Below are 62,305 nucleotides of genomic sequence, written 5' to 3'. Positions count from 1 at the left end.
CGATCCGGCGTTGCCATGAGCTGTGGTGTAGGTCACAGACTCGGCTCGGATCCCGAGTTGCTGTGAGTCTGCTGTAGGCCGGAGGCTACAGTTCTGATTTGACCCCTAGCCTGGGAACCTCCATATGCCGCGGGAGCGGCCCAAGAAATAGCAAAAAAAGACAAAAAATAAAATAACAACTGCTTATGCTTATGGAGCACATGTGGTGTGCTAGGTACTCCCTTAAGCACTTGGTGTGTATTAGCCCATTTTCTTCTTCTACCAGCAGCATGAGGTAGGTGCTATAACCCACTCGTAGGGTTTGGTTACTCAGGAATCTGAAGCAGAGTGGTTAAGTCACTTGCTCAAGCTCCTAGCTAGTAGGTCATGGTGCTGGGATTCAGAACCAGGTGGTGTGGGGCCAGAGTGCTGTTTTCTGGGACTATAGCCAGGAAGGCCATGCCCAGTATCACTGTGACACCTAGCAACCCAAAGGGAGGGTTCCGATGAGTCTGCAGCCAAGACCCAGTTTCTTTGACAGGATGGGAAATTGATCAAGTTCAGAAGAGAGAAAAACCAGGCTGCAAGAGGAAAAAAGTCATCTCTGCAAAGGTGTTTCCAGAAAGGAAGCTATCCTGAGTGTGGGTTCTTGGTCAGTGGTCACAAACTTGGCTTTGTCTCAGAATTGCCTGGAGTGCTTTTAAATGTTCTTGTATTGATTTAATGTTTATTGAAACCATAGTTAATATGAAAGAGCCTTTTTGGCGTAAATAGCCACAAGACCACAACTCTGGAGGCGTGCAGTCTGACTCATGGAATCCAGTGTGTCCTACGCTCTAAGCTGGCTAGCAGTGGTCCTCACCTCCCTGCACTGTGTTCACTACCATCCTGAGCATCACCTGGCCCTGGAGCACAGCACTTGGCAGAGCTACCTGTAACCCTCTGGGGACCCTGAGGTGGTTCACAGGAAGGGACAGCCCCTGGGGCATTGTGTGAATGTGTTAAGCAGAGTTCAGTTAAGTGACCTACTACATGCTGACATAGAGATTGTACATTATGTATTTAACCACTTATTGCTGGACATGGAAGCTTTTGCAAGAGCTTTTGTTGCTGCTCTAAGAAATGTTGCAGTAAATATCCTAATGCTAGAATATTTAATCCTTAAACCATTTCCTTTGGAAAACAGTTAATTAAGTGATCTGTAGGTCAGAAAAGTATGCACACATTCAAAGCTTTGAATATGTATTTCACATAACCCTCCAGAACAGTTATACACATTCACTTAAGTCATTAGCAATTTCCCTGAACTTGGTCAAATTTTACCCTTTTTTAATTTTTTTTTTTTTGTCTTTTGTCTTTTTAGGGCTATACCCGCGGCATATGGAGGTTCCCAGGCTAGGGGTCTATTTGGAGCTGTAGCCTCTGGCCTACACCACAGCCACAGCCACAGCCATAGCCACGCTAGATCCAAGCCTCGTCTACAACCTACACCACAGCTTATGGCAACGCCGGATCCTTAACCCACTGAGCAAGGCAAGGGATCGAACCCACAACCTCATGGTTCCTAGTCGATTTGTTAACCATTGAGCCATGTCGGGAAGTCCCCCTTTACTTTTTTAAAAAATTGAAGTATACTTGATTTACAATGTTGGGTTAATTTTAGGCATACAGCAAAGTGATATACACATACACACATTATATATGTGTATATATATATACATACACATATATACTTTTTCATATTTTCTGTTATGGTTAATTACAAGATAACTGCATATAGTTTCCCGTTTTATATAGTATATATATCTTTTGCTTTTAAAAACATGTTTGCCATTTCAATAGATCAAAAATGGCATTTGTTTTTTATTTTTTAAATTTATTTCTTTGTTATTATTGTTTTTTTAATAGTTATTTCCCAATACAATTTTTTTTCTACCGTACAGCATGGTGACCCAGTTACACATACATGTATACATTCTATTTCCACACATTATCATGCTCTATCAGAAGTGACCAGACATAGTTCCCAGTGCTACACAGAAGGATCTCATTGCTAATACATTCCAAAAGCAATAGTTTCTATCTATTAACCCCAAGCTCCCCAACTACCCCACTCTCTCCCTCGCCCCCTTGGCAACCATGCGTCTCTTCTCCAAGTCCATGATTTTCTTTTCTGTGGAAAGGTTCCTTTGTGCCATATATTAGATTCCAGATATAAAGTGGTATCTTATGGTAATTTGTCTTTCTCTTTCTGACTTACTTCACTCAGTATGAGAGTCTCTAGTTCTAACCATGTTGCTGCAGATGGCATTATTTCATTCTTTTTTATGGCTGAGTAGTAAAAATGGCATTTGTTAATTGCCTTTCTTTGAATTCTACTGAGATGGAACTTTAGAAAATTGCTTATTGTCTTTTTGCTCAAATTGATTGTTCAAGTAATTTTGGATATCAGATTTTTAACTAAAAAATCTGTTGTCTACCAGTAAAAGTTTTTATAATATAAAAACTAGAGATTTTTATTTTATTTGATTTTGCTTTTTAGGGCCACACCTGCAGTATGTGGATGCTCCCAGGCTAGGGGTTGAATTGGAGCTGCAGCTGCTGGCCTATGACATAGCACAGCAATGCCAGATCTGAGCCGCATCTGTGACTTACACCACTCATGGAAATGCTGGATCCTTAACCCACTGAGCGAGGTCAGGGATCGAACCTGCATCTCCATGGATGTCAGTCAGCTTCTTATCCTGGTGAGCTACAATGGGAACTTGAGATTTTTATTTTTTAATGCAGGACTTTAAGAAGATGAGATGAAGCAAACTCCAAAGGATATACAGTAGGTTATAAATGTTGAGTATTCTGTTCTTCTTCTTTAAGGCATAGTAGACTTGTAACCAGTACCTGCACTACTACTTGTCTAGCACAGAACTTCCTAATGTGGGTTTGACATGGTTTTATATTGAATAGTTCACGTTGAGATAGCCTTATTTTAAGTCAGGCATTTATTACCGAGTTCATAGTTTTTGCTTAGGTAGTTCTTCACTGGGCAGCCTTTGAGGATGGTATCATCAGTTTCTTTAGAAGAGCTCACTTTATGCCATTATACTTTACACTGGGTTGTGTGTGCCCTTGTGATGCTGTGGCTCCATTTGTCATGGTAACCCCCACGTGCTACATGTCTACACATTCGCTTTGCTACCTGCAATCTCTATGCGATCTGCTTTCTCTCCTCTTTTTGAACAGAACCAGTCACTTTGATTCCTGAAGAACTCAAGTTCACCCTCCACCCCACTCCAGGGAATTCAACATTTTATTTTTCTTTTCAATGAGTTCCTGCAGAGAAGGCTGGACTCATCTGGGAGGTTCTTCTGCTCTGTGTGGTATTGGCTGGGGCCCCTCAAGCAGCTGTGCTCAGCTGGAAGCTTGTCTGGGGCTGGAGCATCTGACACCTGTGCAGAGGCTGGGCTGGGTGGGGGCCAACCAGGGCTCTTTTAATAGTCTGGTTTCTTAAATGGTGGCCTGTGGGCTCCACAAGCAGCCAGCCAGATGCCACCTCCTCACTTTGTCATCATCCTGCCTTTCAAAAGCCATTGTTGTGAAGAGTGAGCCTTGGTGTCATGGAAGTTCACAAAGATGAGCACTGGGAGGGAGTGTGCACTAGGTCACAAGCACAGCACTGGGAAAAGGCCACCATGTTGGATGATTTCAAGGTCGCTGAGAAGGGAACACAGGTTCTAAAAGCAGTGATGTCTAGGGCTGGAAGGTAAGGGCCTGAGTAATTCTAAGCATCCATCTGTCTTTCCTGGGTGAATCCTCTGGACACTGGTGAGATGCTCTTTTGTAAACATTTTGTATGTTTATATCATAATTTAATAGAATTTATAAAATTTTATAAAATGTCTTATAAACAGGAGTACCCGTTGTGGCTCAGTGGTTAACGAATCCGACTAGGAACCATGAGGTTGCAGGTTTGATCCCTGCCCTTGCTCAGTGGGTTAAGGATCCGGCGTTGCCGTGAGCTGTGGTGTAGGTCGCAGATGCGGCTCGAATCCTGCGTTGCTGTGGCTCTGGCGTAGGCCGGTGGCTACAGCTCCGATTAGACCCCTAGCCTGGGAACCTCCATATGCTGCGGGAGCGGTCCTAGAAAAGGCAAAAAGACCAAAAAAGAAAAAAAACTGTCTTATAAACATTTTGACAAGTAACATTGGGAAACCGTGCATAAGATACCCTCCTCTGGTATTTTATAATGCATATTAGCTTACAAAAGACTGAAAAGTAAGACCATTAGGGCACCTGTTTAACTTTGTAATGAAACTTATTAGAGCATGGACTTTTTTTGTTGTTCTTAATACCTATGAATAAGTGGAACACACCAGGAGTTTTTATAACTTTTACAAAGCTGGGATTATACCCTGTATTCTATTTTGTAACATTGAAAGGCAGTATGTATATTGTCGAAGAATAATATGCTCTGTCTTACTGTGGAGAATGAAGTACTAGTATTATGTTAACAGCAAAGTTAGGACAGCATTTTAGATCTGAGTGACTTTCCAGGGTTGGCAGTCTTGCTTTTTTTTTTTTTTTTAGGGCCGCACCCGTGGCATATGGAGGTTCCTAGGCTAGGGGTCAAATCGGAGCTGTAGCCGCCAGCCTACACCACAGCCATAGCAACGTCAGATCCAAGCCACATATGCGACCTGCACCACAGCCCATGGCAATGCCAGATCCTTAACCCACTGAGCAAAGCCAGGGATGAAACCTGAGTCCTCACGGATCCTAGTCAGATTCGTTTCTGCTGCGCCACAACGGGAACTCCTTTTTTTTTCCTTTTTTAATGTGGAAGTTCCCAGTTCAGGGTTCAAACCCATGCCCCAGTTACGACCTTTGACACAGCTGTGATAACACCAGATACTTAACCCACTGGTCCACAAGGGAACTTCCAGCAGCCTTGTTTTTGAACAGTATAATTGCTTGCTGTCACTGCTGATGTTTTATAAAATGTTACCTTGTAATAATGTATTTTACTTTACAACAAATTCTGAATAATAACCTTTTAGCATTATACTCCTTTAGAATATCATGTAGATTAGAAAAGGGAGGCGGAAGGAAGTGTATCAGGAGGATGGTGAAAGTTTATATTTGTCTTCATTTTAATATAGAGAATACACGTTTGTGTTATTCTTTCTGTGCCTCAAGGTCAAATTCAGTGCTTTATACTTTAACATGAAAACATTTGGAAGTAATTAGGGATTCTTTTATTTGGTTATATAGAACCCCATGGCAACTTATATATTAGTGTGGTATGGCAAAAAATCAGTTACAAGATACAATCATCATAAAACAGGAATTTTTATGTACAGCTGGCACATAAGGGATACTTAGCACTGTGCTAATGACCCCAAAATGTATTTTCTCATTTAATCCTTACACTCACCCTTTGAGGTCAATACCATTATTACCCACTTTTGCAGATGGCGAAAGTGAGGCTTAGGATGAATAACTTCTGCAGCCTACCTTGTAACTGTACGTGGGTGGGGATAGGTGGGGTAGGCCTAGACAAAGTCTAGAATCTTGGCCCTTTGACACATTTCATACATATTTTTCTCAGCTACTATGATAAAGGATTAGCTTGTGTGTGTGTGTGTGTGTGTGTGTGTGTGTGTGTATAGATGTGTCAGAATACAATTGAATCAAACATAAGAGAGGAGGATGGTTCACATATTTTTGGCATTTGTTTTGATTTCCTCTTAGAGAAAAACTTCTGCTATAGTTGTAATTGACTCTCTGAATTGATTCGTGAATGTTTTCTCTCCTTCCCTTGACAACAAATAATGAGTTGCTTTAAAATTGGTAACAGGAAAAAGGAATTAAAAATAGGGATTTGACAAATTCAGAAATATTTAAGGGCCCGTGACCAGTTACCTTGCTCCTAGGTGAAAATGTTGTGTCATGGGGTTGTTTTGATGTAAGGGGATCAACCTGAGGTGGACTTGGGGTCCTTTGGTCCAGTGAGTGGGTTTTGGGCAGGCAGCATGACACGGGAGGAGCAGTGCTGGCCCGGATGTCCACCCCTGTGAAGTCTTACCTGCGGCTGCAACTGGCTAGTTCAGGGGATGGGGTGGGAGACTCATCATTGCTTTAGGTTCTGTTTCCTTCTTCACTGAAGGAGAGGTAGTGTTCTCATTGCAGTTTCCTGATTTAGGTCTGTTTTCCTTCAGTTGACTTAGTTGTTTGGTTAGTGAAATATTTTGCACATAATTAAATCAAATTCCGTTTGAGATGTGTATGATAAAAAAAAAATGGAGCTTCCAAATAAAATAAGACCTTCTGAAAACCACTCAGTAAGCCAGAAGAATTGATAAATTAATACCTCAGAGAAAAAGTTCCTGTGCAGCTAGGTGAATTAAGGATCCAGTGTTGTCACTGCAGTGGCTTGGGGCACTGCTGTGGTGCAGGTTTGATATCTGGCTCGTGAACTTCCTCATGCTGTGAGCATGGCATATATAATCAGAGAAAGAATTATACTAATAAAAGCAAAGGTAGGATATTTTGGTTTTTGTGTCACAGAAATTGTGCACCTTTGATAGCGGGAATAGTATGGCTAAAATAGGTGAACCAAACATAATGGAAGGAAAATGAAAACTACACAAGATAAGCTATTTATACCAGGTATTTATGGCATCTATCTATCTATATATAATATATGTATATTTTTAACAGATATTTTAGGATTTCTCCTGTGGTGCAGTGGATTAAGAATCCAGCATTGTTCTTTCTGTAGCATGGGTTTGATCCCTGACCTGGTAACTTACATATATGTATGTGTTTGTTTAAAAAAAGAAACACCTAGGAGTTCCTGTTCTGGCTCAGCAGAAACAAATCCAACTAGGAACCATGACGTTGCATGTTCGATCCCTGGCCTCACTCAGTGGGTTAAGGATCCGGAGTTGCTATGAGCTATGGTGTAGGTTGCAGACGCGGCTTGAATCTGGCATGGCTGTGGCTGTGGCTTAGGCCAGTGGCTACAGCTCCGATTTGACCCCTAGCCTGGGAACCTCCATGTGCTGCGAGTGTGGCCCTAAAAAGCAAAAAAAAAACCAAAAAACAAAAACATATTAGTGGGTCATGAAATTTTGTGCGGTGTAGCCAACATTACAAAAACAAAAGAGTGCATCACGTGTAGTAACAGTTAAGTATTGTGTGAAAGCTGTGCATGTGTGTGATGCACACACATTTACAGAGTGCTAGGTCACAGTGTAGAATGTACTTCTGTGTCATGGTCATTGATGGAAGGAGTATTCTCAGTACAGATTAAGATGCTTACTTGAGTTGTACTTAGTCCTGTTTTTCTGTTTTTATTTTCTGTGTGTGGGTTTTTTTTTTTTTTTTTTTTTGGCTTTTTAGGGCCGCACTCCTGGCACATGGAGGTTCGCAGGCTAGGGTTCAAATTGGAGCTGTAGCCACTGGCCTACGCCACAGCCACAGCCACGCCAGATCCGAGCCGCATCTGCGACGTACACCACAGCTCACAGCAACGCCGGATCCTTAACCCACTGAGCGAGGCCAGGGATTGAACCTGCAACCTCATGGATACTAGTTGGGTTTGTTTACACTGTGCCACAATGGGAACTCTTGAGTTGTACTTAGTTTTGAATTGATCTTAATCTTAAAGGTTATTTTTTTCCCTAAATTTGATTTGTTAAAAAACAAAAAATAATCTTTTGAGTTAGTTGCTCTTTTAGTTTATCCTGAAATCCCGGAGTGGGGGGTGGGGTGGGGGCTTAGGACAAGAGGATTTTGGTGTGCTGGGCGCCATCTTGTGGCCTTTGGGTTACAGTGCAGCGTAACTTCCTTTCATAGAGAACTTACAAATCCTTTTTTGGATGTCCTGGCTTGGCTGTACAAATGGCCAGGGCTTCAAATGAATAAATCTGGGCTTGCAGATTCAATTCTTAACCTTCATTCTATCCTTGACTATACGCTGGTCCTCAAATTCTAGCCAGTTACCTTAAAGTATGTACCATCTCCCACTAGATGATCATGAAGAGAGGAAGACCAGTTAGCTCTTTGTTTCTTGAGGTTAGGTCACAAATACTGCCTTTTTGTTTTCTGTCTGCATCCCCGGCATGTGGAAGTTCCTGGCCCAGGGATCAAACAGCTGCGGCAATGCTGGATCCTTTACCCGCTGTGCCACATGGGAACTTCCAGTACTGCCTTTTTACATAAGAATAGTATACTTACTGGCAGACCCTACGGCCTTCAGTGGAGGAATAGGAAATGGGCTTACACGTCCCCTCTTCCGTGACATCTTCCCTCCTTGCTTATGTTGGTTGGCCTTGGAACCAACACAGGTTGGTTTCAGCATTTATTACATTTATTCACTGTATTGCTCTTTGTACATGCTGATTTCACTTGGGAGACTGTGGGCTTCTGGAGGGAATGGATCGTGTCCTAGTTTTTATCTGTATTGTCTAGCAAAGTACCTTTCACATGCACAGGTCATAAATAATTTCTGTATAAATGAATGCATGATTTAGGTGAATTGGGGTATTTTTGACTTGGCTTTTTAATTTGTTAATTTAAAAAATTATAAGCGGAGTTCCTGCTGTGGTGCAGTGGGTTAATGATCTGGCTTGTCTCTGTGGCATTACTGTTTCAATCCCCAGCCTGGCCAAGTGTGTTAAGGATCTGGTATTGCTCCTGCTGTGGCGTATGTCGCAGATGCAGCTTGGATTTGATCCCTGGCCTGGGAACTTCCATATGCTGTGGATGCAGGTATGGCTGAAAATGGAAAAAAAAAACTTATAAGCTTAAGTCTCAAGATGGTGGATCTTTAAAAAAAAATATTTTTTAGGATTTTTACTTAAGTGTGATTTTCAGGATTTTTACTTAAATGCTCAAATTGTGTTATTACAGAAGTAATGGAATTGGTAAAAGTTGCTTTGATATGTAAGACTAAATACATAGTAAATGTGATAAACATTTTACTTCCTTTTAAAATTTAATGATTTTGGATGTTCCCTTGTGGCACAGTGGGTTAAGGATCTGGCATTGCTGCAGTTGTGATGCAGGTTGCAACTACAGTGTGGGTTTGATCCCTGGCCTGGAAACTTCCACGTGGCCAAAAAAAATTTAATGATTTTTTTTAGAAATGTATATGTATGTGTACACACAAACATATTAATATTTATACATCCACACCCCACCACAAACTGGCATGGAGACTTTTATGGACTATTTACCTTAAATACATACTTCTTCATATTCATATGTTAATAACTCTATCTGAGGATACTTCAATGACATGTCAGAATTCATGGGTGACAAGATAAAGGGATGCATTCCATGCTAACATATGGGGGGCTTAGTGTATAAAATATCATTAACTAATAAAATAGTGGTTAATGTATTTGAGAACAAAATATAAAACCTGGAAGTCTACTGACAGATGGAAAGTTTAGGATGTAGAATTAGATGTAGAAGAGATAATGAGAGTGGGGAGAGGCTCCTTGTATGAGATAGGTCCTGGGGATTACGAAATCCCTGAAAGAGCACTCTGCAATGACCACTGTAACGGTCAGGGCAAAGACAAGGCTTAACTGGGGAATATTCAACAGAAGATCAGAAATTTGAGGGGGAAGCAGGGAATTATAGATGTTATGTAAGTGTTAGTGCAGACGAAACGAGTCCGACTAGCATCCATGAGGACTCAGGTTTGATCCCTGGCCTCACTCAGTGGGTTAAGGATCCTGTGTTGCTGTGAGCTGTGATGTAGGCCATGGATGCAGCTCAGATCCCACATTACTGTGGCTGTGGCCTAGGCCAGCAGCTACGGCTCCAATTCGACCCCTAGCCTGGGAACCTCCATATGCTGCAGGTACAGCCCCAAAAAACAACAAAAAAGTGCTAGTGCACTGAAAAGACATTGCCTAGTGTGTTTCATAGAAACTTGAGGCCACCTCTTGACCTATTATTATTATTATGATTTTTAACATTATGCCACATTTGCTTTATTATAATAGCAATGTTAGTTACTATTATTGTTATCATTTTGCTGAACTTTTTTTTTGGCTATGACCCCAGTGTGCAGAAGTTCCTGGGCCAGGGATTGAACCCGCACCACAGCAGTGACCCGAGCTACAGCAGTGTCAGTGCTGGGTTCTCAACCCCCTAAGCCCCCAGGCAACTCCTGCTGAACCTTTTCTTAAAATTTAATTTTTACTTTGTCTTGCAATACAGTTGATTTATAATGTATTAGTTTCAGGTATACAGCAAAGTGATTCAGATTCATTTATACATATGCATATATCTCTTCTTTTTCAGATTCTTTTCTGAAAGTAAAGGTTATCACAGAATATTGAGTAGAGTTCCTTGTGCTATACAGTAGGTCCTTGATTATCTATTTTATATATAGTAGTGTGTATATGTCAATCCCTAACTTCTATGTTTCCCCTTCAGAAATCATAAGTTTGTTTGCCATGTCTGTGAGTCTGTTTCTGTCTTGTAAATAAGTTCATTTGAATCATTTTAAAAATGAGATTCTGCATATAATTGATATCATATATTTGACTTAGTATGATAATCTCTAGTTCCATCCATGTTGGTGCAAATGGCAGTAGTTTATCTTTTTATGGCTGAGTAATATTCCATTATATATATATATATATATATATATATATCACATCTTCTTTATCCATTCTTCTGTCGATGGACATTTAGGTTGCTTCCATGTCTTGGCTATTTTGAATAGTGCTGCACTGAATATTGGGGTGCATGTATCTTTTCAAATTATGTGTTTTTACTGTATAGACGCCCAGGAGTGGGATTGCTGGATCACATTTAGTTTTTTAAAGTAACTTCTATACTGTTCACTGAAGTAATTATACCAATTTACAGTCCCACCAACAATGTATGAGGGTTCTCTTTTCTGTACACCCTGTCTAGCATTTTTTGTAGGTTTTTTTTTTCCCCATGCCTGTGGTATGTGAAAGTTCCTGGGCCAGGCAGCTAACCCATGCCATAGCAGTGACCCCCAGCCACTGCAGTGACAATGCTCGATCCTTAACCTGCTGTGCCACAACAGAACTCCCCATTTATAGACTTTTTGATGATGGCTATTTTGACTGGTGTGAGGTGATACCTCATTGCAGTTTTGATTTGCATTTCTCTAATAACTAGTGATGTTGAGCATCTTTTCATGAGCATTTTGGCCATCTATGTGTCTTCTTGGAAAGTCTATTAGATCTCCAGCCCACTTTTTGATTGGGTTTTCTTTTTTTGATACAGAGCTGCATGAGCTGTTTGTATATTTTGGAGATAAATCCCTCGTCGATTGCTTCCTTTGCAAATATGTTCTCTCATTCTGTGGGTTGTCTTTGTTTTGCTTATGGTTTACTTTGCTGTGCAAAAAGATTTTACGTTTAATTAGGTCTTATTTATTTATTTTTGGCTGCACCTGTGGCATGGGGAAGTTCTTGGACCAGGGATCGAACCTGCACCAAAGCAGTGAGCCTAGCCATAGCAGCAACAACACTGGATCCCCAACCCATGGAGCCACCAGGGAACTACTGTTTATTTTTTGCTTTTGTTTTTATTACTCTAGGAGGTACATCTGAGAAGATAATGCTGCAGTTTATCAGAGAGTGTTCTGCCTATGTTTTCTTCTAAGAGTTTTATAGTATCTGGTCTCGCATTTTGGTTTTTAATCCATTTTGAATTTATTTTTGTGTATGGTGTTAGAGAATGTTCTAATTTCATTCTTTTACATCTAACTCCATTTTTTCCCCAGCACCACTTAGTGAAGAGATTGTCTTCTCCGTTGTTTATTCTTGCCTCTTTGTCGTACATTAATTGACCACAGGTGCATGGGTTTATTTCTGGGCTTTCTATCCTGTTTCACTGATCTATATTTCTGTTTTTGTGCCAGTACCATACTGTTTTGAGGACTGTAACTTTATAGCATAGTCTAAAGTCAGGAAGCCTGATTCTTCCAGCTCTGTTTTTCTTTCTCAAGACTGCTTTGGCTAAGAGTTCCCGTTGTGGCTCAGTGGTTAACGAATCTGACTAGGAACCATGAGGTTGTGGGTTCGATCCCTGGCCTTGCTCAGTGGGTTGGGGATCTGGCATTGCCATGAGCTGTGGTGTAGGTTGCAGACGCAGCTTGGATCCCGTGTTTCTGTGACTTTGGCGTAGGCCAGCGGCTACATCTCTGATTCAACCCTTGGCCTGGGAACCTCCATGTGCTGCGAGAGGCCCAAGAAATGGCAAAAAGACAAAAACAAACAAACAAAAACATTGCTTTGGCTATTTGGGGGGTCTTTTGTGTTTCTATACAAATTAAAAAAATTTGTTTGTTGTTCTAGTTCTGTGAAAAATGCCATTGGTAATTTGACGAGGATTGCATTGAATCTATAGATTGCATTGAATCTATAGACTGCCTTGGGTGGTAGAGTCCTTTCGAAAATACCATTCCAATCCAAGAACATGGTTTGTCTTTCCGTTTCTTTGTGTTGACCTATTATTTTTGATAAGCGTCTACTGTCATGTCTTTCCTGCTGCACAGGTAGCTACTACTCAACTATACTGGTCTCCTTTCTTTAATCTGTTGGCAACTCTCTCTAGAGAAGGGTTTCTTAGCCTTGCTGCTATTGATACCTTGGACCAGATAATTGTTATATTGTATTTCCTGAGCATTATAGGACATTTAACAGCATCCTTGGCGTCTAGATGCCAGTAGCACTTCCATAGTTGTGACGACCAAAAATACCTCCAGATATGACCATGTCCCCTGGGAATTTTGTCCCCAGTTGAGAACCACTGTTCAAGATTAAGGTAGGTCCACATGCTTAAGAATAGGTCTCCTGTAGCTGTGTCCTGGTCCATCCTGGGGCCCATCCTCTCCAACAGGGCAAGGGAATATTCTTTCAGAACACTCTTGCTTGTCTTCTGTAAATGGACACATGAGATCATCTTTAGATACACTTTTGGGCTTGTGCACCTTCAGAAGTCAGCTGTTTGAAGGGTTAGCTATAAAAGACACTGAGGAGTGCACTTAATGCTGTTTTATTCATAGGCAATTAACATTACTGAGTTAATGTGAAAAGTGGTGAGTCAGGATGTATTTTCACTTATTTGTAGGTACCTGGAAATTACTACACTACTAGCACCTGCCTTAAATACAAAGCTCCTTGAGGACAGAAATTTGTTTTTGGTCACCGATATATGCGATGTGTTTATAGAGTAGGTGATCAGTAGTTTTTGAAAGGTGAATGAAAACAGTAACTGGGAGTTCCCATCATGGTGCAGCAGAAACAAATCCCACTAGGAACCATGAGGTTGTGGGTTTGATCCCTGGCCTTTTTTGGTGGGTTAAGGATCTGGCGTTGCCATGAGCTGTGGTGTAGATTGAAGACGTGGCTCAGATCCTATGTTGCTGTGGCTATGGTGTAGGCCAGCAGCTGTAGCTGATTCGACCCCTAAACTGGGTATTTCCATATGCTGTGGGTACGGCCCTAAAAAAATACCGGCTTTTTTGAATGGATCTAAAGATAGCTGTCCTCCTTAGAAATGTATCTGAAAACATGAGGCTAAAAAAGCTCCCAAACTTATTCCATGAGTAAAAAATCTGTACTTTTCAGACTAGAAGGAGGAAACCTGAGAATAGGATTCCAGTTGTATTGCAAGTATTGATATACAAGGTTATCACAAACCTTTGTGAATGCTAAAGTATTAGTAGTCAACTTATAAAATTGACTGTAAGCTAGCACTTAGAACATACTTTGCTGTAGCAAAGGGTTATGAACAGCAGATTCCCGTGTCCATGTCCAAATGCTTGTCATTTATGACACATGAGAGGGGATTAGTGTGGAAGACAGGATGAGGCAAATTCTCTTGGGTCCCAGTTCCCTTAACTACCTGGCATGTCTGTAAATAATTATAGTGGGAGTTCCCGTCGTGGCTCAGTGGTTTACAAATCCAACTAGGAACCATGAGGTTGCAGGTTTGATCCCTGGCCTTGCTCAGTGGGTTAAGGATCTGGCGTTGCCATGAGCTGTGGTGTAGGTTGCAGATGCTATGGCATAGGCCAGTGGCTACAGCTCTGATTAGACCCCTAGCCTGGGAACCTTCATTTGCCGTGGATGCGGCCCTAGAAAAAAAGACAAAATTATAGTAAAGCCATTTCCATATTGGGATGATGAAATAGCCCTAGAGCTCAGCTTTGTATGTGGTCATTTGTGACTAGCTGGCTACCTATATTAAGGGATTCAACTTGTATCTGTTAAACTAAATATAAACAACATGTAAGTTGTTACTTATAAATTTGGTACAAGCTAAAAATGTGAATTTAGAAAAAAGGAGGATCCCAGATACTATGGAAGGTGATTGTGCTCTCTACCTGTTATTTCCTGCCACCCTCAAAGGAACAGAGGTGAGCTACAGTGGAGTGTTAAGAGTACAGAAACTAAAATTACCCATCAAGGTTCAAAAGCTGAGTCTACCTTTGCTAGCTAGCTGTAAAATAAAGAATGTAAACAGCTGCTGTGAAAATTAAGTAAAATAATGCATCTAACTCCTACCACAGTGCCTAGCATGTGGCATGTACTCCATACATGTTATAGTTGTTAAGAGTTGATATTAGTTTGAGTCAATCTAACATCTCGTATTGTGGAAAGATAGAGAATAACTGCCTACCTTTTGGCATGAGTGTCTAACTTGAACACTAAGTCTCTTTGGATTCTAACATGGATTTTTATATTATCCAAGAAATTACTACTGTCAGAGTTCTTGTTGTGGCACAGCAGAAATGAATCTGACTAGGAATCATGAGGTTGTGGGTTCAATCCCTGGCCTTGCTCAGTGGGTTAAGGATCTGGCATTGCTGTGAGCTGTGGTGTAGGTTGTAGATGTGGCTCGGATCCTGCGTTGCAGTGGCTGTGGCGTAGGCCAGCAGCTGTAGCTCTGATTAGACATCTAACCTAGGAACCTCCATATGCCTCGAGTGTGAAGCAAAACAAACAAACAAAACAAACAAAAAAACAAAACAGAGAAGTTACTACTGTCACATAAAACGGTGAACTTTATTGAAAAGTTTCAAGCATCTTGACCTGAGGAAGTATTTTTCAGTTCAGTTTATCAAAATACTTCAGTTTTCCAGCTGGATCTGGGATTATCTGTTAAAGAAAAAGCAAGTTATTCATTTTAAAAGCCAAAGTACATTATCAGTAGTCTGAGGCTAGTTGTCCATCTCTTAACTAAAGAAGATAAAGATGATTGCTATTTACCAAATTATATGTTTAGGAAAAGCTGGATTTGTCCTACCTGCTAATCTTAGCTATCCCATTAGGCAGATAATTTTCTAGTAAATTAACATCTGTACTCAAGCACCCACAAATTTACTACTTACAGCTCTTCTCTTGGCCACCAGGCTTTCATGGCATCTTCAGGTTTGATCTAATTAAATCAAACACATTTAGAGAGCATGGCTACAGATGTTAATGTATTTTTAAAATCACCTCTGATGAAGCAATGGTACTGTACAACCTGAAAAGGGGGCAGTGTGTTCAGATTTTTTGGAGGTCCAGAATGTAAGTTTCTAATCTTAAAACTGCAAATACTCTAACAATAACGTGAGGGAGTTCCTTTGTAGCTCAGCAGGTTAAGGATCCAGTATTGTCACTGCTGTGGCACGTTTGGTCCCTGGCCTGTGAACTTCTGCATGCCATGGGTGTGGCCAAAAAAATTTATAAAAACATGAATAACCATTTAGTGTATGGACAAATACTTTGAAAGAAGTACTCCTTTCTACAGTGTTATAGCCTTAGAAACCTCCTAGTCCTAAAAATTTCTCACATCAACTGTTACTTGCTAGTTGTAGGTAAAGACATTTATCCTTATGTTAAAAAAATTACTGTAGTCAGCTTATGATAGTTCTGTATGTGCTTTCTTCAGCATAAAATAAATGTTTTCAGGCATCACTCCAGGAGTGTTCTGTCTTTGCCAATTTATGATCTCTCTGCACTAGAGTTCAATACCAGAGTACTTATGGACTAAGCACCATGTGCCAAGAGTGTGCTGCGCAGATAATGACTGAGGTCCCCGACTTTGAGGCTCATACAAGCACGTGGGGAAGATGTATGTGTCTGTAACTGGTTTTGATGTAACACACAAACTGACTATGCAGGACACAGGCTGTGTGACCCAGTAGAGGCTGAGATGGCATCAGGGAAGGCCTCAAGAGAGTTGAAACAGCATTTGAGTTGGTCTTGAAAGGTGAGAATTTAGGGAAGGGTGGCTACAGAAAGAAAGAACTGAGCAAAGAAAGGCACAAAGATGCGACAAAGCTGGGCTTATCTGGGGAGGGGGGAAGAGTCATGTGATGTGGCAGGAGCAGAGCATGCGAGTGTATCTATGTGAATCACGGGATGATGACCCGGGACAGGCAATGGAAACAAAGCATGCAGAAGCTTGCAGGCTGTGCCTGTGTGTCTGGACTTTGTAATGGAGCACCGCTAGGAGGCTCTAGTTTGCAGAATGACAACATTGGAGAGGAGAGAAACTGGGGTCAGGGAGACAATCAGGAGGCCTGTGCAATATCCACAAGAGAATTGAGGGAGATGGAGGGGGAGAATTCATCTCTCTTCAAAGGAGCACCACCACCAAACCTTTCTTGATCCTACACCCTTCTCCAGCTACTTTCTTTTCCTTCTTCCCTTCACAGATGTACTTCTCGAACTAGTTCATACTTTATCTCCTTTCCTCATCCTACCCTTGCTGCCCTCACTGTGGTCACCAGGGACTCCACAGCACTCAGCCAACTCATGGTGCCCAACTCCATACCCTTTTGCACTGGCATTCCTGCCCCCTTCCTTGCAGCTCGGTGTTCCCGCCACGCAGGCCTCCTTTCTGTTCCTCTGAGCCCCTGCCTCTGCTGCTCTTTCTGCATGGCTACAGGCATGACTGGCTCCCTCTTGCCACTCATGTTTCAGTTCAAATATCGTCTTTCCTGACCATGCTAACCCCACCCCAGGCGCTTGTTTCTAAAAGCATTTGCCCTTTAGAACTAAAATTAGAATTAGAAGGTAACTCCGAGACTTTGGCTGTGCTGGTCACTAATAAGTACCATCATCAAAGTTTGAACAGGTGCCACAGAGAGGGTGCTCAAGGAATGTCTGTTGAATGAACACCCATAGAAACAGAGTAGGATGGTGGTTGCCAGGGGCAGGGATGGGGGAAATGGGGAGATGCTGGTCAAAGGGTATAAGCCTTCGGTGTGAAGATGAGTAAGTTCTGGGGCCCTGATGCACAGCACGGTGACTACGGTTACTAATCCTGTTGGTAGATTTGGAATTTGTTTAAAGAGTAGATAGGTCTTAGGCCTTCTCACCCCACACAAAAAAGGGTAACTATGGGAGATTAACCTGTTTGTGGTAATCGTTTCACAATGTCTACCAAACCATCACACTGTATACTTGATATACAATTCTGTTGGTCAGTTGTACCTCAGTTTTTACTCACAGGGGCTTGTAGCTCCCTTACCCTCAAAGTTAATCAAGTAGACAGTCAACATGTTTTCTGAAATGGAAACTACTCATCCTTCGATACCCGTCCTAGTTGATTTGTACTTCCTGGGAACTCCTGCTCATCCCTTAGCTGTGCCTGTGATGGATGGTGGAGTCACTCATCAGTCATTGTTGGTTTTGCTGCAGCTCCAGGGGGAAGAAGCACTTTTTAAGGCTTTTTAGTCAATGCCTGCAGCTTCCATTCACATTTCTATCTGTAAGCCTCATAACCAATAATTGTAAGCTAACGTAATGACTAATTTTAAAGTACCTAGTGCTCAATATATCTTTAATACCTAACTTCAAATCCCCTTTGAGATCCATCAGATCTATGAGGAGGTGAATGAGTTTGTATCATAACATCATTTTGACCATCAAAGGCAAAGCCATTTTGCAAACCCATCAAAAACTAGCTTAGAATCAGGGAAATGTTACTTTACTTAATCAGAGTGAGGTTACAGAGTAAAATTCTACCTCTCATTTTCTCTGCCTAATGATACTTTCTTTGGTTTCCTAAGGACGAGTTTTAGGATTCTTCATTTTTCTTTAGGATTAAGATTATTTCGGGTTCCCATTGTGGCTCAGTGGTAACGAACCCAACTAGTTTCCATGAGGATGTGGGTTCAATCCCTGGGCTCGCTCAGTGGGTTAAGGATCTGGTGTTGCTGTGAGCTGTGGTGTAGGTCACAGACGCAGCTCAGATCTGGCGTGGCTGTGGCTGTGGTGTGGCCCAGTGTCTACAGTTCCAATCTGCTCCCCTAGCCTGGGAACTTCCATATGCAGCACCTGCAGCCCTAAAAAGACAAAAAAAAAAAAAAAAAGATTATTTCTTCTTCCAATGCTCTAGTATTTTTCAATTTCCTACTTACTACAAGTTGTGTAAAACTCTTAATTTTTAGAAGAGTTTTAATTAAATATGTTATTTTAAAAAGTTAGAGGTGGGTTTCCAAACTGTACTTTGGCCAGAAACTACTTTAGAGATTGTCTATATGGCCTCCATAAATGAAGGAATGCACCTGTTTCAAACTTTTCTTCCTTCAAATGACAAGGACAGAATCATTAGCTTCACTGTTAATTAAGCCAATTTTTTTCAAAATCTTTTCACTATACATGGAAAGGTTTTGGTTGTGACTGTTTTCTTTGCTCTAAATTTATTTTACCAAGTTTCCACTCTTCCCCCCACTTTTTTAAATGGTTTATTTCTTTGGATACTTGGCTTTAAAATTCACAGCATCAAGTCTCCCTATTTTGCTTTCTACAGTTTCAGCAACTCTCCCTGTGGTCCAAAGAATGCCTGGTACTCCTAACTCATTTACAAAATCAAGACAATTCTATTACGAGGAAAGATTATCCTAGGGTTGGCACTTTTTTGGGGGGCCCCAGCCACCCCCTTAATAGAAAAATCAACTTGACTTACAGTTTCACTACCAGGTTTCCAACCAGCAGGACAGACTGAAAGGAAGAAAAATTGTCAAAAAAACAGTTTAAAAACACAGTTTGGTTCTTTTCAGCAACTCTTGGCTTTTCTTTTTTTCAAATGAAACTGAAAATAGAGCCTATATTAATGAGAACATTTCTAGGTCACACAGCACTTGACTTCTCTTAGCTTACCTGCTCCCACAGGAATTTTAGTCATGAAGCTTACACTGGGCAGCTAAGCTATTTTCATTTTTGTCAATTATTTTTGGTTATATTTATTATAGAAGAAATCAAATTGAGTGTTCTAATCAAGCTAGAAAACTGGGGAATCTGGAGAATTAAAAGGTCTGGGCACAATAGAAATTCCTCGTATGTACATTCTCTTAAGCTTATCTGCTGTATCCTACAGTATTTTATACCGATGCCATGGTTCACTGTTTGTCAGAAGAGACTTTAAAATTATTTGGAAGGCAGAATTTCCCCTTGATTTAGGATGCACCCTGACCAAGGCACCGAGTTACACTTTTGAAAGGAATATATAACATAGGTTCTATTTTCAGAAGAATCTGACCTTTTCCATTTGGCTACTGCAAAGAGTTGGCGTGAAAGAATGGACTGAGAGATTACTAGTGTGGTAGTGAAAACCTTAAGGACATCTGAGCTACTCTGAGAAAAAACCGCTAAATCAAATAAGGTAAACATGCAAATAAAACCTACATTATTAAATACTACCAGATTTGCTGGTGCATTTTAAGTTTATGGAAACATGGTCTGAAAAGTTACAGTAGCAGAAACTTCTCTGAGCTTATCCAAAAGGAGTATGAAAATAAGATTTTTCCATCTTATTCAGAAGTAGAATGTATTACTGGTATTTTGTTAAAAGCAATTTAAATTATAATTTGACCTGCTTAAAAGAATCTAATTATTTGAAAACTATCAAATGACTTCAGAACCATCCAAATTACTTTTAAGATAAGAAACAAACTAATTATGTGACTAACAAACTAAAACATCAAAAGGCTATGATGGGTAGAAGGCAAGGTACCTTCTCCATGTTTGTCAGTGTACTGGAATGCTTGAACCAAACGTAGTGTCTCATCCACAGATCTACCCACAGGGAGGTCATTCAGAGTAATCTGTCTTAGGATTCCTTTGTCATCGATAATGAAGAGACCTCTGTAAAACATAAGGATGGTAAGATGAGGACATGTGATCTCAGTTAGGACAAATATTAGTTAATGTGAATCCCTGTACCATCCACACAGACGAATGTTATATGGAACCAGAAACACACTACTTGCCTACCTGATTGGTAAGTACATGTACATACCCCCCTGCCCATACTTAAAACCTACTGTGTTTTGGGACTACCGCTGTTAAATGGTAGCTTTAAAATTTTGTTTTCTTTGGAGTTCCTGTAGTGGCTGAGTGGGTAGCAAACCTGACTAGTGTGACGACTCAGGTTTGATCCCTGGCCTCACTCATTGGGTTAAGGATCCGGTGTTGCTGTGAGCTGTGGTGTAGGTTGCAGATGGGGCTAGGATCTGGCATTGCTGTGACTGTGGCATAGGCTGGCAGCTGCAGCTCTGATTCGACCCCTAGCCTGGGAATTTCCACATTTTAGGGTGGCTGCGGCCCTAAAAAAAAAAAAAACAATAAAAAAAATTTTTTTTTTCTATGAAATGTACTATATTATTTACAGCTGAATTTTCATGTGTATTAGGTTTGGGATTGTGATGTAAATGAAATGATGAAAAACAAAGGGTGAAGGAGTGATCCTTCTTTCTTATCATTTGCTATTTAGGATGTCTTCGTATTTTCTTTTTCAATGGTAGACAAAGACAAGGTCACCAATACGGGAGTCGCTTTTCCTCCTGACTCTCTCTGCATGTGATTCACTACTATGGCCTGGGGAATAATGAAACAGTTTGACTTCAAAGACCTGCTATTGAGATGGGGTGGCATTGCAAAGTTTAAAGTATACTAGAGAAAAAAAAATTTCAATGCATTTTACCGTCTCTTTATTTAAGTCAATATGGATTTCAACCCAATACTCAGCTTGGATTAGAAAAAGATCTTGGGGAGTTCCCGTCGTGGCGCAGTAGTTAACGAATCCGACTAGGAACCATGAGGTTGCGGGTTTGATCCCTGCCCTTGCTCAGTGGGTTAAAGATCCTGCATTGCCGTGAGCTGTGGTGTAGGTTGCAGACGCAGCTTGGATCCTGCGTTGCTGTGGCTCTGGCGTAGGCCAGTGGCTACAGCTCTGATTCGACCCCTAGTCTGGGAACCTCCATATGCCGCGGGAGCGGCCCAAAAAAATAGCAAAAAGACAAAAAAAAAAAAAAAAAAAAAAATCTACTCTTGGGAGTTCCCGTCGTGGCGCAGTGGTTAACAAATCCGACTAGGAACCATGAGGTTGCGGGTTCGGTCCCTGCCCTTGCTCAGTGGGTTAACGATCCGGTGTTGCCGTGAGCTGTGGTGTAGGTTGCAGACGCGGCTCGGATCCCGCGTTGCTGTGGCTCTGGCGTAGGCCGGTGGCTACAGCTCCGATTCAACCCCTAGCCTGGGAACCTCCATATGCAGAGGGAGCGGCCCAAGAAATAGCAACAACAACAACAACAACAACAACAACAACAAAAGACAAAAAAAAAAAAAAAAGAAAAAGATCTTGGGTACCAGGGCTAATTGCGTGTGTAGAAGTATTAAAATAATGATATATATATTTAGTAGAAATACATGGAATTATGTATCTATTACATGAAATCTTACTCTATAATCACAAACATCACTAAATCTTGCTTACCCTACAGTACTTTTTTTTTCTTTTTTTTTAATGTCTTTTGTTTTAAAGTCTATTTTGTCTGATATGAGTATTACAACTCCTGCTTTCCTGTCATGTCTATTGGCATGAAATATTTTTCCCACCCCTTCACTTTCAATCTATATGTATCCTTTGTCCTAAGGTGAGTTTCTTGTTGGCAGCATATTGAAGGTTTCTTTTTTTTTCTTTTTTGACTGCACCTGCAGCATATGGAAGTTCCCAGGCCAAGGATCAAATCCAAACTGAGCTGTGACCTATGCCACAGCTGCAGCAACGCCAGATCCTTAACCCACAGAGCCACAAAAGAACTCCCATATGGGTGTTCTTTCATGCACTACTTTTTTTTTTTTTTTTTGTCTTTTTGCCTTTTCTTGAACTGCTCCTGCGGCATATGGAGGTTCCCAAGATAGGGGTCGAATCAGCTGTAGCTGCCGGCCGACGCCAGAGACACAGCAATGCAGGATCCGAGCTGTGTCTGTGACCCACACCACAGTTCAAGGCAACAGCGGTTCCTTAACCCACTGAGCAAGGCCAGGGATTGAACCTGCAACCTCATGGTTCCTAGTCAGATTCGTTAACCACTGCGCCACGACGGGAACTCCTCATGCACTGGTTTTACAGTTGAAAATTTTCATCAAAGGTGATCAAGTCTGTTCTGAAGTGAGCCTGATCTGAAATTTTGACCTTGGCTCCATAAGGCACACCAAACCAACACATACCACACAAAAACAAATCTGCCTTTTCTTTGGTAGCAAATTGTACCTTCTGTTTTCTGGTTTGATTTTGTGAACTGTTTCTCTGGTAGACTTTGAGACTAAGATGACTGCCATACTTGGTGTAATGTGTACGTATGTCTCTTCCACAGAGCAGAGTCAGGTCACTCTTATAAAAATATGAAATTAAAGTGGCAACAGACATCTCAGTAACAACTGCAGATACTAGAGATAGCAGGGTAATGCTTTCAAATGTACACAGGAAAATGCCTTTCAATCTAGAATTCTATACCCAGCCAAATTACTAACCAAGCATGAGAGCTGAATAAAAACATTTTCAGATATGGATGGCCCTCAAGCATTTTACTTTCCCATGATCTTTTATTAGGAAGCTATGAGGATGTGCTTCACCAAAACAAGGCATAACATAAAGAAGGCCGGTAGGCATGGGTGCCAGAAAATTGGGCATCTAAATTGAGAAAAGGTGAGGGAAGTCCCAGGATGCTGGTGCATAAAGTGCTAGGACATCAGTTATACAGTAGGCTTAGAGAGCCCTCAGTCTGATTTGAAACAGAATGGAGGCAAAAAAGAACTGACAGAGGAAAAATGCAGTACTTAAGAGGGGTTAGAATTCAGCTGGGGAGTTTAGGAAGAATTAGTGATGGATATATAGAAAACTAAGGGAATGAAAAAATATGAAGTAGTTTATTAAGTTCAAGAAAATAAAAAAGCTTGCCAGAGGGGAATGTAATCCTTAGCACACTACATTTGAGAGCTTAGCAGTGAACAGCATTTATATAATGTAAACATGAATATTGACTTAGTCCCATATTGTGACATATTATACTGGGAAAATATATTTGGGAATGATATAAGAAAAGATAAAATCCTATTTACCATCATAAATAACATCAAAATCGGTATTTTCAGGAGAAGTATAATATATTACTAGAAATATGGAGACAAATAATGAAAACCGTAGCTAAAAAGCTTAAAGTAGCTTCCTCCACGAAGCAGGGCTAGGAGTAAAGAGTGGATTGTTGCTTAAGAAAATCTGACTTTTAAAAACTATGTGCATGTATTACTTTGAATTTTAAAAGTACTTCAATCTTTCTAGTGGCATATTTACTCTGGGAATTAACTTAGTAATAAACTCTATGGAAGCAGAAAATATTACAAACTTGGCAAGTACAAAAAAAGAAACTATTCTAAGTGTTACATGATGCAGTACGGATGAAGCTTGAGAACCTTATGCTGAGTGAAAGAGGTTAGTCATAAAAGAGCACATATTATAGGATTCCATTTATACAAAATGCCCAGAATAGGCAACTATAAAGACATGAAGTAGATTAATGGTTGTGCAGGGCTTGGGGAGGGGATTGGGGGAAATCATGAGTAAATTCTAATGTGTATGGTATTTCTTTTTGGAACAATGAAAATGTTCTAAAATTGATTGTGGTGATGGTTATGGAACTCTGTGAATATACTAAAACCCACTGAATTGTATGCTTTAAATAGGCGAGTAATACAGTATGTGAATTATGTCTCAATAAAGCTGACAGAAAAAAAACCGAAGGATTATAAAATACCGACACCTTCACAAGTAACATTAAGTGCTTAAAAAACTATTAGCACTGCAAAGCAAATCAACAATATAATTATAAAAAAATTACAACTGTTTCTAGCTGAAGTGGCCCTTTTTTCAAATAATTCTATTAACATTTACTAGCTCAAGTAACCCAATGAGAGCTGTTGGGTAAAACATTTCCTTAATTTTTTCCTACTGCAAAGACATAAGTTTGCTAAATAATATGATACTTGTATTTAGAAAAACCATTACTAGAGTTAGTTTGTTTTTGCCTTTTTTAGGGCCGCAGATGCAGGTTCCCAGGCTAGGGGTTGAATTGGAGCTATAGCTGCCAGCCTACGCCACAGCCATAGCAACGCCAGATCCCCGACCCAGTGAGTGAGGCCAGGGATCGAACCCGCATCCTCATGGATACTAGTCAGATTCCTTTCTACTGAGCCATGACAGGAATTCCACTAGTTAGTTTGGAAGAGAGGAGAAAGAAATGGACAAGGAGTTTGGGGTCCTGGTCTCATGTTTGGGCTCTGCAATTAATTATGTTAACTTTGGCTAAGTTCATGGAACTCTATGCATCTTTCTATATGACTAGGTTGGTCAGAGAACTCAAATATCTTCCAGCTCTCACAGTCTATGACACTCACATAGTTTAAGTAGGACACTATTTTTAACAGTATCTACAATACTTTTGCAAACAGAGCAAATATTTCTTGATCGAACCTTGTATCTTCTAATTCCATTTCAAGGAGAATTACAAATATATTTGCATTTATCATAATGTAAAATCACTGAAAGGTACCTAAGAGTGTGGCCTGAGTCTTCCAGGTATACACCATAGTCCTTTGAGATCTGATGGTTCAAATCTGAAAGAAGTGGAATCCTTATTGGACCAAGTCCTCCTTGTCTTCGAGGGGTATTAATCCTGTAACAAACAGAACATTTACTTTTCAGGGTTAAGTAAATGGCGTATATTAAAACAGTCAGTACTATTTCTTTGCATATGCACACAAACACACAACGTGCACATTCCTTCTCTAACCATGACAGGCTAATATACATCCTATGTTCTTGCCTTAACAACCCAGTTATATCCTTCAAACACTAAATGGAGATATACACCACATTTTTAATGTATAGCTATTATATGTTACTTATCTCCGCTGACGGACATTTTTTTGGTCTTTTTAGGGCAGCCTACCAGGGGATGTGAGCTGGGCCCTCATGGTAGGTCACTGACATAGCAGCTAGAAAACAGGGACATACTGCTTCAGATGTCTGCAGCCCCAGTTAAGACATCCAAGTAGAAACCTATCCAGCTGAGAATGTATCTCCAAAAATTCCTTGGGAAAGCAACCCCAAATTTGGGATGATATAATTAGATTTTCTTGTAAGAATTACTTAGGTTCCTGGGTAGGTTTGTCTGAAAATTGAGGAGATACTTAAATATGTTAAATATATAACTGCATTTTAAAAATAAGAGAATCAATTGCTTAAGGGAATGTAAATTAAATTCAAATTGTAGCTCCTGAACCAATTAAAATTTTACTTATACACACACACACGTATCTATGTATATACATAATTTACATTTATAATTAGAATTTAAATACATTTAGTTATATATATACACAAAAGTATTTATTTATACACACAATTGTAAATGGAAGAAACCCGTTTTGAATTTGTTACCTTAATGAATTGAATGTTAAGTTTTAAAACTAAAATAATTCTGGACAATCTTCACTGTGCATAAAATTTTGTAAATAAAATTGAGGATGCTATTAAAAACTCACATTAACAGCCACAATTCAACTTTTCAAATGTCCTGCCTAACTGCTCTCCAAAAAATAATGAATCAGTTGAGTGCGTGAGAATATCATTTCTCCACACCTTTGTTAACACTGGATGAAATTTTTAAATATCTGAATTCTTGGCCAATCAGGAAGAGAAAAAAATGGCATCTCTTGTCATTTTAATTTTCAATTCTTTGCAATTAACTAGGTGGAAAATCTTTTCATATTTAATAAATTTAGAAAATTATTTAAAGAATTTAAAAATAATCATAAAAGCTATTTTGAGTTTGAACTAATACTAGACAACTGTGTAACAGAGAGAAATGGTATTTTAAAAATGTTATTTCTCCAGATTAAGGTCATTAATTTGTTGTAATTAAGTAATCATATAAATCAGTGGTTTTTGCTATGGATATTACAATTTTTGAATCTACCCCCTTCTCCATTTGCAATATCCTATAAAATCCTTAAGCATCTTTATTGCACCTTCGATGAACTAGCAGCTCTCAGATAAATTCATTCCCAAACTGTCTGATAAACAACTATATTCCTGTCATGTTAAGAGTTGTCTGCCCGTAATTTAAGAGTATATCCATTCTTTTCCCTATAAATGTTAAGTGTAAGATACTGACCAGGCCAGATGGGTAAACTGTGAATCGACAGAGCATGCTACCACTTCAGTATTTATTGATCTGAATTCCTCAATTCTATCACCAAAGGCGATAATTTCAGTTGGACACACAAAAGTGCTGAAAGTTAAAAAAAAAAATCATCATTCTCAAAATATACACATACCTAGCTTCAAATGATTTTGTTTTTATAAGCACCTTTAGTATATAAAAATACACATTAAGAACATTTTATATATGAACTGTCTCAAGATATAATCCAAAAAATGGTCATTTGATCAAATATCAGTTAATTTTAAAAGTATATTTGGAGTTCCCGTCGTGGCACAGTGGTTAATGAATCCAACTAGGAACCATGAGGTTTCGGGTTCGATCCCTGCCCTTGCTCAGTGGGTTAACGATCCAGTGTTGCCGTGAGCTGTGGTGTAGGTTGCAGATGCGGCTCAGATCCCGTGATGCTGTGGCTCTGGTGTAGGCCGGCAGCTGCAGCTCTGATTGGACCCCTAGCCTGGGAACCTCCATATGCTGCAGGTGCGGCCCTAAAAAAAGCAAAAAAAAAAAAAAAAAAAAAGAAAGTATATTAGAGTTCCCAATTACATGTTGAGAAACTATTTTTATAACTTAATGGATCAGTGGTCAACTAATGTTCTCTTCTCCCCTATGGTAGCATCCTCCATTTCATTAGCTTTCATTGAGTAATGCTTTATACAGTGCTTTACAGCTTTTAAAGGCTCTATACATATTTTACATCATTTCACTGTTTTTTAAAACTTGCTTGAACCAACTCTAGGAGCTAGATGCATTTATCTCTATTTTGGGGATGAGGAAATACTCTCCCATTCCCCTCCTTTTCTTGATAAGGTCCTCTTGTCAGATGGGCACATTCAGAGAATATTAGCTTCAGGTAGTATTTTTCAAACAGTGGTATGGACTCCTTAAGCCAACTTACTGGGTTCCAACCAGCATTTTATTTTTAGGGCCGCACTCGTGGCATATGGAGGTTCCCAGGCTAGGGGTCGAATTGGAGCTGTAGCTGCCGGCCTACACCACAGCCACAGCAAAGGAGATTCCGAGCTGTGTCTGCGACCTATGTTGAGCTCACAGCAATGCTGGATCCTTAACCCATTAAGCACGGCCAGGGATCAAACCCGAAACCTCATGGTTCCTTGTCTGATTTGTTTCCGCTGCATCGTGACGGGAACTCCTATTTTATTTTTTGTTTTTTTAGGGCTGTGCCCACAGCACATGAAGGTTCCCAGGCTAGAGGTCGAATCAGAGCTGTAGCTGCCAGTCTACACTGGAGCCACAGCAACAGAGGATCTGAGCCATGTCTGTGACCTATACCACAGCTCATGGCAATGCCAGATCCTTAACCCACTGACTGCGTGAGGCCAGGGATCGAACCTGCATCCTCATGGATACTAGTCAGATTCGTTTCCATTGAGCCACGCTGAGAACTCCCCAACCAGCATTTTAAGAAAGTAAAATAGAAAATATGAAAATATATCACACATAGTAAGGGTAAGTTATGAAACAAACACGTCTGTACAAGTGCATATATATGTGTGTGTTCAGGAATATTAGTAAAACTATTTAACCACCTTAACTCAAGATTGGCTTTAGCTCTAGAGCTTTCTGAAAGGGATCTGGGAGGAGAAGCAACTTGAGGAGGAGGTTGGTATGAAAGTTTTTTAGTATTTTAAGGAGCACAGCTATACTGGTGTCTACAGACTCAATGTTACCCTGTATGTAACAAGTGTATTGGGCAGTAATGAAAGATTTCCTACTGTGTGTCATGGTCAAGATAGTTTGAAAAACATAGACTTAGACGACAAGTTCCTAACACAAACCAGTGTAGGCTTTTCAAATATATCAATTGTTGAGTGGAGGACTGCCGTATGTAAGCAGACAGTTCTAATCCAGATTATGTCCCCGGAAACCTAGCTTATGACATATTAATTTATTTTGTCTTTTTGCCTTTTCTAGGGCCGCCCCCACAGTATATGGAGATTCCCAGGCTGGGGTCCAAATTTGGAGCTGTAGCCGCCGCCTACGCCACAGCAACGCGGATCCGAGCCATGTCTGTGACCTACACCACAGCTCACGGCAATGCCGGATCCTTAACCCACTGAGGGAGGCCAAGGATCAAACCCACATCCTCATGGATGCTAGTCGGGTTTGCTAATCACTGAGCCACAATGGGAACTCCATGACCTGTTATTTTTAACATTTTTCAAAAGGTAGGCATGATAGGCCCTTGCCTTCCTTCCTATTATTCCAAGAAATTCTCCCTAGAGTCATATTTGTCCAACTTCAAGTTTTGGCAGAAAACTGAAGGGTTACACTTCTGACTTTCTTCTTCACAGACTGTGGTAAATGCCCTAGGATTCCTCCTTCTCTAACCAGACCCAGTCTGGCAGGCATTACACACAAACAGCAGAGAGGAGATCTCTTAGCTCCTTGCCCCAGAAGACCATTGCTAATATTGTGCTTTAATTAGATATGTCTTAATCATTATGGAGTTTTAAGTTAACACTGGAGAAACGGCCTATCTGCTGTGCTAGACTAACTTCAAAATTCAGTTTAACATCACATATAGTTGATATTATGTGTTGCTTTTTGGTTTTACAAGCAACGTGAATTTAGAAGGCTTATCAGGAGTTCCTGTTTATGAGCATTCTATTTGGATTAGAGTAGGGGTCAGCAAACTTTAGTCCAAGGGCCAAATCCAGCCTATCTTATTTTTTATAAAACAACTTTCTATTTTTTTTTTTAATGGCTGTACCCATGGCATATGGAAGTTCTCAGTCGAAGGGTCAAATCTTAGCTGCAGCTGCCAGCCTACACCACAGCCACATCAGATCTCAGCCACATCTGTGACCTAGGCTGGAACTTGTGGCATTGCTGGACCCTTAACCCACTGAGTGAGGCCCAAAACTGAATCTGCATCCTATGTCAAGTTCTTTTTAGGGCATAACTACAACTGTCTGCCTACACCACAGCCATAGCAATGCAGGATCTGAGCTGCATCTGAGACCTATATCACAGCTCATGGCAATGCCAGATCCTTAACCTACTGAGACAGAAGCTTAGAGACAGCCTAAAAATATGACGTGAAGTATATCCTCTCTGCAAGTTTATGTTTACACAGTTCTAGATAACCCCTAATGGAAAAAAGACCTTAATATACAGTGGCAAAGACAGAGGCATCTTCCACTTACTTTTTGTAACCAAAAAAATATATTTAAACAAAGATATAAAAGTTTGGATAACTCTTTTTGGTATCTTCACTTTTATGGAATTTGAAAAACACTCAAAATTAAATCTTCAAGAGTATTTACTTTGAGTGGATTTTCTATCTACAAAAGTGCTCACTGACAAAGAGTTAAAGAGAATACCCCCAATTATGTTTTATATTAATAGGTATTATTCCTTAAGCATATCCAGTATCTTTAGGAAAATGTTCAAATCACAGGAAGGCAACAGATGCAGCAAAGAGTAAAAATAGTAAAACCACAGTTAAATGTATTACCAGAGAAAAAGGCTTATAAATATTCAAGTTAACAGAGAAAAATAGATTTGTGACCTAAGTCTTCGTATTAAATACTTCCTGAAGTATTCTTAGTCCATTTTCTTGCCTTAGTAAGTATAGCTTAATGAATATAATTGTGGTTTTTCTGTAATGATTACATTATGATAGCACAATCATGTAGATATAAGTATAGCGCATTGGGGTCAATGGGTTATTCTGAAATATATGGTAGATTACCATCTTGAAAAAATTCATCTCAGTTTGCCCTTTAAGAACAAGTACTAAATAAAATAATTTCTAACTATTTGATGTTCTTGAATAATGACTGATAAAGAGTGAGGTTTTACTAGCTGCTATGTACATGTATTACTTACAAATCAAGTGGATAGAAGAAAAAAACCAGGTATTTTCCACGATAGTCAGTTAACTTGAGCTCCTTAAATTCTCCGTTTATCACAGCTGTTCCTTCCCAATAAGGTGCTGGCTTGGAAACTAAGAAAGAAATATATGATATTCTGTGACAATGAGAAGGTTGGTGAGATGACAAAAGGACATTTTTCGGAAATCACTAAAAAAATCAAGGCTTCTGAGTCTGGACCTCTTCAGCAGTCTGGTGATGCTAAGGGACTTCTCAGAATAGTGTTACTGAAAGCATAAAATATTTAGAATTACAAAGGAAACCAATTATATTGAAATGCAATTATCAAAGTCATCAAAAACCAAATTACATTGTAAGCCAACTATAATGGAAAAAATAAAAATCATTATAAAAAATTAAAATAATAAAAAACCCAAATTGGTGATATATTAATATTTGTGCCCTTTTATTATCAACACTTTAAAACTGCAAGATCTAGCAGTCATCTAATAACTACCCAAGATTGTGATGAGTGTAAATGATGTTTCAGGATACTTGTAACAACAATAATGTGGCATGAAAATATCTGTGATTCTACTACAGACAGGGACAACAGCAAGTACTGCTTAAGCTAATGTGGTTTGTTGCTGATGTTCATAATAAAGGAAAGAAATCTAAATTTCAGTTGGAGGTTAGTGAAAATAAAGACTTTTTTTTTCCTATTCATGCTCACAGACCCCCTACACACCATCTCTGTACTAAACCCTACTGGATACTTCATTAAAGCCCCTCCAAGTTAATCAACTTCCTACATTTCAAATCATTAGATCTTCGGTTGTCTGGTCTTCCAGATGTACTAATTTAAATGTTTGTCCAGTTTCTCACATACACACACAGGACCTGCTGCTACACTCAAGGAATGGGAAATCTGCAAATATGTCAGGCCAGAAGTGTAAAATCCCAGACCATGGGATTATTTTCCAGGGCTTTGAAAGAGGAGACCCCCCACTGAACAAGTTTCAAGTGACCTAATGGAAATTGAATTGTTCATGCTGCTCTCTTGTAAGGGCATGCTGTAATTCTAGCCAACAGCTTTGGTGATAATGTACCTTGATCTTCTGTTAACATTCAAATAGCACTTAAACTTTCATAACCATTACATAATTAAAGTCAATACTTGCTTCCAAGCTTGACAAAGGTTCCTAGAAAGTAAGGCTTATAATAGCTTGCATTTTTGGTCTTTCTGAAAATAGAGACAAACTTAAAATGAATTTCTCTGTGAAGTTAATATATAACATATGATTACTTGAGTCAGCAGCCTACCTCATAGAAATATCTTGATCTTAGTAGGTAAAGGCCAAGAAGGAGAATTAGATAGCAGAATAATAATGAACTATATGTGCATTATATACATTACTTAAAATGCTGCTCAAGTGTGAAGTCCTAATTGTAATGATGTGTTACAATGATGGTCCTTAGTGATTTTAGCATATTGGGAAAACCAATAAAACTAAAAAATTTTGTTCTGAAAACCTTGATTTTGTAAATTTGGGCTTCTTATTTTAAGAACTCCAGTGTTAATTAAAAAAAACCTGTCATCAATTTACAGACCAAAAAGAATGTAGTTTGCTAAGATCTATAAATGGAATTCCCAAAGCAACTTCCTGCATCTATTAAAAGACAAACAAAAATTGTCCTGAATATAAATCATATGATTAACAAAGCAAATGCAGAGCAATATAAAGAATATTTAAATCCCTTCTCCACATAACCCCCATCAATTTAACTACTGTTAAGTTTGCTATCTTTCCTTCCAGTCTTTAAACACAAATTTGGATCATGTTGCACCCCACTTTTAAAAAAAGGAGATCATGAATAGTTTTTCATGTTAGTAAAAATTATCTGAAAGTATGATTTAGTAGTTTCATAATGTTCCATTTTATGAATCAAAGTCCTTGTATCTTTAATTCTAGAGGAGCCTACACATGACAGAAATGTAGCAAATATCTAAAATTTGAAAAGATTTGTTAGTAGAGGGAAATCTATTATTACTACTATTTTTTGCTTCCATAAGCAGACTTGGATGGGATTTGTTATAGGCAATATATGAATGCCAGTAAACACTCGACTGACTGACATATTTCATACTTTCTTCCCAGGCAAGTAAAACCAATGGGACTTGGGAATATTATGATTTTAAAAGTGCAAGACTAGCTTTTTAAAAAAACAAAAATCTAGGAGTTCCCGTCGTTGCTTAGTGGTTAGCGAACCGACTAGGAACCATGAGGTTGCGGGTTCAATCCCTGGCCTTGCTCAGTGGGTTAAGGATCCGGCATTGCCGTGAGCTGTGGTGTAGGTCACAGACGTGGCTCGGATCTGGCATTGCTGTGGCTCTGGCGTAGGCTGGTGGCTACATCTCCGATTCGACCCCTAGCCTGGGAACCTCCATATGCCGCAGGAGCCGCCCTAGAAAAGGCAAAAAGACAAAAAACAAAAAAATGAAAATCTAAAAATAACTTTCAGTAGGAAAGAACCACAAATGTTTAAGGTGGCAGAACAGTTTTGCTCATTTATCACTCCCACTCCACATCCTAACACATAACAACACCCCATTTAATACTGGGGATTCATAATTGTGAAACATTACTTTTTTCACTGAACATGGGCATGGAACATGTTGTAACTGGACCACAAAGGCCACACACACAACTTCAGAATGCCAAATGGTCTGTAGGAAAAGCAGGTTACTTAAAGTGAGCAAGGGACAGTCTTCCGTTCTTTAGGCCCGAGCCACTTCTTTTTGGCTAATCTTAACCTCCAGATGCAGCAGGCCACAACTTTCTCAGTATCTACTTAGTCTGACGTGTCCTTCCTGAAAGTGGCCATTAGTTATGTACACTGGACAGAAATGCAAATAATCAAAAGCCAAACTGGCAGGACACAAATTTGCCACGAGGTTTATCATCAACCAAAATGCATTACTTCTACCTCTTTTTTCCCATTTCCCTAAGAGCCTCCGAAGTTCACCCTGTAAGAAGTTCTTACTTTCCAAGAAATACAAAGGATACCCATTAACTATTTAGTTCTTGGGGAAGGTGGCTTTTAAATACAATCTTCTTTACCACATACAATACCACCAAAAAAAAAAAAATTGCCCTCCTGAGCATATTTAATCACTTTTCCGCTTAACCAAACTTTCTGTCACTCATCATTCAACTTATCAATGCATTCTTCCCCGAAACAGTACTTGAAAACAGACCCAACGTGCTGCAAGCACTTTCCGATGTTTGAGGAAGTGTTTCAGTTTGCACAACATCCTCGATGCCTCCAAGCCTGGGACCAGGGCCACCCTCTTTCCCTCATCTGCGGCTTTTGGGGTAACCACGAATTTTCTTTCAAAATCTGATTAGTAGAACCCATCCCTTTCTTCACACTTGGAACCCCCTTCCATCCCCCAACCCTGCAAGAGAGAGCCAGGCTCCCCCCTGGGAGCAGAGGCAGCCCAAGGGGTGACGCCCAAGCCAGGCCCCCGGGAAGCCACCACCAGGGTACACGTGTCTCCTAGCCCTCCCCACCTCCCTCTACCACCGGTCACCTCGCCTTGGCAGGGCATCACCTACTCTTGGCTTTGCTGAGGTGCAAGGAGTGATCGGCGACCGAAAGCCGGGATGCCTCCCCGGGGTACACTTGTCCACCCGCGTAGAAGTGGCACTCCTCCTCGCGGGTTCGGGGCCTCTCCTCCGCCTCCAAGCCCCACAGCGCTTCAGCCCGCAGCAGGAACAGCAGCAGCGGCAGCAGCAGTAGCTTTCGGCCCCGGCCAGAGGCCAGAGTCGTCGCGGGCGGCGGCGGCGGCGGCGCCTCCATGACCACGCGAGTGCAGCAGCACGTCCTTTGGCTCAAGCGCTACTTCTCCCGCCGCCAGGCAGCTACAACTGCGCGCTCAACACCCGCGCGAGCCGAAGCGCGGCCTCGCGAGACCTGCCCCACCTCCTCCACTCTCCGCCCATTCCCAGCCGCCCGGGCTCCCCCACCCCCAGCCCCGCCACGTGGGCGTTAGCCCCGCCTGCTCGCCCCCTGCTGGCGTTTGCGCCTGCGCCCTGGGGCGGGCCAGGGCGGGGGAGTTCGGCCCTGCTCTGCCAGGTTGCGTCGCCCGCGCCTGGTCTCACGCAATCCTGCCCGCGTACTGTTTACGCATCCTTCCGCACCCATCTCTTCCACAAAACGTCACCACCGCCCGCCATCCCCTCCCAAGTGGAACTAACGTCCGCCTCTGAACGGCTTGTATCTTATACTTCTAACAGTGAACTTGTTTTTTCCTTTAAGTGATCTGTGTGAAGAGCTCCCAGACTTGCCCCCCGACCCCCCATCCCTGCCCTCTGTTGCAACCCTTTTAAATCCTGAGGGAAAAACTTGGAGAAGAAAGGCTTAACTATTTACTTTCCTTCAGCAGGAAAGGCAAACAGGTAGTTTGGTGAGTTCAACCTATCCCATATATGTCTTTTTTTTTTTTTTTAAAGACTTGAAAAGTTGCCAGAAAACCAAACTTTGTCCCAGTACAGTGCAGTTATTCTGACAATTACCCAGTCACTTCACAGGAGCCTTCTGGACCTTTTATGCCCCTAGAGTCCCTCCTAGGTTTCTGTGAGCTCTTGATCTTTTTGAACCCCACAGAAGCCCTCCAACATTTTGTCTTTCCTCTGTTAGACTGTCAGCTCCCTAGGGTCAAAATCAAAGTCATTCATCTTTGTTTCCCAAGGCACCTGGCCCAAGGTGAGCATCTGCTAGCGTAAGCACTGGATTTTGCAAAAAACACTTAATGTTCCTGACAGCCATAGTCTCCAGTGGCTTTCACATATTACATGCTTACTGCCTGTGACAACCCTTTGAGGCGGATAGAAATCTGCCCATTTCAACCTCACCTCTCACTCTCGTCCTGCCCATTATAGGACTCAGAAGAGTTTGCTGAAACCTCTTGGCCCTTCTCCATCGACCCTTCCCGCGACTCCCCACCCCCACCCGGCTGGTGTTTGCGCCTGCGCCCTGGGGGCAGGCCCAGGCCGCCCAGCGGCGCCCAATTCAGTGGGCCCTTCTGTGGCGTCATCGACTGCGGCTGCTCTCCTGCCCTTCCGTCTTCCCTTTCTCCCCCTTCCCCCACCTCCTTTTCGCCTTCAGCACTGTTTTAGGTCCTGCTCACCCTTCCAGGCCCATCTGTGGCACAAAGCTTCGCCAGAGACTGGGCTCCTACCATTGCTGTGATTGGCCTCCTGTCATTGCCGGTGACTGGTCAATCGCTCTCAGCTCTGTTTCAGACCCTTTCATGCTCTCGCACCCCTCGCTCCCGCACACCACCCCACCTCGACCTCCGAAGCTGAAACTAGTCCTTTTGCCCCTGAATGGTTTTTTTACACCTTTATCAGGTGCTTAGTCTGTCTTTTTTGCATCGAGCTGGATGACCCGCGCCATGGCGCTCCTCTCCGGTTGTAGCCCTTTTAAGTCCCGGGGAAACTTGGGGAAGAAAAGTCTAACCTGAAGAGCAGGTACCTTGAGACCATTTGTTGGCTTCCAGCGGGAAACTCTTTCAAGAGGGAAAGTCACAGTTTGGGGACTTAACATTGCCTCAAGGTATGCGTTATTATTTTTTTAAACCGAGATTTGATAAGTTCCCACAAGACCCTTTATCCCTGTGCAGTGTTATTCTGTCTTCTGACAGTTACTCTGTCACTCAGCCATTTGTTAGGATGGCAGGTGAGAACTAGAGGGAGAAACGCAAGGCCTGCCAGAAGGATGGGAGCCCTCGGCAGCCTGTATGCCCACAGGGTCCCGTCTATATTCCTGTGAGCTCTTGTCACTTTCTGATCCCACAGAAGCCATCCTAACAGTGTCTTTCCTCTATTAGATTGTCAGCAACCTGGGATCACAATTGATGTCGAATTCATCTTTGTTTCCCAAGGCACCTGGTGCAAGGTGAGCACTTGCTATTGAAAGCACTCGATTTTGTAAATAGCACCTACTGATTCTGACAGCCTGTCATAGTTTCAAGTTCCTTTCACATGTTAGAACCTTACTCCTTGTGACAACACTTTGAGGAAGATATGTAACTTGGCCTTTCCAAACTCACCCCTCACCCTGGTTCCACCCATTATGTCCTCTGCTTTTTGTTTCCTGCCCTCTGTTTCCTGTGGGCAAAGGAGGAAGCCACCTCCCTTTTGCTGGGAAAGGTGGAGGGAGGCAGCTGGTGTGTGTCTCTGGGCCCAGGAAGCTTGTCCTTACCCATAGCATTGTCTTTCGTTTCTTCACTTTCCATGGGGCTCGAGATAGGTGTCCTTGGACGAGGTAGCTCTCGTATCTCCCATTCTTCTCCTTCTCTGGCCTCCTGTTCCACTTGGAAGGGGAGTGGGGCCCGGGGGGTTCGGGCCTGAGTCCCAGGGATGCGGCTCAGGCCTATGTTTCGAGGTCGGCTTCGGTGATCCATGTTGACCTTTGGACAAACAACCACAAAGCTTCAGTGAATTCTACTAGGCGGTGAGCTGGGGCTCTAGGAACTGGGATAGGAAGCTTGGGGAGAGTGTTATTTCCTGACACCTCTGCTCTGAGCTGAGCTGAGCTGAGGTGCCCCAGTTGGTGGCAGGGGCTGCCCACCAGGTGGGCTCCAGTGAATCTGCCGCCCACTGGAGAGAGTGGCCAGGTAGGCCAGCTCCCAGGCACAAACTGCACCCCTCAGTTCCACCAGAACTCCTGGGCAGCTAACATTCTGGGTGGCAGTTGCTCTGAATCCTTCTGTCCAATGATGTTTCCCATGTACCTGCCTCCTGCAGGTAGACATTATGTTGTCACCATGACAGTCACAAGGAGGCTTGGGGTGTGGCCCTGCCCCCAAGACACTCACCATCCACTTGGAGTCAGCTACCCATATTAATAATACAAAACTATCAGACACAGGGAGGTGGTTCTGTATATGTAGAAATACCTAGGAGCTTGAAAACATTCAAGTGTATGGACAAGCCCCAGAAATGATGATTTAAGTCGTGTTTGTTGAGAGGGGGTGTCCTAAGAGCCTATGGTTTCACAAATGGTTTGTCTGGTTAAGAACCACCACTGATGGAGGTTAAGAGCACAGGTTGTGGACTCAGCTGTTTCTAGGTTCCAATCTGAGCTCTGCCACTTATTAGCCTTGTGGCCTTGGGAAATGACCTTAACCTCTCTGAGCCTGAGTTTCATCTGAAGATGCGAGTCATTAATACCTTCCCCTTTCTGTGAAACTGAAATGATATGAGTTTCATGATATAAGTGTAAAACCTAACTTGGAGTGTGGGTCAGACTTCAGAACTCTCTTCTAATGCATAGGACAGGAGGAATGCGTTTTGTGACTTCTGAGTCAAGGTCATAAAAAGGGTAGTTTCTGTCTCTCTTACACTTACATCACTCGTTCTGGGGGAAGACTTGTCCAAAAAAGTTTTTTTGAGTTGAAATTCACAGAACACATGTAACTTATCATTTTAAAATATATCCTAAATTCAGTGGTTGTTAGTAGTGTTGTACTTTGTGCTTACTACTATCTAATTCCAAAACATTTCCATCATCCCCCACAAGAAACTTCAATTCCTATTAGCAATGAATTCCTTTCCCCTAACCCCTGGCAGTGACTCATCTGTTTTCTCTCTGTATAGATTTGTCTGTTCTGGACATTTCATATAAATAGAATCATACGACATGCATCCCTTTGTGTCCGGTTTCTTTTACATAAGTGTTTTCAAGGTTCATCTCTGTTGTAGCATGTGTTAGTACTTCATTCCTTTTTTATTGTGGTAAAATACACATAGCACAGTACTTACATTTTAGCCATTTTTTTTTCTACTTAGGACTGCACCTGCAGCATATGGAGGTTCCAAAGCTAGGGGTCACAGACACAGCAACACCAGATCCGAGCCGCCTCTGCGACATACGCCACAGCTCACGGCAATGCCAGGTCCTTAATCCACTGAGCAGGGCCAGGGATGGAACCTGCGTCCTGGAGGATGCTAGTCAGATTCATTTCCACTGAGCCACGACGGGAACTCCACCATTTTAACCATTTTTAAGTGTATCATTCAGTGGCATTAAGTACATTTACATTGGTATGCACTCGTCACCACCAGAATTTTTCATCTTCCTAAACTCAAACTATACCCATTGAGCAGCAACTTCTCATTCACTCCTCCCCCCAGCTCCTGGAAACCACCATTCTACTTTTTGTCTCTGAGTGTGACTACTCTAAGTACCTCATGTAAGTAGAATCATACGATATTTGTCCTTTGTATCTGGCTTTTTTCACTTAAGCTTAATGGTTTCAAGGTTCATCTGTGTCATAGCATGTATGTCCCTTTGTGTGGTATGCTAATTCTGTTTGCCCATTCATCAATTGATAGATATTCAGGTTGTTTATACTTTTAAACTGTTACAAATAATGGTGCTATGAACATTCATGCACAAGTTTTTATGTGAACAGATGTTTTCAATTCTCTTGGGTATATATTTAAGACTATAAGTGCTGATATATATACCCACACATATTTCATATCTTACTTTTTCAGGTCCTTCCAAAGTGTTTTCCACAGCAGCTGTACTATTTTACGTTCACACCAGCAATATATGAGGACTCCAATTTTCCATATACTCTTTAACACTTGCTGTTGCCCATTTTTTTTGGGTCGTAGTCATCTTAGTGGGTATGATAATGGTGTCTCATCATATTTTTTGTTTGTGTGTTTTTTTGGCCACATGAGGAAGTTCCCAGGCCAGGGATTGATCCCTCACCATAGCAGTCACCCAACCTATAGCATTAGCAGCACCAGATCCTTAACCCGCTGAGCCAGCAGGTAACTTGCTCATTGTGGTTTTGATTGGCATTTACCAAATGACTAGTGATATTGAGCATCTTTTCATGTGTATCATTTTTGGAGGAAAACCCTATCTGGCACTGCCATGGGGAAATTCGCAGATTCCTTAAGGGACCTCAGAGTGCAAGGTCTGCCACATCTGGTGTCTTTCCTCTGAATAGCCAATTGGAGTTCCCCTCAGTCCCTAGGACTTTGGTGACCCACCTCTGTGCTGGGGTCCTTCTGCTTCCCCAGGTGCCCCACTTGGTTGCTTTTTCTTTTTTTTTTTTTGTCCTTTGTCTTTTTAGGGCCGCACCTGCGGCATATGGAGGTTTCCAGGCTAGAGGTTGAATCAGAGCTCTAAGTGCTGGCCTATGCCACAGCCACAGGAACATGTTGTCTGTGCCCCATCTGCCACCCACACCCACACCACAGCTCACAGCAATGCTGGGTCCTTAACTCACTGAGCGAGGCCAGAGATCAAACCTTTGTCCTCATGGATGCTAGTCAGATTCATTTCCACTGAATCATTCCAGGAACTGCCTCTCCTTTTCCTTTTATGACAATCTCAGGCCACTGTCTTTTGTGGGGTCCACACTTGTTCCCTGGAAACAGATTTTTCTGCATTTGTGGGCAGTTCAGTTTACATACAAGGATGGCATTTTCTTTTTTTTTTTTACATTTTATAATGATTTTTCTTTTTTCCCTTATAGCTGATTTACAGTGTTCTGTCAGTTTTCTACTGCACAGTAAGGTGACCCAGTCACACGTACATGTCTTCATTCTTTTTTCTCACATCATCATGCTCCATCATAAGTGACTAGATATAGTTCCCAGTGCTACACAGCACGTTCCCATTGCTTATCCATTCCAAAGGCAATAGTTTGCATTTATTACTCCCAAAGTCCCAGTCCCTCCCCCTCCCTCTTGGCAACCACAAGTCTGTTCTCCATGCCCATGATTTTCTTTTTTGTGGAAAGGTTCATTTGTGCCGTATGTTAAATTCCAGATATTAGTGAAATCATATGGTATTTGTCTTTCTCTTTCTTACTTCATTTAGGATGAGAGTTTCTAGTTCCATCTATGTTGCTGCAAATGGCATTATTTTGTTCTTTTTTATGGCTGAGTAGTATTCCATTGCATATATATATATATATACACACCACATCTTCTTAATCCAATCATCTGTTGTTGGACATTTAGGTTGTTTCCATGTCCTGGCTATTGTGAGTAGTGCTGCTATGAACATGTGTCTTTTTCAAGGAAAGTTTGGTCTGGATATATGCCCAAGAGTGGGATTGCTGGGTCATATGGTAGTTCTATATATAGTTTTCTAAGGTACCTCCATTACTGTTCTCCATAGTGATTGTACCAATGTACATTCCCACCAACAGGGCAGAAGGGTTCCTTTTTCTCCACACCCCCTCCAGCATGTGTTATCTGTGGACTTATGAATGATGGCCATTCTGACTGGGGTGAGGTGGTATCTCTCTCATGGTAGTTTTGATTTGCATTTCTCTAATAATCAGGGATGTTGAGCATTGTTTCATGTGCTTGTTGGCCATCTGTATATAAGGATGGCATTTTATTGTGCTTTCTGCCACAGACAGTTCCAGTCCCAGCCCCTAGAGTTTAGTTGTGTGAGCCAGACACTGGTTTCTGTGATCCTCAACCTAGAGGAGACACAAGCTTTGTGAAACTTTTTGTCATTTGCTTGAGGTGGCAACATTTGTCCCTCTCTCATTCTAGGAGAAGTTAGCCACTTAGTCATGAGGACACTGGAAGTCTCTGGAGATGCCCATGTGGGAAGAAACTCAGGTCTCCTATGAGCTACCAATACCACCTTGCCAGATTTGTGACTGCACCTCTTTGGAAGCAGATCTTGCAACTCCATTCTCTTATGATGACTGCAGCCCTGGCGACATCTTGGCTGCAGCCTCATGGGATGACCTGGGTCCGAACCATCCATTCAGCAGTTCCTGGATTCAAGACGCCACACAGTGAGTGTGATAAATTTTCGTTACTGTTTACTTGTTCGCAGTCTTTTTTGAAATAAAATTCACATACATAATCTTCACCGTCTTAAAGTGTACAGTTCAGTGGTTTTTAGTATATTCATTGTTATGCAACCATTTTCACTATCTCATTCCAGAAGATCTCCATGACCTTAAAATGATGCCCTCTTGGCCATCACTCTTAGTTCCCCTTACTCCCCATCACCTGATGACTGCTAATCTACTATTTGACTCTACAGATTTGTCTATTGTGGACATTATTGTCTTTTCACTTTATTGATACTGTCCTTTGATGCAAAATTTTAAAAAATTTTGATGATTCACAGACTAGTTACTTTTGCTTTGTTTGCTTGTGCTGTTGTTGTCACACTAAAGAAACTGATGAGTATCACAAGGTTGTAAATACTTTTTTTCCTTCTAAGAGATTTATGGTTTATAAAAGGGAGAAATTGATTGTGAAAAGGGAGGGAGGAAAACCTAATTGAAGCCCAGGGTTTTTCATAGGTATATATGCACATAAGGAAAATATACACATGAAAGAGAATATTGGGGAAAAGGGTTCCATCAGGACTCTTCATACTCATGTATGCCTAAGAAAGTCTCTTTGTAGGATTTGGGCTCTGACCTGAGCCAGAGAAGTGCTGCCTTCTTATGCATATTATGAGTGGGATGAGTGGGAATAGGGTGGGAGTAGGAGTGGGAATAGGAGAATGAGGGAGAATAGGAGAAAAGTGTTGGGGGGGGGAAGTAATGAAAAAAGAACATAGCAGAGAAGGGGAGAACGGGGGCCCAGGAGAATACTGGGGAGTCATGCTCAGGTAAAGTGAGGTGAGCCAGTGTCCCTTTATTCCATCCTTGTAGGAGTTGTCAGGGTGCATGGAAACCCCCATTATAGACTGCCTTCAGATGTCTCTGGACCAGAAGGCTCCTGGGTTATCTCAGAAAATTTCCATATTAGATTACCTCTAGTGTGATGTTGTCTCTGCATTTTCAAGCCTGGATGTTTAACCTTCTGGGTTCTCTTGGGGAGCCTTTTTTTTTTTTGGTTAATTTAAAGGACCCATAAAAAGCTTTATTGTTTGTTGATTGTAGATTTCACTGCAGCTTCATGCATCAATCTGGCTGGCCCGTGTAGGTAGCGCTTCATTCTGATGAGCTCTGGTTTCTTGCATTTCTATTCCTTCTCCTATTCTTATAGCAACAGGTCAGTTCTCTAGGTACTGGGGGCTCCTGGCTAGGCCAGGAAGCCTGAGTCCAAGTTTGGGCCCATGGGTAGTGGAGACACCTTGAAGTGGCCTGTCTTTATAAATAAATAAATAAACCCCACGGGATTTATTTATTTATTTATTTTTTGTCTTTTTGCCTTTTTCTAGGACCGCTTCCGCAGCATATGGAGGTTCCCAGGCTAGGGGTCGAGTTGGAGCTGTAGCCACTGGCCTACGCCAGAGCCACAGCAACGCGGGATCCGAGCCACATCTGCGACCTACACCACAGCTCACGGCAACGCCGGATCCGTAACCCACTGAGCAAGGCCAGGGATCGAACCCACAACCTCATGGTTCCTATTGGATTCGTTAACCACTGAGCCACAAAGGAAACTCCCCCACGGGATTTTTAATTTCTTCCTTTGGGAGGCTATTAAGGTCACAATGTTCTATTGGAAAAATACAGGTGATATCCTGCAGGCTGAAAGGGGACGCTCTCACTTGCGCGTCATAGCTGTGCAGTGAGATGTTAGCGTCTCCTGTTTCATAGGTGAGGCAGCCTTTTCAAAGTTAGCTTCGCTTTGCACAGCCCTTTCCAAGAATACATACTTTTTTGGTCTTGTTGTCCTGCAGTTGTTGGAAGGGAAGCAGAAACTTTTCCAAAAGACCAAAGATGGACTGTCTTCCAGGATAGGTCTTCATCACCATTTCGCTGAGCATCCTTTGATGACTGTAAAGAGAAAGTAACTTTCTTCTCTTTTTGCTTATGCATGAAAAACTGCCTTGAGGATCTCTTTTTCCCTAGTCTGAGAGGAGATCTCCAGAGGATCCCCTTCCTGGCCAACTGTTCAGTCTTAAATGACAGACCATCTTGTGGTCGCTTGCAAGCAGTTAGAAGCCCAGTGTACTGTAACAGTCAAAACCCTGTGCTCCTGAATCCTGGGACATTTCTGTCTACACCAAACTGGTGCCTTCATGGATTTAGTCATCTTGCCAGTGATGTGTGTGTATGTGTATATATGATGGGTCTAGTACTTCTTCTTGCCTTTCCTCTCTTCATCTCCCTCTATTCCTTGACCTTGCTCCCGATGTGGTCCCCGAGAGAGAGCTGCTGGGAAGAAGAGCATGTCCGGGCTGGCATAGTCAATAAAGTTGTAATGTGGCTTTGGGCTTGTGAACAGAGGAAATCCTGAGTTCCTGCTCTCATGGGCACTTTTTTTTCTTTCTTTCTTTCTTTTTTTTTTTTGTCTTTTTGCCGTTTCTTGGGCCGCTCCTGCGGCCTATGGAGGTTCCTGGGCTAGGGGTCAAATCGGAGCTGTAGCTGCCAGCCTACGCCAGAGCCACAGCAACGCAGGATCCGAGCCGCGTCTGCGATCTACACCACAGCTCACGGAAACGCCGGAACCTTGACCCACTGAGCAATGGCAGGGATCGAACCCGCAACCTCATGGTTCCTAGTCGGATTCGTTAACCACTGCACCATGACGGGAACTCGGGCACGTTTTGCATTTCCTGAAGGAACCTCAGATTGTTGGCTCCTGCCTCCTGGGTGCCTTTCCACTGACTGGCCGCTGAGGTCCCCCTCAGAGCCTGGTCTCTTGTGACCCACAGTTCTGTTGGAGTCATTGTGTTTCTGGGCGCTCTGCCTTGGTACTTACTTTGCTTTGAAGACAGCCTGCTCTATTCACTTTTACAGGGTTCTCATGTCGACTGTGGAAATCACAGCCCTTCTCTGCGTTTGGTAGAATGTTCAGTCCAGCATGTTCAATCCGGCCCTCTTACTGTATGTTCTGGCCAGGTGTTTTTCAGCCTTCCATTCCTGACTTCATTTGCGTGAGTCAGGCAAATGGAAAACACCGACCTTTCTTCTGCAGGTCGTTTCCACCTGAAGCTTCTCTTCTTATGGTTAGGGTTAGGGTTAGGCCATTAGGGTTAGGTTAGAGGACCAGTGGGACTGGAGTGTGACTCACGGAAGTGAAGCTGAGGACAGCTTCTGTTTTTCCAGGCAGCAGAGCTCCAGCTCTTCTTTCTACATCAGTCCTGGCAACACGAGTTATGTTTTCTGAAATGTTGCATTGGGGTCTGTCATTCCAACCCTCATCCTTGTGAGGCAGTTTTCTCAACGCCCCCCCACCCCCGCCCCACCCCGGCTCTGTTGAGACGCAGGCGTTTCTGCCCTGCCTCACTTGAGTCCAGAGCGGCAGGATGGAAAACGCTTAGCTGCGGTCTAGAGTGCCTTCTCCACAAGCGGGTGTCCTACAACCTGCCTTGAGGTCGTTCGTCTCTGTTGGTTACCCTGTCATGATTTTGGTGTGTGGGACAAGGATTGCAGGGAGCTGGCACTTGGGCTTCATTCTTCATTTTACTCTCTTTTTCAGTATTAGAGTGTCAAAATGTAAAGGCTTTTGTGTGTTTTTAGTGGAATGATAATTTGGGCTGTGGCTATTCATGTCTCTGTGCATGAGATGACAAATCCGGTCTGGAATGTGTGGCCAAAGTAGTTACGATGCGCTTTTATTAGACAAGAGGCCACTCTGGCCAGGTGGTGCCTAGAACGGATCCCCCAGCTTCCTTGAGTCTAGGTGGGCCAGAGGGTTAATAGGATCCTCCGACTAGGGGATTGTGCGTTCAATGTTAGAATGGATAAGGTGCCAGCGGTCTGTGGCATCTGGGTTGACCCTGGGCGAAGCAGTGGATGAGAGGAGACTCAATCTGGTAGCACATGAAGGGCAGGTCAGAAGGGATCAAGGCTCCCCCACATCAGTAGAGAGGTATGGCTCCCGGGGATCTGGCAGTGTGCCCTTGTCTCCATGGTTGGTGAGGAGGGGGAGCATCGGGTTTTCCCACTGTCCAGCCTCTTTCAAGGTATGTGGGCCAGTCGAGGAGTAAGATAGGTTCTCTGGGAGTGGTTAGTGTATGCTACCTGTTGAAAAAAGTTTGGAGGGTTAGGCAGCTAGAGGTAGGATGGAAACATCCTGACCAGCTGGTGCCTTCCATTGTAATTGTTGTTAAAAGTACTTTTGTTTGTGGCCCAGAGAATGGCTGAGAGTGCGTGCAGGTTGAGGCTTACTACTGCCAGTCGCTCCCCCCTGCACGTCCCCCTCACCCCATTTCCTGGGCTCTCAACTGAGAATAGCTGGCCTCCAGGAAGTTGGTGCTGCAGTGTCTGTGTAAAAATAACCGTGATCTCTGTTTCTGCAAAAAGTGTCTGAATGCAGCTGATAGAAGTCGTTGTGAAAAGATAAAAAGTTAAGTGATATTTAAATCAGATACTTGATTATGAGGTTGGGGAAGGTGGGAGGAGGCCCAGATTCAGGACAGTGGAGAAAATGCTTTCAGCACTGATAACTCCCTCCGGCATCTCTTTCCTCCTCCTTCCACCTTCCCTTGGGGGGCTCATGCCATCAGACCCAGTTTTGGTCAAAGTTTTGTCTGGTTAGTATAGTACCTCACCTCCGAATATAGAGTTCTAGGCCTTTATTGTTGTGGTATTTGGAGTCTCTGCCAAAATGCTTCTATCAGAGGATGAGTTGCTTTCAACATCTAGTTCAAGACAGACTTTCAGAGATGTGTCTGACCCACAGCTCCTTCTCTCCCTGCACCATTAATTGTAGGCGCAGTGAGTATATTACCTTGTTGGCCTCACATATTTCAGAAGTGGGGGGGCGCCATTCTGTGGATGTCAGGTCACGCAGACTCTGCCACATATCAACTCCTTTCTGTTCTCTCTGGACCTAAAGCCTTCTGGTTTTTCTTAGAATTTTTGCATCAGGTTGTCTCCTTTCCATACTGTTCCCTCAGTGTTCAAGTGGGGTGTTTAAACTAATGGATATTCTCTAAAGAGCCTCTTTGACATTTCTTATGCCCCCTGAAAAGACTGGTATTTGTTGCCTTTTGAATTCACTATAGCTTCTCGTGCCTAGTCATTCCATATGGTCCTGGAATTTTGCAAAAACCATTTCCCCCAATTTGTACTCCTACTGCCATTTGAATCATGACATGTTAGGTGTCCAGTTGGGAGGTAGGAAGTGAGATCCCACATTAGCAGTGATGTGGTGGTGGCCTCTTGGATGGTTCTATATCTGTGTTGGGCTCTGGCGTGAGCTCCTGCATAGAGTGGGCGTTCAAGGCCCTAGCTGCTTTTTTTTTTTTTTTCTTTGCTTCTTCAGGCTGCACCCATGGCATATGGAAGTTCCCAGGCTAGGGGTCGAATTGGAGCTGTAGCTGCTGCCCTACACCACAGCCACAGCAATGTGGGATCCGAGCCACGTTTGCGACCTACACCACAGCTCACAGCAACGCCAGATCCTTAAGCCACTGAGCAAGGCCAGGGATCGAACTCACATCCTCATGGATACTAGCTGGATTCGTTTCTGCTGCGTCACAATAGGAAGTCCTGACCCTAGCTGCTTTGACGCATTTACGTGACGGAATTTTTAGCCTTTTAATCCCAGAGGCTGCTAGGCTAGAATGCACTTTTGGAAAAATAGAATTGGTCCTGTAGTCTAACATGGGACAAGTTGATAGAGAAAAGGGCGGAAGGAGAACCTGGGTGTGCTCCATGGTCATTTGAGGGCAGATCTAATTTAGAAAATCACATGTATGGATGAGTGTGTGGAAATGGGGTCCATTAGGATTTTCCCAGCCAAGTCACTGCTAGAAAAGTGACCTTGAATGATTGGGACCCAGTTGTTATTGTGAGATCCACTGCATTTTTTTGTAAATATTACTTAGCATAATGAGTGATAAAATGGGTCACATGAGAAAAAATAGGCAGTGAGCAAAAAGGGGAAAGCGAGGAGAAACAGGGGTTGAAATGGAGGAAATCCAGAAAGACAAAGCGGGTATGATGTAGGTGTCACCCAGTATCCTTTCATCCCATCCTTCTCTGGATTGTCAGGGTGCATGCAGACCCTGACACCTGTGTGAGGGCATCCAGCTCTTTTCTGGGTTAGTATCCCCCTTGAAGTAAAAAGATTCCTGGAGGATCATCTCCAGTGTGAAATTTTCCTCCCGATGTCAAGCAGGGAAATTTGTCCTAGTGTATTTTCTCAGAGGGCCTCTTTATTTTTCGTATTTCCTTCTCTCTCTCTCTCTCTTTGTTTTTGCTTTTCAGGGCCGCACCTGCAGCATATGGAAGTTCCCATGCTAGGGTTTGAATCGGAGCTACAGCTGCCAGCCTGCACCACAGCCACAGCCAGAGCAATGTGCGATCTGAGCCTTGTCTGCCACCAACACTGCAGCTCATCACAATACCGGACACCTGACCCACTAAGCAAGGACAGGGATCAAACCCGAATCCTCATGGATACTAGTCGGGTTTGTTTCCACTGAACCACAGAGGGAACTCCTATTTTTCATATTTTCAATGTCCAGTTAAAAAATACTAGAACGTTAGACTTATAGCTGATAAGTCATCATGTGTCATAATGTCCTGCTTTGGGCTATCAGAGAGTCCAGAGTGGAGTGCTCTTCTGCTGTCCTCACTGTGATGGCCTGGCTGTCCAGTTCCTTTAGAGTGTATTCAGGTGGGAATTTGTTCCCTGTGCCTGCAGTTGTATTGTTGTTGAGCTTGCCTTCATGGACACAAAGACAAAATGACTTTCTTCTCTTTAAGCATGAAAACTGGCTTAGGAATCTGTTCTTATGTATGGGAAGAAACCTCAGGAATTTCCCAGAGTTATCTCGTTACTCTTAAATAACCTATCCTATGGTTACTTGAAGCAGTTAGAAACCCAATCTGGAACAATAATCATAACCCCTACCTCCTGAATACTGAAAGACTTCTTCCTGCCTCCAGTTGGCATTTGCTGTTTGGCTGTGTGTCAGTGGGAGAGGTAGTTAATCTCTCGGGGGCTCACTTTCTTCTGGTGTAGGTAGGAGATATTGCATGACCCTCATTCTGTGTGAACCTGAAATGAGATGACAAATAGAAAGTTTTAGTACAGCTCCTGATACTAAATATCTTAGCCACCTTGTAGGCGTGGGGTCCTGACCCACTGCATACTTCACAGATATGACCAGACAGAATGAGTGAAAACAGGAGAGAAATAGTGAAAAGTAGAGAAAAGAGGAATTGGGGGATGAAGTGGAGAAAAGAGGAGATGGGGCAGAATACAGGGAGTCATGGTCAGGTAAAGTGGGGGAGAGCCAGTATCCCCATCTCATCCTCACAGGAGTTGCCAGGGAGAATGCAGAGTTTCCACCTCTATGACTCTTCATTTCTCTCCAGACCAGAGTCCTCCTGGTTGTTCTTAGAATTTATACTTTGGAATATCTCTGGTGTGATGTCCCTGCTTGCAAGTCTGGGTGTTTAGACTTGATTTTCTGAGACAGCCTGTGTTTTCTATTTAAAGGCCTTTTGAATTAAGAGACTTGGTATTTATTGGCTATTGATTTCATTGCAACTTCAGGCACCTAGTCAAACTGGGCCCGCCATTTTGGGGAGCCCTTCATTTTGTTGTATACCAGTTTCCACATCTGTACTCTGCTTTCCTATTTTTTTTGGCTTTTTGCCTTTTCTAGGGCTGCTCCCTTGGCATATGGAGGTTCCCAGGCTAGAGGTCTAATCAGAGCTGTAGCCACCAGCCTACACCAGAGCCACAGCAACACAGGATCCGAGCCGCATCTGCGACCTACACCACAGCTCACAGCAACGCCGGATCCTTGACCCACTGAGCAAGGCCAGGGATCAAACCCACAACCTCATGGTTCCTAGTGGGATTCATTAACCACTGAGCCACGAAGGGAACTCCCCCTTCTTTTCTTTTTGTTTTGTTTTTCTATTTTAAAGAGACATGTCGGGGTTCTAGGTGGTGACTTTTGGCATTTCAAAGGGCCCCTTAGAAAATACTTGAAAAATACGTTTGTGGAGAGCTGGCAAGTTACAGTGTGTCATTTTCTCCAGCAAGGCGGTATCAGGTATTGCAGTGTGGATGGCTTTATAGCTCTCCTGCCATCCTTACTATGACTTCTAAGATGTTGTGTAATTTTGGAGCATCATCAGATTGGAATTTGATCACTGTTTCTTCTTTCTGGTTTCTGGTCTGCTGTAATGAGCTCTGAAAGAAAGCAACTTCATTCTTTTTCTTTTCCAGTGGAAACTGTATTGGGGACTTCTTCTTTCCATGTCTGGGAGGAAAACGCCCCCCATGATAGTCCCATAGCTTTTCTGGTTATTATTACATAGCCAAATGTCTTGGTGCTACTTCTGTTATATAAGAAGCCTGTTCCAGTGTCATATCAAAGCCCCCATTCCTGACTCTTGTGGAGTATCTTCCAGTCCCAGCCAGGTCCCGCTTGAAGATTGGAATCCAGCAAGTGGCCTGGGAGTGGAGGTAGGTAACCAGTTTTTTGCCTTTTTCCCATCTACCCTCCTGTTGAACAATAGCTCATTCTCACCCCCTTGTGATCTCCAGAGAGAGTAGGGCTTGAGGAGAAGAGCCCACTCTGGCATGGTTGGCTGAGTTGTAATGTGGGTCTGAGGCTCTGAGAGATGGGGGAAGTCTGACTGGATGCTCTTGTGGGGACATTTCTTTCTCTTCAGGGACTTCAGGCTTCATACCACTGCCACTTGCAGGGCCATCCTTCTGACTGGTTACCTAGATTCCCTCTCAGTCCCTAGGCCTTTTGTGGCCACCATCTCTCTTGGGCTCCTTCTGTCTCTCCACATGGTTCCCCTAGTCAGTATTCCTTTTAAATATTTCTCGGGCTACTCTTTTTCTCAGGTTCACATCTTGACCCTATAAAGCAAAGCCTTTTCTTCTGTAAAGAGTGGAAATGCTGTTTGCTCAATGGGTGCGCTCTTACTGTCCCTTCTCCAGGGACACCTTTACTTATGGCTTCTTGATTTTCCTTATGTGAGTCAGATTTTAGTTCCTGTGTCTTTCAGCCTTCATGGATATTAGTCAGCTTTTCTCAAGTTCTTTGTCAGTGGTTTGTGCTAAGGGGGAAATGGTCCTTGTCTCCTTCATGAGTTTGGAGAAAATGTCTACCTCACCAGTAGACTCCGTCTCTCAGAACTTTTTCCTCCTTCCTCCACCTCAGCTCTTGTGTGTCTTTGTGGTGGGTGACGGACTAGTGCCAGTGGATACCATTTATTTCCATTTCAGGATGTTGTGGCATCTTAGTTTATTTTTTTATGTTTTTACGGCCATACCCATGGTATATGGAGGTTCCCAGGCTAGGGGTCGAATCAAAGCTGCAGCTGCCAGCCTACACCACAGCCACAGCAACACGGGATCTGAGCTGTGTCTGTGACCTACACCACAGCTCATGGCAATGCTGGTTCCTTAACTCACTGAACAAGGCCAGGGATTGAACCTGTGTCCTCATGGATACTGGTTGGGTTTGGTTACTACTGAGCCACAGGGGGAACTCCGAGTATTTGATGTATATTGTTTGGCCTTTGGACCCTGTATTAGCTTGATAAGGTGGACAAAACAAAGTATTACAAACTGGGTGGTTTGAATAACAGAAATTTATTGTCTGACAGTTTTGGAGGCAAGAAGTCACAAATCAAGGTATTGGCAGGGTTAATTCATTCGGAGGGCTGTGAGGGCAGGATCTGTTCCCGTCTCCTCTCCTTGGCTTATAGATGGCTGTCTTCTTGATTACATGATGCTCTCCCTGTATATGTGTCTGTGTCCTGGTTTACTCTCCTTATAAGGACACCAGTCATACTAGAATAGGGCAACCCTGATGTCCTGATTTTAACTCACTTGTCTCTGTTAACTTTCTATGTATAAAATAAAGTTACATTCTGAGATACTGAGTGTTAGGACTTCTCGTGAATTTTGGGAAGGACACAATTCAACCTATAAGGGGACCTCTTACCTGAGAGGGCATGTGTTCAGTCCTCTGTTCAATGAGTCTTTCCTCTAACTTGACACTAGATGCACCTTAGTCCTCTGTCATGCTCCCCCATTTTTTTTTCTAAAGGCTCCTCTAGGATCCTTTTATTTTACCACAGTCTCAGGCCACTTACTCTCCTGGCCCCCGCATGTGGACATAGGAAAGTGCAAGCCTTTCTCGTGTATATGGTGCACGTGCAGTTCACTCCCAAGTCAGTTGCTTATTGTCTTCTGGCAGAGGCAGCTCCCGGCCCCCAGGTTGTGGCCTTCATTTGTGTGAACCTGATAACAATCCCCAAGTTTTGCTAATTTCAGGGAATATGAGATAAACTTTTTGAAATTCTGTCGCATTTGCTTGAAGCAAGGGGGAAATACTCTTTGTCTTCTCTCTTCTGGATGGAGAAAAAGCCCATCACTCTGTTTCTCAGGGTTCTGTGTCCACATGGGGAGCACAAAGCTTTCTTCTGCAGGAGACGGAGGTGCAAGTCTCTCCCAGCCAAGACCCTTTCTTTTTTTTTTTTTTATTTTCCCACTGTACAGCAAGGGGGTCAGGTTATCCTTACATGTATACATTACAATTACAGTTTTTCCCCCACCCTTTCTTCTGTTGCAACATGAGTATCTAGACATAGTTCTCAATGCTATTCAGCAGGATCTCCTTGTAAATCTATTCTAAGTTGTGTCTGATAAGCCCAAGCTCCCGATCCCTCCCACTCCCTCCCCCTCCCATCAGGCAACCATAAGTCTCTTCTCCAAGTCCATGATTTTCTTTTCTGAGGAGATGTTCATTTGTGCTGGATATTAGATTCCAGTTATAAGTGATATCATATGGTATTTGTCTTTGTCTTTCTGGCTCATTTCACTCAGGATGCGATTCTCTAGTTCCATCCATGTTGCTGCAAATGGCATGATGTCATCCTTTTTTATGGCTGAGTAGTATTCCATTGTGTATATATACCACTTCTTCCGAATCCAATCATCTGTCGATGGACATTTGGATTGTTTCCTTGTCCTGGCTATTGTGAATAGTGCTGCAATGAACATGCGGGTGCATGTGTCTCTTTTAAGTAGAGTTTTGTCCGGATAGATGCCCAAGAGTGGGATTGCAGGGTCATATGGAAGTTCTATGTATAGATTTCTAAGGTATCTCCAAACTGTTCTCCATAGTGGCTGTACCAGTTGACATTCCCACCAGCAGTGCAGGAGGGTTCCCTTTTCTCCACACCCCCTCCAGCACTTGTTATTTGTGGATTTATTAATGATGGCCATTCTGACTGGTGTGAGGTGGTATCTCATGGTAGTTTTGATTTGCATTTCTCTTATAATCAGCGACGTTGAGCATTTTTTCATGTGTTTGCTGACCATCTGTATATCTTCTTTGGAGAAATGTCTGTTCAGGTCTTTTGCCCATTTTTCCATTGATTGATTGGTTTTTTTGCTGTTGAGTTGTATAAGTTGCTTATATATTCTAGAGATTAAGCCCTTGTCAGTTGCATCATTTGAAACTATTTTCTCCCATTCTGTAAGTTGTCTTTTTGTTTTCTTTTTTTTTTTTCACTTTGTTAGGCGAAAATTTTATTTTATTTTTTTTCCTTTTTTTTCTTTTTTCTTTTTTTTTTTTATTTTCCCACTGTACAGCAAGGGGGTCAGGTTATCCTTACATGTATACATTGTTATTGTTTTCTTTTTGGTTTCCTTTGCTGTGCAAAAGCTTCAGTTTGATGAGGTCCCATGGGTTTATTTTTGCTCTAATTTCTATTGCTTTGGGAGACTGACCTGAGAAAATATTCATGATGTTGATGTCAGAGAGTGTTTTGCCTATGTTCTCTTCTAGGAGTTTGATGGTGTCCTGTCGTATATTTAAGTCTTTCAGCCATTTGGAGTTTATTTTTGTGCATGGTGTGAGGGTGTGTTCTAGTTTCACTGCTTTGCATGCAGCTGTCCAGGTTTCCCAGCAATGCTTGCTGAATAGACTTTCCTTTTCCCATTTTATGTTCTTGCCTCCCTTGTCAAAGATTAATTGACCATAGGTGTCAGGGTTTATTTCTGGATTCTCTATTCTGTTCCATTGGTCTGTCTGTCTGTTTTGGTACCAATACCACACTGTTTTGATGACTGTGGCTTTGTAGTATTTCTTGAAGTCTGGGAGAGTTATGCCTCCTGCTTGGTTTTTGTTTCTCAGGATTGCTTTGGCGATTCTGGGTCTTTTGTGGTTCCATATAAATGTTTGGATTGTTTGTTCTAGTTCCATGAAAAATGTCCTGGGTAATTTGATAGGGATTGCATTGAATCTATAGATTGCTTTGGGTAGTATGGCCATTTTTACAATATTGATTTTCCCAATCCAGGAACATGGAATATCTTTCCATTTCTTTACATCTTCTTTGATTTCTTTGATTAAAGTTTTATAGTTCTCGGCATATAGGTCCTTTACCTCCTTGATCAGGTGTATTCCGAGGTATTTGATTTTGTGAGGTACAATTTTAAAAGGTATCGTATTTTTGTATTCCTTTTCTAATGTTTCATTGCTGGTATACAGAAATGCAACTGACTTCTGAATGTTAATCTTATATCCTGCTACTTTGCTGAATTTGTTAATCAGTTCAAGGAGTTTTGGGGTTGAGTCCTTAGGGTTTTCTATGTATAGTATCATGTCATCTGCATACAGTGACAGTTTGATCTCTTCTCTTCCTATATGGATGCCTTTGATTTCTTTTGTTTGTCTAATTGCTGTGGCTAAGACTTCCAAAACGATGTTGAAGAGCAGTGGTGAGAGTGGGCATCCCTGTCTTGTTCCAGATTTGAGTGAGAAGGCTTTCAGTTTTTCCCCATTGAGGATTATATTTGCTGTGGGTTTATCATGAATGGCTTTGATTATATTCAGGAATGTTCCCTCTATACCCACTTTGGCGAGGGTCCAAGACCCTTTCTGTACCTCCTGGCTGGGGAAGCTCCAGCCACAGATTTTCTTAATATGTATGAGTCAGTCACTAATCATTGTGTCCCTTTAAATTAAGGCAATGAGTGCAGCTTATTGGAGCTTTTGCCTTACATCCATCACGTCTCTCCACGCAATTCATCGTGACTCTCCAGGGTGGAGTTATATGCAGAAACACATGGTGGGTTATGGATGGCACCAGCTTTGTCCAGCAGTGGGGGTTTTGACTTACACGTGTCCCAGGAGGAGGAAGTCTTGGTGTTATCCATGTGCAGGACATTCCCTGGACATTTTGTCCTGGTGACGTTGTGCCATGTAGGCCATGCAGGGAAAAGCTTGAGCACAGCTCACCTGAGTGTTGCAGAATACCTTGCAGTCTTCCTAGAATGTGAGAAGATGGCAGGCCTGTGAGGAATTCCCCTGAGACCATCTTCCACTCGCCTCTCTAGCCCCTATGAAGGGTTGTCATGAGGCACTTTCACAGTCTGTGGTCTCTTGAGATGAGGGCCTTTTCCCACCCATACATGGCCAAATTAGAGCTGCAGAATAGAAAACACTACAGAGTTCACAAAACTGGCACATATGAGCAGACCACATTGCTAAATTCTTTGGTGACAGGGGCCATGTGATCCTTTACGTTTGTCCCTGAGACCCTACTGATTTGCTAAGGTCTGTTCTATTTGGAATGTTGTTGATCTAACACCTTCTGTACCACATTTCTAACCAGATCTTTCTTCTTTAAAGAACAAATAAGTTTAGGATAAAGGTCAAGGGTCATCCTTCTGTAATAACAACTAGAGACTTTATCTACTGGTCAAGGTGTATTGGAGGCTTGACAACACTCATATTTTCTAATATTTTTCAGCCCTTATGGACACTGGGGCACAAGTCACCGTGCTGCCTTGAAATGGGAAACATTTCATGGGCATGGTAAAAATTTTATTTGGATGTGGAAATAAGTCTCAGATTGGTCTATGGACTGATGTGAGTTTACGGGTGGATGCTTGAGGACCAATATATGCAGTATGTTGCAAACGGTCCTGCTGTATATATTGTGGGGAGAGTTACATTAGATATGTATAATTCTCTTGTTTGTAAGGGGTGTTCCCAATGGAGAAATACTGTAGTTAGAATAATGGTAGTGGGATGAGTGGACAACTGGGAGCTCACTAGGTGTCCCCAGTCCAGCCGTGAGATATTAGTAAAGCAGGGTACTAATTAGTAAAGCAGGGGTAGTTGGTAAAATGAGGTCCCTACAATGATCATGGAATTACCAGAGGCCGGTATGCTTAAAGAAACTATGCCACCCTATACTGGCCCTACGTGGCCAATGAAAAAAAGCCAGTGGTTCTTGATACCTCACTGTGCTGTACTGTAAGCTCAAAGTGGCACAGTGAGGTATCACCAGAGCTTCTAGATATTGCAGCAGTCTAGAAGTCTATTGTGCAGACTGAAGGGCATGTGTGCAGTAGTAGACATGCTAATGCTTTTTTCATATTCCTCTCAATCCACATGATCAGGGTCTATTTGCTTTCATGAGGTAGACTCCATGACATGTTAACATGGTTACCCGATGTGACCGTTTCTCCCAGTGGACAGGCCAAGACGTGGAGAAGACCAAAATCTCTCAGAGTTGTTCGGTACTGTTATATGGGTGATATTATTCTGATTTGAAGGGCCAAGGACAGTGTACCCTTTGACTTAGAGAGATGATCCAGTTTCTGAGTAATTGGCATTGGAAGATGAACGCTGTCATACATCAGGGAAGAGCCATCTACATGAAGAAATGACAAAGATGGTGTTTTGTCTTCCCTTCACAGTGCTTAATTTTCATCCATTATTTCTGAAACAATGGCTTATAGTTTGTTACCACTGGGGCCACTCAAAAGTATCTTGAAATTAAGTTGTTAATATGACATCCATTAGAAGCAGCTCAATCTCTTTGAATGTATTGAGGTATTGTTGCCATTTGTGCTTTTGTTATTGGTGCTTGTCTGCCATTGCTATTGCGGCCTGTGTACTATATTTGAGAGACAGTTGCTGTCTTGTTAGTGGGTGCTGTTGAATATCAAGAGATCAACAAAGCAGGAGCAGTGGTTTTTGTGCTTTGCCTTCCCAACCGAGTGATTGGTAAAGTGAGAATCTCCTGAAGTGGTGATTGCCCAGCGTATCCATGTTGAAATTGAAGTGGTATGTCAAGGAGAGAAGTAAACTTGGCGTTAATGATGTCTCAGAGCTATAGGAACGCATACCCAGTTGCTCTCCCGGTATGGCCATCTTAGATGCAGGAACTGGGATATCAACTTGGGCTTCTTGGTGGCTTTGGTACACCAGGTTTTTTGTGGATGCCTGATGTGGCTTGTGGACTTAACAAACTAAGTTAATGGCCATTTGAGTATATGAGACAGTGCGGTTGAGCAACCCCAAAGAAAACCATTTAGAATTGTGCCTGGAATGGGAATTCTGCTTAGTGGGTGGAGTTCTGGGCTGTGGTGCTTGTCTTGGATAAAAAGCTCCAAATTGGGAGTTCCTGTTGTGGTACAATGGAAATGAATTGAACTAGGAACCATGAGGTTGTGGGTTCAATCCCTGGCCTAACTCAGTGGGTTAAGGATCCAGCATTGCCGTGAGCTGTGGTGTGGGTCACAGATGGGGCTCAGATCTAGCATTGCTGTGGCTGTGGTATAGGCCGGCAGCTGTAGCTCCGATTTGACCCCTAGCATGGGAACCTCCATATACTGTGGGCGTGGCCCTAAAAACCAAAAAAAAAAGGCTCCAAAATGCACCTCCTTGCATTTTTCCACCAACCTCCTGAAAGTGGGCATGGTGAAAGACCAGATAATGAATTCTTTTTATTTTTAAATTTCATTGAAGTATAGTCGATTTACAATGTGTTAATTTCTTCTGGACAGCAAAGTGATTCACTTATACATACATATATATTCTTATTCATATTCTTTTCCACTGTGGTTTGTCACAGGATATTGAATATAGTTACTTATGCTATACAGTAGGACCTATTGTTTATCCACCCTATATGTACTAGTTTCCATGTACTAATCCCAAACTCCCAATCGTTCTCTCCTCTACCCTCCCCCCCTCCTTGGGCAGCTACAAGTCTGTTCTCTATATAGATGATGAATTCTTAGCTTCTGTTGGAACAAATGTTATTAGGCAAATGCCAAAGATGTACACCTCCTGTTTGCATGCTGTGTGATTGCCCATGGATAAGGACCCTTGAGTGAAAATTAGTGAAATCAGCAAGCTCATCAGACATGGCCTTCCCAGGTTAGGGAAGAGCATGTCTGATGAGCAGCAGTATAGTCCTGCAACAAGGCATGGTAATCCAACTACAAGTTGGGACCTGGGCCCAAATTGAGACCTAGTGATTTTAGCCCGTGAGACCATGGAAGCCTGAATGTGCAGGGTGCCACCTGAGCAGTTGGATAGAGAGGGATCTTTGGAACCCATAGGCAAAATACTAGATCTGTTGCTCTGCCCTCCTTTTAAAGGTACTGCTGGCCATGGACTGCAGTGATGCCTTTCATGAGCATGCTGCTGCCAAACTTGTTCCCCCGGAAGTTCCTGGAATTTTCTACAGGGACTTTGTTTCATGTTTTGGTTCATTGACTGCATCCAGTCACACAATGGTGCCTGATTTTATAGGAAGAAGTAACCAGCATTTTGAACTACTTGGGATGTTTGCTAGATCATTGATGTTCTGTAGAGTAGCCAGGTAGCCAGTAGCACTGAAGGATGGCTTGGATTTTCAGAGAAGAAACTGAAAAAGAGAAAGGGATGACTGCTGCTCAGTTTTTAGTGGAACACATGCTCAAGAAAGTCAGTTTTAGTTGTAAATGTGGCGCTTCCCCAGGAAGGAACCTCCAATTTACATAGAATATTTAATTATGTCTTATTTTTTGGGCCATGCCCAGGCAAGCTGAAGTTCCCAGGCCAGGGATTGAACCCAAACCACAGCAGTGACAATGCCAAATCCTTAGCCACTAGGCCACCAGGGAACTCCCTAATTATGTCATTTATTTATTTATTTATTTATTTATTTATCTTTCTAGGGCCGCACCCACGGCATATGGAGGTTCCCAGGCTAGGGGTTGAATTGGAGCTGTAGCCGTTGGCCTACACCAGAGCCACGGCAATGCGGGATTCAAGCCACATCTGCGACCTATACCACAGCTCACAGCAACACTGGATCCTTAACCCACTGAGCGAGGCGAGAGATCAAACCCACGTCCTCATGGATGCTAGTCGGGTTCATTAATTGCTGAGCCACGATGGGAACTCCCCTAATTATGTCTTTCAGAAGCAAACTAAGAAGTCCTAGGGTCATGATGGTGAAAAATATGCCTGCCACAAGAACTCTCAGTGAAAATTCTATGTTCCTTCAAACTAACATTGGGCTACGCCATGGGATAATGCCAACAGAACAAGTTTTGTTCCATTTTGCAGCATGGCTCAGCACCTCACTTGAGAATATGGTTGTATTAGACATTTATTTTTTTAGCCTTTGAGTCTCTGCCATATTTCTTATAAGACAGAATGTGTAGCTTTCAACATCCTGTTCAATATAAACTTTTGGGGACGTGTCTAAGAAAGTCCTCACTCGCTACACTCTTAATTGTACACTCTGTGGGTGTACTTACTTGTGTACTTTGCATATTTCAAACACTCTCTGGTTCTAGGACACAGCCTGATGGTCCCATCAAGTGGTAATGCTTGAGTACTGTTTTGTCCTCAGAATAACCATAGAAGAGGAGGAGGGCTGGGGATGCCACTCGGCTTGATGTGAAACCTCCTCTTCCTCTTTCTTAGGGGCACATGTTTTGTCGTGAGGAGCTTTAGAGTCTTCTAATCTGATCTCTGCCTCTTTCTGGCCCTGTAAGCTTTGGAGAGGCATTGAAACTCCCAGAACATTACTTTGTTCCAGTGTAGATAGGAGATATTTTATGACCCTCCTTATGTGGTGAAGTTTAACTGAGATGATAACTACAAAGTCTTATTGTATCTCCTGATATTTAATACTCTAAAATACATGGTGGCTGATGGATGGCTCCAGCTTCTCAAGAGTGGGTTATCTTCTGGCTTATATGTGTACCAGGAGGAAGAACTCCTGCCGCTATTCATGCACAGGTTTTGCTATAGCATTTTGCCCTGATGATCTTGCACATATCCATATGGGACATACATGGGGAAGCTGAAACACAACTCATGTGAATATGGCAGAACACCTAGAGATCATCCTGAAATGTGGCAAGATGGAAAGCCTGTGAGGAATTCCTCTGAAGCCACGTACCACTCTCCTTTCTATCTCCCTTGAAAGGTCGTCATGAGGCTGTTTTTCTTCTACTCCACGGTCTTTTGAAACATGAGGCTTTCTGCTGCACCCCACCTCCAGCCCAGAGTAGGTCTGCAGAAGAGAAAACACCTTAGTATCTACAGTACTGAGGTGTAGTTGCGGACTATATTACTTAATTCTTTGGTGATGACGATGTGTTTTTGACCTTTGCCCATGAGACCTCTGATAATTTATGTAGGTGTTTCAAAGGGAGGGAAGAGCATTCCTTGGTTCTTGCCCACTCTTCTGTATCACTGGGATATTGTATCCTCTTATTATTTTTTTTTGAATCCTCTTACTTCGATTGGTGGCCATGACCACAGATAAAATACTCCCTTCTGATCAAAGGCAGTCAGTTACACAGAGATGTATTGAGATCTAGTCCCGTAAGGAGCAGAAAGTAAGGGTCATTAAAGTATAGGTTTGAATGCCAAAAAAGGGAGTTCCCTGGTGGCTCAGCGGGTTAAGAATCTGGCATTGTCACTGCCGTGGTGCAGGTTTGACTCCTGGCCTGGGAACTTCAGGGTGCGGCCACAAAAGGCATAAGTTTGATTGAAATCACAGTAAGACTACTGAGGCTTGTATCCTCAGCTAGCAAATGAGAGGTTCTTACTAGTTTGGCTGGAGGTGCAGGTGCAGTGATCACCCAGTTGCCTAACAACTGACCCATATTGCAAGCCAGTCTGGTCAAGACTACTTTCTAATGACAGTAGGAGTACCCAAAGGCCTAGAAGCCCTAGCTGAGATCTGTGCTGTTCATACTGCTGTTTATCTAACACATTCCTACCGCCTTCCCACCTCATCCTTCCTTTTTTCAAAAACAAGGAGGTCTAGGGTGGAAGTTGAGGGCCATCCTTTTGAAAATGAAACCAGAGGCTTTGTTCACTGGTCAGGGTATGTTGAAGACATGGTTGCACTTAAAGATTCTACCGTTTGAGCCCTTATGGATACAGGGGCAGAAGTCGCTGTGGTTCCTAGACTCTCCCATGGGCACAGTCAAAAATTTACTTTGGATATGGATATAACTTTCAGATTGGACTATGGACTAATGTGATTTTATGAATAGGCCTCTTCTGCCAATATACATACAAAATGTTGTAACTGTTACTGCTGAGTGTACTGTGGGAAGAGTTTTGTTAAGTATGTGTGATTTTTTTATAATGATTTTAATTTTTTCCATTATAGCTGGTTAACAGTGTTCTGTCAGTTTTCTACTGTACAGCAAGCAAGGTAACCCAGTTACACATACATGTATACATTCTTTTTTCTCCCATTATCATGCTCTATCATAAGTGACTAGACATAGTTCCCAGTGCTATACAGCAGGATCTCATTGGTTATCCATTCCAAAGGCAATAGTTTGCATTTATTACCCCCAAATTCCCAGTCTATCCCACTCCCTCCCCCTCCTCTTTGGCAACCACAAGTCTGTTTTCCATGTCTATGATTTTCTTTTCTGTGGAAAGGTTCATTTGTGCCGTATATTAGATTCTAGAAATAAGTGAAATCATATGGTATTTGTCTTTCTCTTTCTTACTTCACTCGTGAGAGTCTCGAGTTCCATCCATGTTGCTGCAAATGGCATTATTTTGTTTTTTTTTTATGGCTGAGTAGTATTCTATTGTGTATATATACACACCACATCTTCTTAATCCAATCATCTGTTGTTGGACATTTAGGTTGTTTCCATGTCTTGGCTATTGTGAATAGTTCTGCAATGAACATGTGGGTGCATGTGTCTTTTTCAAGGAAAGTTTTGTCTGAATATATGCCCAAGAGTGGGATTACTGGGTCATATCGTAGTTCTCTGTATAGTTTTCTAAGGTACCTCCATACTGTTTTCCATAGTGGGTGTACCAGTTTACATTCCCAACAACAGTGCAGAAGGGTTCCCTTTTCTCCAGTATGTGTGATTCTTATCTTGCTTGTAAGGAATGTCCTCGGTGGGGAAGTGCCATGATTAGAGAAGTGGTAGTGGGATGAGTGGTGAGCCCAGAGTCCTGTCCAGTTTCTCCAGTCTAGTCATGAGGAATCATTGAAGCAGTGTAGGATACCAGGTTGCGGGAGTTGGGGTGGGTGTAAGGAGGTCCCTACACTGAAGAAGGAATTAATGAGTGCAGCGATGCATAAAAAACTATGTGTTACTATAAGTGCCCTGTGTGGCCAATGAGAAAATGCTATGGTACTTCATGCTTCGCTGTGCCACATGGCAAGCACAGTGTGGCAGTATTACTCCTTGTCCCTCCATTCTGCAACGCAGAGTACTCACCACTATATGGTCATGGCTGTTCGTCCATTCCAGATAGAATGATGGTTATGGAGTTTCTTGTACATAAAAATGACCTGGCAAAGGGGTCATTGTTAATGCTTTCTTAACAGGATAATTGCCTATGTCTGTGTCATCAGAGCCTATTTGCCATCATGGGGCCAGATTGTATATATGTTGTCCATGTTGCCACAAAGCAGCCTAAGCTTTCCATGAGTTCTTACCAGTTTTTGGCCAAGACCTACAACAGAATGAAAATGCACTAGAGGTTTCCTAGTATCATTACATGATGACATTATTCTGATTGGAAGGGCTAAGGATAGTGTATTACCTGTCTTTGTTAGACGGTCCAGTATCTGAGCATCAAACATTGGAAGTTTAACTTTGAGAATTAGTGACCAGCAACCTATGTATAGTTTTGGTGAACCATACATTGC

At 42.3% G+C, this 62,305-nt stretch overlaps 1 protein-coding gene and 1 long non-coding RNA gene across 3 annotated transcripts; one reads left to right on the top strand and one right to left on the bottom strand.

Moving 5' to 3' along the window:
- Positions 15,030 to 34,452, bottom strand: PRDX4 (peroxiredoxin 4). 2 transcript variants are annotated; one of them, XM_005673496.1, is made up of 8 exons: positions 34,005 to 34,405; positions 30,401 to 30,518; positions 26,498 to 26,614; positions 24,872 to 24,994; positions 19,999 to 20,129; positions 18,952 to 18,986; positions 15,380 to 15,426; positions 15,030 to 15,146 (listed from the first exon to the last, which is right to left on the bottom strand). In XM_005673496.1, the coding sequence occupies exons 1-8, from the start codon at positions 34,246 to 34,248 to the stop codon at positions 15,143 to 15,145; spliced, it is 819 nt and encodes a 272-aa protein (XP_005673553.1). In that variant the 5' UTR covers positions 34,249 to 34,405; the 3' UTR covers positions 15,030 to 15,142. The 2 variants fall into 2 exon arrangements, with proteins under 2 accessions (XP_005673553.1, XP_001927404.1); XM_001927369.3 differs by lacking the exon at positions 15,380 to 15,426 and having other exon boundaries at positions 34,005 to 34,452.
- On the top strand, positions 35,408 to 41,950 carry LOC102165967. Its single transcript, XR_309198.3, has 3 exons — positions 35,408 to 36,006; positions 36,281 to 36,348; positions 40,989 to 41,950. It is a non-coding gene; the product is annotated as an uncharacterized LOC102165967 (long non-coding RNA).

This window comes from Sus scrofa, chromosome X (assembly GCF_000003025.6).
Source record: "Sus scrofa isolate TJ Tabasco breed Duroc chromosome X, Sscrofa11.1, whole genome shotgun sequence".
NCBI classification, from domain to species: Eukaryota; Metazoa; Chordata; class Mammalia; order Artiodactyla; family Suidae; genus Sus; species Sus scrofa.
Note: the sequence above shows the minus strand (reverse complement) of the source record. Positions and strands in the feature narration are given on the sequence as shown.

Excerpts from the sequence above, each read along its gene's own strand:
- PRDX4 (XM_001927369.3), bottom strand. The coding sequence starts at position 34,248 with ATGGAGGCGCCGCCGCCGCCGCCGCCCGCGACGACTCTGGCCTCTGGC. Across the intron at positions 26,615-30,400 it reads TTCTTCTATCCACTTGATTT|CACTTTTGTGTGTCCAACTG; the intron begins GTAAGTAATACA and ends TTTAACTTTCAG. Across the intron at positions 20,130-24,871 it reads GACTCAGGCCACACTCTTAG|AGGTCTCTTCATTATCGATG; the intron begins GTACCTTTCAGT and ends TATGTTTTACAG.